A 68,082-nucleotide genomic window follows, 5' to 3' on the forward strand; every position below is an offset into this window, starting at 1 on the left:
GTGTCAGAGAGTGATATTGAGTGTCAGAGAGTGTCAGAGAGTGTCAGAGAGTGATAGAGAGTGTCAGAGAGTGATATTGAGTGTCAGAGAGTATCAGAGAGTGATAGTGAGCGTCAGAGAGTATCAGAGAGTGATAGTGAGTGTCTGGGAGTGTCTGAGAGTGATAGAGAGTGTCAGAGAGTATTAGAGAGTGTCAGAGAGTATTAGAGAGTGTCAGAGAGTGATAGTGAGTGTCTGAGAGTGTCAGAGAGTGTTAGAGAGTGTCAGAGAGTGATAGAGAGTGTCAGAGAGTGATAGAGAGTGTCAGAGAGTGATAGTGAGTGCCAGCGAGTGTCAGAGAGTGTCAGAGAGTGTCAGAAAGTGAAAGAAAGTGTCAGAGAGTGATATTGAGTGTCAGAGAGTATCAGAGAGTGATAGTGAGCGTCAGAGAGTGTCAGAGAGTGATATTGAGTGTCAGATAGTATCAGAGAGTGATAGTGAGCGTCAGAGAGTATCAGAGATTGATAGTGATTGTCTGAGAGTGTCAGACAGTGTCAGAGAGTGATAGAGAGTGTCAGACAGTGTCAGAGAGTGATAGAGAGTGTCAGAGAGAGATAGAGAGTTTCAGAGAGTGTGAGAGAGTGTCTGAGAGTGATGGAGACTGTCAGAGAGTGATAGTGAGTGTCAGAGAGTGCCAGAGAGTGTCAGAGAGTGACAGAGTGTCTCTGAGTGTCAGAGTGTGTCAGAGTGTGATAGAGAGTGATAGAGTGTGTCAGAGAGTGTCAGAGAGTGATAGTGATTGTCTGAGACTGTCAGAGAGTGTCAGAGAGAGACAGTGAGTGTCTGAGAGTGTCATAGTGTGTCAGAGAGTGATTATGAGTGTCAGAGAGTGTCAGAGAGTGATAGTGCGTGTGAGAGAGTGATAGAGAGTGTCAGAGAGTATCAGAGAGTGATAGTGAGTGTCAGACAGTATCAGAGAGTGATAGTGAGTGTCTGAGACTGTCTGAGAGTGTCAGAGAGTGTCAGAGAGTGATATAGAGTGTCAGAGAGTGTCAGAGAGTGATAGAGAGTGTCAGAGAGAGATAGAGAGTTTCAGAGAGTGTCAGAGAGTGTGAGAGAGCGTCAGAGAGTGATAGTGAGTGTCAGAGAGTGATAGTGAGTGTCAGAGAGTGATAGTGAGTGTCAGAGAGTGTCAGAGATTGATAGAGAGTATCAGAGAGAGATAGTGTGTATCAGAGAGTATCAGAGAGTGATATTGAGTGTCTGAGAGTTACTGAGAGTGTCAGAGAGTGTCAGAGGTTGTCAGAGGTTGTCAGAGAGTGATAGGGAGTGTTTGAGAATGTCTGAGAGTGTCAGAGAGTGTTAGAGAGGGACAGAGAGTGTCAGAGAGAGATAGAGAGTGTCAGAGAGTGATAGTGAGTGTCAGACAGTGTCAGAGATTGATAGAGAGTGTCAGAGAGTGATAGTGAGTGTCAGAGAGTATCAGAGAGTGTCAGAGAGTGTCAGAGAGTGTCAGAGAGTGTCAGGGAGAGTCAGAGAGTGTCAGAGAGTGTCAGAGAGTGTCAGAGAGTGTCAGAGAGTGATAGAGAGTTTCAGAGAATGATATAGAGTGTCAGCGAGTGACAGAGACTGTCAGAGAGTGATAGTGAGAGTCAGAGAGTATCAGAGAGTGATAGTGTCAGAGAGTGTCAGAGAGTGTCAGAGAGTGATAGTGAGTGTATGAGAGTGTCAGAGAGTGTCAGAGAGTGTCGGAGAGTGTCGGAGAGTGTCGGAGAGTGTCGGAGAGTGTCGGAGAGTGTCGGAGAGTGATAGAGTGTGTCTGAGAGTTTTATTGAGCGTCCGAGAGTGTCAGAGAGTAATAGTGAGTGTCCAAGAGTGTCTGAGATTGTCAGAGAGTGTCAGAGAGTGATGGAGAGTGTCAGAGAGTGATAGTGAGTGTCAGAGAGTTTCAGAGATTGACAGAGAATGTCAGAGAGTGTCAGAGAGTGTCAGAGAGTGTCAGAGAGTGACAGAGACTGATAGAGAGTTTCAGAGAGTGTCAGAGAGTGACAGTGAGTGTCAGAGAGTGATAGTGAGTGTCAGAGAGTGTCGGAGAGTGTCAGAGAGTGACAGAGACTGATAGAGAGTTTCAGAGAGTGTCAGAGAGTGTCAGAGAGTGATAGTGAGTGTCAGAGAGTGTCGGAGAGTGTCGGAGAGTGTCGGAGAGTGTCAGAGAGTGATAGAGAGTGTCAGAGAGTTTTATTGAGCGTCCGAGAGTGTCAGAGAGTAATAGTGAGTGTCCGAGAGTGTCTGAGAATGTCAGAGAGTGTCAGAGAGTGATAGAGAGTGTCAGAGAGTGTCAGAGAGTGATAGTGAGTGTCAGAGAGTTTCAGAGATTGACAGAGAGTGTCAGAGAGTGTCAGAGAGTGTCAGAGAGTGTCAGAGAGTGTCAGAGAGTGATAGTGATTGTCTGAGAGTGTCAGAGAGTGATTGAGAGTGTCAGAGAGTGATAGTAAGTGTCTGAGAGTGTCAGAGAGAGTCTGAGAGTGTCACAGAGTGTCAGAGTGATAGTGAGTGTCTGAGAGTATCAGAGAGTGTCAGAGAGTGTCAGAGAGTGATAGTGAGTGTCAGAGAGTGTCAGAGAGTGATAGTGAGTGTCAGAGAGTATCAGAGAGTGTCAGTGAGTGTCACAGAGTGTCAGAGTGTTAGTGAGTGTCTGAGAGAATCAGAGAGTGTCAGAGAGTGTCAGAGAGTGATAGTGAGTGTCAGAGAGTGTCAGAGAGTGATAGTGAGTGTCAGAGAGTATCAGAGAGTGTCAGTGAGTGTCACAGAGTGTCAGAGTGATAGTGAGTGTCTGAGAGTATCAGAGAGTGTCAGAGAGTGTCAGAGAGTGATAGAGAGTGATGGAGAGTGTCAGAGAGTGTCAGAGTGTGATAGAGAGTGATAGAGAGTGTCAGAGAGTGTCAGACTGTGTCAGAGAGTGACAGTGAGTGTCAGAGATTGACAGAGTGTGTCAGAGAGTGATAGTGTGTGTCTGTCAGTGTCTGAGAATATGAGAGAGTGTCAGAGAGTGATAGAGAGTAATAGAGAGTGTCAGAGAGTGATAGAGAGTGTCAGACAGTGATAGTGAGTGTCAGAGAGTGTCAGAGAGTGTCAGAGAGTGTCAGAGAGTGATAGAGAGTTTCAGAGAATGATATAGAGTGTCAGCGAGTGACAGAGACTGTCAGAGAGTGATAGTGAGAGTCAGAGAGTATCAGAGAGTGATAGTGTCAGAGAGTGTCAGAGAGTGTCAGAGAGTGATAGTGAGTGTATGAGAGTGTCAGAGAGTGTCAGAGAGTGTCGGAGAGTGTCGGAGAGTGTCGGAGAGTGTCGGAGAGTGTCGGAGAGTGTCGGAGAGTGATAGAGTGTGTCTGAGAGTTTTATTGAGCGTCCGAGAGTGTCAGAGAGTAATAGTGAGTGTCCAAGAGTGTCTGAGATTGTCAGAGAGTGTCAGAGAGTGATGGAGAGTGTCAGAGAGTGATAGTGAGTGTCAGAGAGTTTCAGAGATTGACAGAGAATGTCAGAGAGTGTCAGAGAGTGTCAGAGAGTGTCAGAGAGTGACAGAGACTGATAGAGAGTTTCAGAGAGTGTCAGAGAGTGACAGTGAGTGTCAGAGAGTGATAGTGAGTGTCAGAGAGTGTCGGAGAGTGTCAGAGAGTGACAGAGACTGATAGAGAGTTTCAGAGAGTGTCAGAGAGTGTCAGAGAGTGATAGTGAGTGTCAGAGAGTGTCGGAGAGTGTCGGAGAGTGTCGGAGAGTGTCAGAGAGTGATAGAGAGTGTCAGAGAGTTTTATTGAGCGTCCGAGAGTGTCAGAGAGTAATAGTGAGTGTCCGAGAGTGTCTGAGAATGTCAGAGAGTGTCAGAGAGTGATAGAGAGTGTCAGAGAGTGTCAGAGAGTGATAGTGAGTGTCAGAGAGTTTCAGAGATTGACAGAGAGTGTCAGAGAGTGTCAGAGAGTGTCAGAGAGTGTCAGAGAGTGTCAGAGAGTGATAGTGATTGTCTGAGAGTGTCAGAGAGTGATTGAGAGTGTCAGAGAGTGATAGTAAGTGTCTGAGAGTGTCAGAGAGAGTCTGAGAGTGTCACAGAGTGTCAGAGTGATAGTGAGTGTCTGAGAGTATCAGAGAGTGTCAGAGAGTGTCAGAGAGTGATAGTGAGTGTCAGAGAGTGTCAGAGAGTGATAGTGAGTGTCAGAGAGTATCAGAGAGTGTCAGTGAGTGTCACAGAGTGTCAGAGTGTTAGTGAGTGTCTGAGAGAATCAGAGAGTGTCAGAGAGTGTCAGAGAGTGATAGTGAGTGTCAGAGAGTGTCAGAGAGTGATAGTGAGTGTCAGAGAGTATCAGAGAGTGTCAGTGAGTGTCACAGAGTGTCAGAGTGATAGTGAGTGTCTGAGAGTATCAGAGAGTGTCAGAGAGTGTCAGAGAGTGATAGAGAGTGATGGAGAGTGTCAGAGAGTGTCAGAGTGTGATAGAGAGTGATAGAGAGTGTCAGAGAGTGTCAGACTGTGTCAGAGAGTGACAGTGAGTGTCAGAGATTGACAGAGTGTGTCAGAGAGTGATAGTGTGTGTCTGTCAGTGTCTGAGAATATGAGAGAGTGTCAGAGAGTGATAGAGAGTAATAGAGAGTGTCAGAGAGTGATAGAGAGTGTCAGACAGTGATAGTGAGTGTCAGAGAGTGTCAGAGAGCGATAGAGAGTGTCAGAGAGTGATAGTGAGTGTCAGAGAGTATCAGAGAGTGATAGTGAGTGTCAGAGAGTGTCAGAGAGTGAGAAAGAATTTCAGAGAGAGACAGAGAGTTTCAGCGAGTGTCAGAGAGTGTGAGAGAGTGTCTGAGAGTGTCTGAGAATGATGGAGAGTGTCAGAGAGTGATAGTGAGTGTCAGAGAGTGATAGTGAGTGTCAGAGAGTGATAGTGAGTGTCTGAGAGTGTCTGAGAATGATGGAGAGTGTCAGAGAGAGATAGAGAGCGTCAGAGAGTGATAGTGAGTGTCTGAGAGTGTCTGAGAGTGATAGAGAGTGTCACAGAGTGATAGAGAGTCTCAGAGAGTGTGAGAGAGTGTCAGCGAGTGATAGTGAGTGTCTGAGAGTGTCAGAGAGTGATAGAGAGTGTCAGAGAGTGATAGAGAGTGTCAGAGAGTGATAGTGAGTGCCAGCGAGAGTCAGAGCATGTCAGAGAGTGTCAGAGAGTGATAGAGAGTGTCAGAGAGTGATATTGAGTGTCAGAGAGTATCAGAGAGTGATAGTGAGCGTCAGAGAGTATCAGAGAGTGATAGTGAGTGTCTGAGAGTGCCTGAGAGTGATAGAGAGTGACAGTGAGTGTCAGAGAGTGACAGTGAGTGTTTGAGAGTGATAGAGAGTATCAGAGAGTGATAGTGTGTGTCAGAGAGTACCAGAGAGTGATAGTGAGTGTCTGAGAATGTCTGAGAGTGATAGAGAGTGACAGTGAGTGTCAGAGAGTGACAGTGAGTGTCAGAGATTGATAGAGAGTATCAGAGAGTGATAGTGTGTGTCAGAGAGTATCAGAGAGTGATAATGAGTGTATGAGAATGTCTGAGAGTGTCAGAGAGTGATAGAGAGTGTCAGACAGTGTCAGAGAGAGTTAGAGAGGGACAGAGAGTGTCAGAGAGAGATAGAGAGTGTCAGAGAGTGATAGCGAGTGTCAGAGAGTGTCAGAGAGAGTCAGAGATTAATAGAGAGTATCAGAGAGTGATTGTGAGTGTCAGAGAGTATCAGAGAGTGATAGTGAGTGTCCGAAAGTGTCAGAGAGTGTCAGGGAGAGTCAGGGAGTGTCAGAGAGTGTCAGAGAGTGTCAGAGAGTGTCAGAGAGTGACAGAGAGTGACAGAGAGTTTCAGAGACAGACAGAGAGTTTCAGAGAATCTCAGAGAGTGTGAGAGAGTGTCAGAGAGTGATAGTGAGTGTCTGAGAGTGTCAGAGAGAGTTAGAGATTGTCAGAGAGTGATAGAGAGAGTCAGAGAGTGATAGTGAGTGCCAGCGAGTATCAGAGAGTGTCAGAGAGTGTCAGAGAGTGTCAGAGAGTGTCAGAGAGTGATAGAGAGTGTCAGAGAGTGATATTGAGTGTCAGAGAGTATCAGAGAGTGATAGTGAGCGTCAGAGAGTATCAGAGAGTGATAGTGAGTGTCTGACAGTGATAGAGAGTGTCAGAGACTATTAGAGAGTGTCAGAGAGTGTGAGAGAGTGTCAGAGAGTGATTGTGAGTGTCTGAGAGTGTCAGAGAGTGATAGAGAGTGTCAGAGAGTGATAGTGAGTGCCAGCGCGTGTCAGAGAGTGTCAGAGAGTGTCAGAAAGTGATAGAGAGTGTCAGAGAGTGATATTGAGTGTCAGAGAGTATCAGAGAGTGATAGTGAGCGTCAGAGAGTGTCAGAGAGTGATATTGAGTGTCAGATAGTATCAGAGAGTGATAGTGAGTGTCTGAGAGTGTCAGAGAGTGATAGAGAGTGTCAGACAGTGTCAGAGAGTGATAGAGAGTGTCAGAGAGAGATAGAGAGTTTCAGAGAGTGTGAGAGAGTGTCTGAGAGTGATGGAGACTGTCAGAGAGTGATAGTGAGTGTCAGAGAGTGTCAGAGATAGATAGAGAGTGTCAGAGAGTGACAGTGAGTGTCAGAGAGTATCAGAGAGTTATAGTGAGTGTCTGAGAGTGATAGTGAGTGTCTGAGAGTGATAGAGAGTGTCACAGAGTGATAGTGAGTGTCAGAGAGTGATAGTGAGTGTCAGAGAGTGATAGTGAGTGTCAGAGAGTGTCTGAGAATGATGGAGAGTGTCAGAGAGAGATAGAGAGTGTCAGAGAGTGATAGTGAGTGTCTGAGAGTGTCTGAGAGTGATAGAGAGTGTCACAGAGTGATAGAGAGTCTCAGAGAGTGTGAGAGAGTGTCAGCGAGTGATAGTGAGTGTCTGAGAGTGTCAGAGAGTGATAGAGAGTGTCAGAGAGTGATAGAGAGTGTCAGAGAGTGATAGTGAGTGCCAGCGAGAGTCAGAGCATGTCAGAGAGTGTCAGAGAGTGATAGAGAGTGTCAGAGAGTGATATTGAGTGTCAGAGAGTATCAGAGAGTGATAGTGAGCGTCAGAGAGTATCAGAGAGTGATAGTGAGTGTCTGAGAGTGCCTGAGAGTGATAGAGAGTGACAGTGAGTGTCAGAGAGTGACAGTGAGTGTTTGAGAGTGATAGAGAGTATCAGAGAGTGATAGTGTGTGTCAGAGAGTACCAGAGAGTGATAGTGAGTGTCTGAGAGTGTCTGAGAGTGATAGAGAGTGACAGTGAGTGTCAGAGAGAGACAGTGAGTGTCAGAGATTGATAGAGAGTATCAGAGAGTGATAGTGTGTGTCAGAGAGTATCAGAGAGTGATAATGAGTGTATGAGAATGTCTGAGAGTGTCAGAGAGTGATAGAGAGTGTCAGACAGTGTCAGAGAGACTTAGAGAGGGACAGAGAGTGTCAGAGAGAGATAGAGAGTGTCAGAGAGTGATAGCGAGTGTCAGAGAGTGTCAGAGAGTGTCAGAGATTAATAGAGAGTATCAGAGAGTGATTGTGAGTGTCAGAGAGTATCAGAGAGTGATAGTGAGTGTCCGAAAGTGTCAGAGAGTGTCAGGGAGAGTCAGGGAGTGTCAGAGAGTGTCAGAGAGTGTCAGAGAGTGTCAGAGAGTGTCAGAGAGTGACAGAGAGTGACAGAGAGTTTCAGAGACAGACAGAGAGTTTCAGAGAATCTCAGAGAGTGTGAGAGAGTGTCAGAGAGTGATAGTGAGTGTCTGAGAGTGTCAGAGAGAGTTAGAGATTGTCAGAGAGTGATAGAGAGAGTCAGAGAGTGATAGTGAGTGCCAGCGAGTATCAGAGTGTGTCAGAGAGTGTCAGAGAGTGTCAGAGAGTGTCAGAGAGTGATAGAGAGTGTCAGAGAGTGATATTGAGTGTCAGAGAGTATCAGAGAGTGATAGTGAGCGTCAGAGAGTATCAGAGAGTGATAGTGAGTGTCTGAGAGTGATAGAGAGTGTCAGAGACTATTAGAGAGTGTCAGAGAGTGTGAGAGAGTCTCAGAGAGTGATAGTGAGTGTCTGAGAGTGTCAGAGAGTGATAGAGAGTGTCAGAGAGTGATAGTGAGTGCCAGCGCGTGTCAGAGAGTGTCAGAGAGTGTCAGAAAGTGATAGAGAGTGTCAGAGAGTGATATTGAGTGTCAGAGAGTATCAGAGAGTGATAGTGAGCATCAGAGAGTGTCAGAGAGTGATATTGAGTGTCAGATAGTATCAGAGAGTGATAGTGAGTGTCTGAGAGTGTCAGAGAGTGTCAGAGAGTGATAGAGAGTGTCAGACAGTGTCAGAGAGTGATAGAGAGTGTCAGAGAGAGATAGAGAGTTTCAGAGAGTGTGAGAGAGTGTCTGAGAGTGATGGAGACTGTCAGAGAGTGATAGTGAGTGTCAGAGAGTGTCAGAGATAGGTAGAGAGTGTCAGAGAGTGACAGTGAGTGTCAGAGAGTATCAGAGAGTTATAGTGAGTGTCTGAGAGTGATAGTGAGTGTCAGAGAGTGTCAGCGAGTGATAGTGAGAGTGTCAGAGAGTGTCAGAGAGTGTTAGAGAGTGATAGGGAGTGTCAGAGAGTGATAGTGAGTGTCCGAGAGTGATAGTGAGTGTCTGAGAGTGTCTGAGAGTGATAGAGAGTGTCAGAGAGTGATAGAGAGTGTCAGAGAGTGATAGTGAGTGTCTGAGAGGGTCTGAGAGTGATAGAGAGTGTCACAGAGTGATAGAGAGTCTCAGAGAGTGTGAGAGAGTGTCAGAGAGTGATAGTGAGTGTCTGAGAGTGTCAGAGAGTGATAGAGAGTGTCAGAGAGTGATAGAGAGTGTCAGAGAGTGATAGTGAGTGCCAGCGAGTGTCAGAGAGTGTCAGAGAGTGTCAGAGAGTGTCAGAGAGTGTCAGAACGTGTCAGAGAGTGATAGTGAGCGTCAGAGAGTATCAGAGAGTGATAGTGAGTGTCTGAGAGTGTCTGAGAGTGATAGAGAGTGTCAGAGAGTGTCAGAGAGTATTAGAGGGTGTCAGAGATTGTGAGAGAGTGTGAGAGAGTGTCAGAGCGTGATAGTGAGTGTCTGAGAGTGTCAGAGAGTGTCAGAGAGTGATAGTGAGTGCCAGCGAGTGTCAGAGAGTGCCAGCGAGTGTCAGAGAGAGTCAGAGAGTGTCAGAGAGTGATAGAGAGTGTCAGAGAGTGATAGAGAGTGTCAGAGAGTTATAGTGAGTGCCAGCGAGTGTCAGAGAGTGTCAGAGAGTGTCAGAGAGTGTCAGAGAATGTCAGAACGTTTCAGAGAGTGATAGTGAGCGTCAGAGAGTATCAGAGAGTGATAGTGAGTGTCTGAGAGTGTCTGAGAGTGATAGAGAGTGTCAGAGAGTGTCAGAGAGTATTAGAGGGTGTCAGAGATTGTGAGAGAGTGTGAGAGTGTGTCAGAGAGTGATAGTGAGTGTCTGAGAGTGTCAGAGTGTGTCAGAGAGCGATAGAGAGTGTCAGAGAGTGATAGTGAGTGCCAGCGAGTGTCAGAGAGTGTCAGAGAGTGTCAGAGAGTGTCAGAGAGTGTCATAGAGTGATAGAGAGTGTCAGAGAGTGAAAGTGAGTGTCTGAGAGTGATAGTGAGTGTCAGAGAGTGTCAGACATAGATCGATGGTGTCAGAGAGTGATAGTGAGTGTCAGAGAGTATCAGGGAGTGATAGTGAGTGTCTGAGAGTGATAGTGAGTGTCAGAGAGTGTCAGAGAGTTTCAGAGAGTGATAGTTAGAGTGTCAGAGAGTGTCAGAGAGTGTTAGAGAGTGTTGGAGAGTGTCAGAGAATGTCAGAGAGTGATAGGGAGTGTCAGAGAGTGATAGTGAGTGTCCGAGAGTGTCAGAGAGTGACAGTGAGTGTCTCTGAGTGTCAGAGTGTGTCAGAGAGTGATAGAGAGTGATAGAGTGTCTCAGAGAGTGTCAGAGAGTGATAGTGATTGTCAGAGAGTGTCTGAGAGTGACAGTGAGTGCCTCTGAGTGTCAGAGTGTGTCAGAGAGTGATAGAGAGTGATAGAGTGTGTCAGAGAGTGTCAGAGAGTGATAGTGATTGTCTGAGAGTGTCAGAGAGTGTCAGAGAGTGTCAGAGAGTGTCAGAGAGTGACACTGAGTGTCTGAGAGTGTCAGAGTGCGTCAGAGAGTGCTAGAGAGTGTCAGAGAGAGTCAGAGAGTGACACTGAGTGTCTGAGAGTGTCAGAGTGTGTCAGAGAGTGACAGAGAGTGTCAGAGAGTATCAGAGAGTGATAGTGAGTGTCAGAGAGTATCAGAGAGTGATAGTGAGTGTCAGAGAGTATCAGAGAGTGACACTGAGTGTCTGAGAGTGTCAGAGTGTGTCAGAGAGTGATAGAGAGTTTCAGAGAGAGTCAGAGAGTGACACTGAGTGTCTGAGAGTGTCAGAGTGTGTCAGAGAGTGACAGAGAGTGTCAGAGAGTATCAGAGAGTGATAGTGAGTGTCAGAGAGTATCAGAGAGTGACACTGAGTGTCTGAGAGTGTCAGAGTGTGTCAGAGAGTGACAGAGAGTGACAGAGAGTGTCAGAGAGTATCAGAGAGTGTCTGAGAGTGTCAGAGAGTGTCAGAGAGTGATAGAGAGTGTGAGAGAGTGTCAGACAGTGTGAGAGAGTGTCAGACAGTGTGAGAGAGTGTCAGAGAGTGATAGAGAGTGTCAGAGAGAGATAGAGAGTTTCAGAGAATGTCAGAGAGTGATAGAGAGTGTCAGACAGTGATAGTGAGTGTCAGAGAGTGTCAGAGAGTGATAGAGAGTGTCAGAGAGTGATAGTGAGTGTCAGAGAGTATCAGAGAGTGATTGTGAGTGTCAGAGAGTATCAGAGAATGGTAGTGAGTGTCTGAGAGTGTCTGAGAGTGTCAGAGAGTGTCAGAGAGGGATAGAGAATTTCAGAGAGAGACAGAGAGTTTCAGCGAGTGTCAGAGAGTTTGAGAGAGTGTCAGAGAGTGATAGTGAGTGTCAGAGAGTGATAGTGAGTGTCTGAGAGTGTCTGAGAGTGCTAAAGAGTGTCACAGAGTGATAGAGAGTCTCAGAGAGTGTGAGAGAGTGTCAGCGAGTGATAGTGAGTTTCTGAGAGTGTCAGAGAGTGATAGTGAGTGCCAGCGAGTGTCAGAGAGTGTCAGAGAGTGTCAGAGAGTGTCAGAGAGTGACAGAGAGTGTCAGAGAGTGATATTGAGTGTCAGAGAGTATCAGAGAGTGATAGTGAGCGTCAGAGAGTATCAGAGAGTGATAGTGAGGGTCTGAGAGTGATAGTGAGTGTCAGAGAGTGTCAGAGAGTGTCAGCGAGTGATAGGGAGTGTCAGAGAGTGATAGTGAGTGTCCGAGAGTGATAGTGAGTGACCGAGAGTGATAGTGAGTGTCTGAGAGTGATAGAGAGTGTCAGAGAGTGATAGAGTGTGTCAGAGAGTGATAGTGAGAGTCAGAGAGTGTCTGAGAGTGATAGAGAGTGTCAGAGAGTGATAGAGAGTGTCTGAGAGTGATACAGATTGTCAGAGACTGTCAGAGAGTGTCAGAGAGTATTAGAGAGTGTCAGAGAGTGTCAGAGAGTGTCAGGGAGAGTCAGGGAGAGTCAGGGAGTGTCAGAGAGTGTCAGAGAGTGTCAGAGAGTGACAGAGAGTTTCAGAGACAGACAGAGAGTTTCAGAGAATCTCAGAGAGTGTGAAAGAGTGTCAGAGAGTGATAGTGAGTGTCAGAGAGTGATAGTGAGTGTCTGAGAGTGATATAGAGTGTCAGAGAGTGTCAGAGAGTGTGAGAGAGTGTCAGAGAGAGATAGAGAGTGTCAGAGAGTGATAGTGAGTGTCTGAGAGTGTCTGAGAGTGATAGAGAGTGGCACAGAGTGATAGAGAGTGTCAGAGAGTGTGAGAGAGTGTCAGAGAGTGATAGAGATTGTCAGAGAGTGATAGAGAGAGTCAGAGAGTGATATTGAGTGCCAGCGAGTATCAGAGAGTGTCAGAGAGTGTCAGAGAGTGTCAGAGAGTGTCAGAGAGTGATAGAGAGTGTCAGAGAGTGATATTGAGTGTCAGAGAGTATCAGAGAGTGATAGTGAGCGTCAGAGAGTATCAGAGAGTGATAGTGAGTGTCTGAGTGTGATAGAGAGTGTCAGAGAGTGATAGAGTGTGTCAGAGAGTGATAGTGAGTGCCAGCGAGTGTCAGAGAGTGTCAGAAAGTGATAGAGAGTGTCAGAGAGTGTCAGAGAGTGATATAGAGTGTCAGAGAGTATCAGAGAGTGATAGTGAGCGTCAGAGAGTGTCAGAGAGTGATATTGAGTGTCAGATAGTATCAGAGATGATAGTGAGCGTCAGAGAGTATCAGAGAGTGATAGTGAGTGTCTGAGAGTGTCAGAGAGTGATAGAGAGTGTCAGAGAGAGATAGAGAGTTTCAGAGAGTGTGAGAGAGTGTCTGAGAGTGATGGAGACTGTCAGAGTGTGATAGTGAGTGTCAGAGAGTGTCAGAGATAGATAGAGAGTGTCAGAGAGTGATAGTGAGTGTCAGAGAGTATCAGAGAGTTATAGTGAGGGTCTGAGAGTGATAGTGAGTGTCAGAGAGTGTCAGAGAGTGTCAGCGAGTGATAGGGAGTGTCAGAGAGTGATAGTGAGTGTCCGAGAGTGATAGTGAGTGACCGAGAGTGATAGTGAGTGTCTGAGAGTGATAGAGAGTGTCAGAGAGTGATAGAGTGTGTCAGAGAGTGATAGTGAGAGTCAGAGAGTGTCTGAGAGTGATAGAGAGTGTCAGAGAGTGATAGAGAGTGTCAGAGAGCGATAGTGAGTGCCAGAGAGTGTCAGAGAGTGTCAGAGAGTGTCAGAGAGTGTTAGAGAGTGATAGAGAGTGTCAGAGATTGATAGAGAGTATCAGAGAGTGATAGTGTGTGTCAGAGAGTATCAGAGAGTGATAATGAGTGTATGAGAATGTCTGAGAGTGTCAGAGAGTGTCAGAGAGAGTTAGAGAGGGACAGAGAGTGTCAGAGAGAGATAGAGAGTGTCAGAGAGTGATAGCGAGTGTCAGAGAGTGTCAGAGAGTGTCAGAGATTGATAGAGAGTATCAGAGAGTGATAGTGAGTGTCCGAAAGTGTCAGAGAGTGTCAGGGAGAGTCAGGGATTGTCAGAGAGTGTCAGAGAGTGACAGAGAGTTTCAGAGACAGATAGAGAGTTTCAGAGAGTGATAGCGAGTGTCAGACAGTGTCAGAGAGTGTCAGAGATTGATAGAGAGTATCAGAGGGTGATAGTGAGTGTGAGAGAGTGTCAGAGAGTGATAGTGAGTGTCAGAGAGTGATAGTGAGTGTCTGAGAGTGATAGAGAGTGTCAGAGAATGTCAGAGAGTGTCAGAGAGTGAGAGAGAGAGTCAGAGAGAGATAGAGAGTGTCGGAGAGTTATAGTGAGTGTCTGAGAGTGATAGTGAGTGTCTGAGAGTGTCTGAGAGTGATAGAGAGTGGCACAGAGTGATAGAGAGTGTCAAAAAGTGTGAGAGAGTGTCAGAGAGTGATAGTGAGTGTCTGAGAGTGTCAGAGAGTGATAGAGATTGTCAGAGAGTGATAGAGATCGTCAGAGAGTGATAGTGAGTGCCAGCGAGTATCAGAGAGTGTCAGAGAGTGTCAGAGAGTGTCAGAGAGTGATGGAGAGTGTCAGAGAGTGATATTGAGTGTCAGAGAGTATCAGAGAGTGATAGTGAGCGTCAGAGAGTATCAGAGAGTGATAGTGAATGTCTGAGAGTGATAGAGAGTGTCAGAAACTATTAGAGAGTGTCAGAGAGTGTGAGAGAGTGTCAGAGAGTGATGGTGAGTGTCTGAGAGTGTCAGAGAGTGATAGAGAGTGTCAGAGAGTGATAGAGAGTGTCAGAGAGTGATAGTGAGTGCCAGCGCGTGTCAGAGAGTGTCAGAGAGTGTCAGAAAGTGATAGAGAGTGTCAGAGAGTGATATTGAGTGTCAGAGAGTATCAGAGAGTGATAGTGAGCGTCAGAGAGTGTCAGAGAGTGATATTGAGTGTCAGATAGTATCAGAGAGTGATAGTGAGTGTCTGAGAGTGTCAGAGAGTGTCAGAGAGTGTCAGAGAGTGATAGAGAGTGTCAGAGAGAGATAGAGAGTTTCAGAGAGTGTGAGAGAGTGTCTGAGAGTGATGGAGACTGTCAGAGAGTGATAGTGAGTGTCAGAGAGTGTCAGAGATAGATAGAGAGTGTCAGAGAGTGATAGTGAGTGTCAGAGAGTATCAGAGAGTTATAGTGAGTGTCTGAGAGTGATAGTGAGTGTCAGAGAGTGTCAGAGAGTGCCAGTGAGTGATAGTGAGAGTGTCAGAGAGTGTCAGAGAGTTTTAGAGAGTGATAGGGAGTGTCAGAGAGTGATAGTGAGTGTCCGAGAGTGATAGTGAGTGTCTGAGAGTGTCTGAGAGTGATAGAGAGTGTCAGAGAGTGATAGAGAGTGTCAGAGAGTGATCGTGAGTGTCTGAGAGTGTCGGAGAGCGATAGAGAGTGTCACAGAGTGATAGAGAGTCTCAGAGAGTGTGAGAGAGTGTCAGAGAGTGATAGTGAGTGTCTGAGAGTGTCAGAGAGTGATAGAGAGTGTCAGAGAGTGATAGAGAGTGTCAGAGAGTGATAGTGAGTGCCAGCGAGTGTCAGAGAGTGTCAGAGAGTGTCAGAGAGTGTCAGAGAGTGATAGAGAGTGTCAGAGAGTGATATTGAGTGTCGGAACGTATCAGAGAGTGATAGTGAGCGTCAGAGAGTATCAGAGAGTGATAGTGAGTGTCTGAGAGTGTCTGAGAGTGATAGAGAGTGTCAGAGAGTGTCAGAGAGTGATAGTGAGTGTCAGAGAGTGTCAGAGAGTGTCAGATAGTGATAGAGAGTGTCAGAGAGTGATAGTGAGTGTCTGAGAGTGTCTGAGAGTGATAGAGAGTGTCTGAGAGTGATATAGACTGTCAGAGAGTGATAGTGAGTGTCAGAGAGTGTCAGACATAGATCGATGGTGTCAGAGAGTGATAGTGAGTGTCAGAGAGTATCAGGGAGTGATAGTGAGTGTCTGAGAGTGATAGTGTGTGTCAGAGAGTGTCAGAGAGTGTCAGTGAGTGATAGTGAGAGTGTCAGAGAGTGTTAGAGAGTGTCCGAGAGTGTCAGAGAGTGACAGTGAGTGTCTCTGAGTGTCAGAGTGTGTCACAGAGTGATAGAGAGTGATAGAGTGTGTCAGAGAGTGTCAGAGAGTGATTGTGATTGTCAGAGAGTGTCTGAGAGTGACAGTGAGTGTCTCTGAGTGTCAGAGTGTGTCAGAGAGTGTCAGAGAGTGATAGTGAGAGTGTCAGAGAGTGTCAGAGAGTGTTAGAGAGTGTCCGAGAGTGTCAGAGAGTGACAGTGAGTGACAGTGAGTGTCTCTGAATGTCAGAGTGTGTCAGAGAGTGTCAGAGAATGTCAGAGAGTGATAGGGAGTGTCAGAGAGTGACAGTGAGTGTCCGAGAGTGTCAGAGAGTGTCAGAGAGTGACAGTGAGTGTCAGAGTGTGTCAGAGAGCGATAGAGAGTGATAGAGTGTGATAGAGAGTGATAGAGTGTGTCAGAGAGTGTCAGAGAGTGTCAGAGAGTGATAGTGATTGTCAGAGAGTGTCTGAGAGTGACAGTGAGTGTCTCTGAGTGTCAGAGTGTGTCAGAGAGTGATAGAGAGTGATAGAGTGTGTCAGAGAGTGTCACAGAGTGATAGTGATTGTCTGAGAGCGTCAGAGAGTGTCAGAGAGTGACACTGAGTGTCTGAGAGTGTCAGAGTGTGTCAGAGAGTGATAGAGAGTGTCAGAGAGAGTCAGAGAGTGACACTGAGTGTCTGAGAGTGTCAGAGTGTGTCAGAGAGTGACAGAGAGTGTCAGAGAGTATCAGAGAGTGATAGTGAGTGTCAGAGAGTATCATAGAGTGTTAGTGAGTGTCTGAGAGTTTCAGAGAGTGTCAGAGAGTGTGAGAGAGTGTCAGACAGTGTGAGAGAGTGTCAGAGAGTGATAGTGAGTGTCAGTGAGTGTCAGTGAGTGTCTGAGAGTGTCTGAGAGGAATAGAGAGTGATAGAGAGTGATAGAGAGTGTCAGAGATTGATAGAGAGTATCAGAGAGTGATAGTGTGTGTCACAGAGTATCAGAGAGTGATAGTGAGTGTCTGAGAGTGTCAGAGAGTGTCTGAAAGTGTCAGAGAGTGTCAGAGAGTGATAGAGAGTGTCAGAGAGTGTCAGAGAGTGTCAGAGAGTGTCAGAGAGTGATAGAGAGTGTCAGAGAGAGATAGAGAGATTCAGAGAGTGTCAGAGAGTGTGAGAGAGTGTCAGACAGTGTGAGAGAGTGTCAGAGAGTGATAGAGAGTGTCAGAGACTGATAGAGAGTGTCAGAGAGAGATAGAGAGTTTCAGAGAGTGTCAGAGAGTGATAGAGAGTGTCAGACAGTGATAGTGAGTGTCAGAGAGTGTCAGAGAGGGATAGAGAATTTCAGAGAGAGACAGAGAGTTTCAGCAAGTGTCAGAGAGTTAGAGAGTGTGTCAGAGAGTGACAGTGAGTGTCAGAGTGTGATAGTGAGTGTCTGAGAGTGTCTGAGAGCGATAGAGAGTATCAGAGAGATATAGAGGTGTCAGAGAGTGATCGTGAGTGTCTGAGAGTGTCTGAGAGTGATAGAGAGTGTCACAGAGTGATAGAGAGTCTCAGAGAGTGTGAGAGAGTGTCAGCGAGTGATAGTGAGTGTCTGAGAGTATCAGAGAGTGATAGAGAGTGTCAGAGAGTGATAGTGAGTGCCAGCGAGTGTCAGAGAGTGTCAGAGAGTGTCAGAGAGTGACAGAGAGTGTCAGAGAGTGTCAGAGAGTGATATTGAGTGTCAGAGAGAATCAGAGTGTGATAGTGAGCGTCAGAGAGTATCAGAGTGTGATTGTGTGTGTCTGAGAGTGTCTGAGAGTGATAGAGATTGTCAGAGACTGTCAGAGAGTGTCAGAGAGGATTAGAGAGTGTCAGAGAGTGTCAGAGAGTGTCAGGGAGAGTCAGGGAGTGTCAGAGAGTGTCAGAGAGTGTCAGAGAGTGACAGAGAGTTTCAGAGACAGACAGAGAGTTTCAGAGAATCTCAGAGAGTGATAGTGAGTGTCAGAGAGTGATAGTGAGTGTCAGAGAGTGATAGTGAGAGTCTGAGAGTGATATAGAGTGTCAGAGAGTGTCAGAGAGTGTGAGAGAGTGTCAGAGAGAGATAGAGAGTGTCAGAGAGTGATAGTGAGTGTCTGAAAGTGTCTGAGAGTGATATTGAGTGCCAGGGAGTATCAGAGAGTGTCAGAGAGTGTCAGAGAGTGTCAGAGAGTGATAGAGAGTGTCAGAGAGTGATATTGAGTGTCAGAGAGTATCAGAGAGTGATAGTGAGCGTCAGAGAGTATCAGTGAGTGATAGTGAGTGTCTGAGAGTGTCAGAGAGTATTAGAGAGTGTCAGAGAGTGTGAGAGAGTGTCAGAGAGTGATATTGAGTGTCTGAGAGAATCAGAGAGTGATAGAGAGTTTCAGAGAGTGTGAGAGAGTGTCTGAGAGTGATGGAGACTGTCAGAGAGTGATAGTGAGTGTCAGAGAGTGTCAGTGATAGATAGAGAGTGTCAGAGAGTGATAGTGAGTGTCAGAGAGTATCAGAGAGTTATAGTGAGTGTCTGAGAGTGATAGTGAGTGTCAGAGAGTGTCAGAGAGTGTCAGCGAGTGATAGGGAGTATCAGAGAGTGATAGTGAGTATCCGAGAGTGATAGTGAGTGTCTGAGAGTGTCTGAGAGTGTGAGAGAGTGTCAGACAGTGTGAGAGAGTGTCAGAGAGTGATAGAGAGTGTCAGAGAGTGATAGAGAGTGTCAGAGAGAGATAGAGAGTTTCAGAGAGTGTCAGAGAGTGATAGAGAGTGTCAGACAGTGATAGTGAGTGTCAGAGAGTGTCAGAGAGGGATAGAGAATTTCAGAGAGAGACAGAGAGTTTCAGCGAGTGTCAGAGAGTTTGAGAGAGTGTCAGAGAGTGATAGAGAGTGTCAGAGAGTGATAGAGAGTGTCAGAGAGTGTCTGAGAGTGATAGAGAGTGTCAGAGAGATATAGAGGTGTCAGAGAGTGATAGTGAGTGTCTGAGAGTGTCTGAGAGTGATAGAGAGTGTCAGAGAGTATCAGAGAGTGATAGTGAGCGTCAGAGAGTATCAGAGAGTGATTGTGTGTGTCTGAGAGTGTCTGAGAGTGATAGAGAGTGTCAGAGACTGTCAGAGCGTGTCAGAGAGTGTCAGAGAGTGTCAGGGAGAGTCAGGGAGTGTCAGAGAGTGTCAGAGAGTGTCAGAGTGTGTCAGAGAGTGACAGAGAGTTTCAGAGACAGACAGAGAGTTTCAGAGAATCTCAGAGAGTGATAGTGAGTGTCAGAGAGTGATAGTGAGTGTCAGAGAGTGATAGTGAGTGTCTGAGAGTGATATAGAGTGTCAGAGAGTGTCAGAGAGTGTGAGAGAGTGTCAGAGAGAGTTAGAGAGTATCCGAGAGTGATAGTGAGTGTCTAAGAGTGTCTGAGAGTGATAGAGAGTGTCAGAGAGTGATAGAGAGTGTCGGAGAGTGATAGAGAGTGTCACAGAGTGATAGAGAGTCTCAGAGAGTGTGAGAGAGTGTCAGAGAGTGATAGTGAGTGTCTGAGAGTGTCAGAGAGTGATAGAGAGTGTCAGAGAGTGATAGTGAGTGCCAGCGAGTGTCAGAGAGTGTCAGAGAGTGTCAGAGAGTGTCAGAGAGTGTCAGAGAGTGATAGAGAGTGATAGAGAGTGTCAGAGAGTGATATTGAGTGTCAGAACGTATCAGAGAGTGATAGTGAGCGTCAGAGAGTATCAGAGAGTGATAGTGAGTGTCTGAGAGTGTCTGAGAGTGATAGAGAGTGTCAGAGAGTGTCAGAGAGTGATAGTGAGTGTCTGAGAGTGTCAGAGTGTGTCAGAGAGCGATAGAGAGTGTCAGAGAGTGATAGTGAGTGCCAGCGAGTGTCAGAGAGTGTCAGAGAGTGTCAGAGAGTGATAGAGAGTGTCAGAGAGTGATAGTGAGTGTCTGAGAGTGTCTGAGAGTGATAGAGAGTGTCTGAGAGCGATATAGACTGTCAGAGAGTGATAGTGAGTGTCAGAGAGTGTCAGACATAGATCGATGGTGTCAGAGAGTGATAGTGAGTGTCAGAGAGTATCAGGGAGTGATAGTGAGTGTCTGAGAGTGATAGTGAGTGTCAGAGAGTGTCAGAGAGTGTCAGAGAGTGATAGTGAGAGTGTCAGAGAGTGTCAGAGAGTGTTAGAGAGTGTCCGAGAGTGTCAGAGAGTGACAGTGAGTGTCTCTGAGTGTCAGAGTGTGTCAGAGAGTGATAGAGAGTGATAGAGTGTGTCAGAGAGTGTCAGAGAGTGATTGTGATTGTCAGAGAGTGTCTGAGAGTGACAGTGAGTGTCTCTGAGTGTCAGAGTGTGTCAGAGAGTGATAGAGAGTGATAGTGAGAGTGTCAGAGAGTGTCAGAGAGTGTTAGAGAGTGTCCGAGAGTGTCAGAGAGTGACAGTGAGTGACAGTGAGTGTCTCTGAGTGTCAGAGTGTGTCAGAGAGTGTCAGAGAATGTCAGAGTGTGATAGGGAGTGTCAGAGAGTGACAGTGAGTGTCCGAGAGAGTCAGAGAGTGACAGTGAGTGTCTCTGAGTGTCAGAGTGTGTCAGAGAGTGATAGAGAGTGATAGAGTGTGTCAGAGAGTGTCAGAGAGTGTCAGAGAGTGTCAGAGAGTGATAGTGATTGTCAGAGAGTGTCTGAGAGTGACAGTGAGTGTCTCTGAGTGTCAGAGTGTGTCAGAGAGTGATAGAGAGTGATAGAGTGTGTCAGAGAGTGTCAGAGAGTGATAGTGATTGTCTGAGAGTGTCAGTGAGTGTCAGAGAGTGACACTGAGTGTCTGAGAGTGTCAGAGTGTGTCAGAGAGTGATAGAGAGTGTCAGAGAGAGTCTGAGAGTGTCAGAGTGTGTCAGAGAGTGACAGAGAGTGTCAGAGAGTATTAGAGAGTGATAGTGAGTGTCAGAGAGTATCAGAGAGTGTTAGTGAGTGTCTGAGAGTTTCAGAGAGTGTCAGAGAGTGTGAGAGAGTGTCTGAGAGTGATAGAGAGTGATAGAGAGTGATAGAGAGTGTCAGAGATTGATAGAGAGTATCAGAGAGTGATAGTGTGTGTCAGAGAGAGTCAGAGAGTGACACTGAGTGTCTGAGAGTGTCAGAGTGTGTCAGAGAGTGACAGAGAGTGTCAGAGAGTATCAGAGAGTGATAGTGAGTGTCAGAGAGTATCAGAGAGTGTTAGTGAGTGTCTGAGAGTTTCAGAGAGTGTCAGAGAGTGTGAGAGAGTGTCAGACAGTGTGAGAGAGTGTCTGAGAGTGATAGAGAGTGATAGAGAGTGATAGAGAGTGTCAGGGATTGATAGAGAGTATCAGAGAGTGATAGTGTGTGTCACAGAGTATCAGAGAGTGATAGTGAGTGTCTGAGAGTGTCAGAGAGTGTCTGAGAGTGTCAGAGAGTGTCAGAGAGTGATAGAGAGTGTCAGAGAGTGATAGAGAGTGTTAGAGAGTGATAGAGAGATTCAGAGAGTGTCTGAGAGTGTGAGAGAGTGTCAGACAGTGTGAGAGAGTGTCAGAGAGTGATAGAGAGTGTCAGAGAGTGATAGAGAGTGTCAGAGAGTGATAGAGAGTGTCAGACAGTGCTAGTGAGTGTCAGAGAGTGTCAGAGAGTGATAGTGAGTGTCAGAGAGTGATAGTGAGTGTCAGAGAGTGATAGTGAGTGATAGAGAGTGTCAGAGAGATATAGAGGTGTCAGAGAGTGATAGTGAGTGTATGAGAGTGTCTGAGAGTGATAGAGAGTGTCACAGAGTGATAGAGAGTCTCAGAGAGTGTGAGAGAGTGTCAGCGAGTGATAGTGAGTGTCTGAGAGTGTCAGAGAGTGATAGAGAGTGTCAGAGAGTGATAGTGAGTGCCAGCGATTGTCAGAGAGTGTCAGAGAGTGTCAGAGAGTGTCAGAGAGTGACAGAGAGTGTCAGAGAGTGATATTGAGTGTCAGAGAGTATCAGAGAGTGATAGTGAGCGTCAGAGAGTGTCAGAGAGTGATATTGAGTGTCAGATAGTATCAGAGTTGATAGTGAGCGTCAGAGAGTATCAGAGATTGATAGAGAGTGTCAGAGAGAGATAGAGAGTTTCAGAGAGTGTGAGAGAGTGTCTGAGAGTGATGGAGACTGTCAGAGAGTGATAGTGACTGTCAGAGAGTGTCAGAGATAGACAGAGAGTGTCAGAGAGTGATAGTGAGTATCAGAGAGTATCAGAGAGTTATAGTGAGGGTCTGAGAGTGATAGTGAGTGTCAGAGAGTGTCAGCGAGTGATAGGGAGTGTCAGAGAGTGATAGTGAGTGTCTGAGAGTGATAGAGAGTGTCAGAGAGTGATAGAGAGTGTCAGAGAGTGATAGTGCGAGTCAGAGAATGTCTGAGAGTGATAGAGAGTGTCACAGAGTGATAAAGAGTGTCAGAGAGTGTGAGAGATTGTCAGAGAGTGATAGTGAGTGTCTGAGAGTGTCTGAGAGTGATAGAGAGTGTCACAGAGTGATAAAGAGTCTCAGAGAGTGTGAGAGAGTGTCAGAGAGTGATAGTGAGTGTCTGAGAGTGTCAGAGAGTGATAGTGAGTGTCTGAGAGTGTCAGAGAGTGATAGAGAGTGATAGAGAGTGATAGAGAGTGTCAGAGAGTGATATTGAGTTTCAGAAAGTATCAGAGAGTGATAGTGAGCGTCAGAGAGTATCAGAGAGTGATAGTGAGTGTCTGAGAGCGTCTTAGAGTGATAGAGAGTGTCAGAGAGTGTCAGAGAGTATTAGAGGGTGTCAGAGAGTGTGAGAGAGTATGAGAGAGAGTCAGAGAGTGATAGTGAGTGTCTGAGAGTTTCAGAGAGTGTCAGAGAGTAATAGAGAGTGTCAGAGAGTGATAGTGAGCGCCAGTGAGTGTCAGAGAGTGTCAGAGAGTGTCAGAGAGTGTCAGAGTGTCAGAGTGTCAGAGAGTGATAGAGAGTGTCAGAGAGTGATAGTGAGTGTCTGAGAGTGTCTGAGAGTGATAGAGAGTGTCTGAGAGTGATAGAGACTGTCAGAGAGTGATAGTGAGTGTCAGAGAGTGTCAGACATAGATCGAGAGTGTCAGAGAGTGACAGTGAGTGTCAGAGAGTATCAGGGAGTGATAGTGAGTGTCTGAGAGTGATAGTGAGTGTCAGAGAGTGATAGTGAGAGTGTCAGAGAGTGTCAGAGAGTGTTAGAGAGTGTTGGAGAGTGTCAGAGAATGTCAGAGAGTGATAGGGAGTGTCAGAGAGTGATAGTGAGTGTCCGAGAGTGTCAGAGAGTGTCAGAGTATGTCAGAGATTGATAGAGAGTGTCAGAGAGTGATAGAGAGTGTCAGAGAGTGATAGTGAGTGTCAGAGAGTGTCTGAGAGTGACAGTGAATGTCCCTGAGTGTCAGAGTGTGTCAGAGAGTGATAGAGAGTGATAGAGAGTGATGGAGTGTGTCAGAGAGTGTCAGAGAGTGACACTGAGTGTCTGAGAGTGTCAGAGTGTGTCAGAGAGTGATAGAGAGTGATAGAGAGTGTCAGAGAGAGTCAGAGAGTGACACTGAGTGTCTGAGAGTGTCAGAGTGTGTCAGAGAGTGACAGAGAGTGTCAGAGAGTATCAGAGAGTATCAGAGAGTGATAGTGAGTGTCAGAGAGTGTCAGAGAGTGTGAGAGAGTGTCAGACAGTGTGAGAGAGTGTCAGAGAGTGATAGAGAGTGTCAGAGAGTGTCAGAGAGTGATAGAGAGTGTCAGAGAGAGATAGAGAGTTTCAGAGAGTGTCAGAGAGTGATAGTGAGTGTCAGAGAGTGACAGTGAGTGTCTGAGCGTGTCTGAGAGTGATAGAGAGTGATAGGGAGTGTCAGAGATTAATAGAGAGTAGTAGAGAGTGATAGTGTGTGTCAGAGAGTATCAGAGAGTGATAGTGAGTGTCTGAGAGTGTCTGATGGTGTCAGAGAGGGTCAGAGGTTGTCAGAGGTTGTCAGAGAGTGATAGGGAGTGTCAGAGAGTGTCTGAGAGTGACAGTGAGTGTCTCTGAGTGTCAGAGTGTGTCAGAGAGTGATAGAGAGTGATAGAGTGTGTCAGAGAGTGTCAGAGAGTGATAGTGATTGTCTGAGAGTGTCAGAGAGTGACACTGAGTGTCTGAGAGTGTCAGAGTGTGTCAGAGAGTGATAGAGAGTGATCGAGAGTGTCAGAGAGAGTCAGAGAGTGACACTGAGTGTCGGAGAGCATCAGAGAGTGATAGTGAGTGTCAGAGAGTATCAGAGACAGATAGTGAGTGTCTGAGAGTGTCTGAGAGTGTCAGAGAGTGTCAGAGAGTGTCAGAGAGTGTCAGAGAGTGATAGAGAGTGTCAGAGAGTGTCAGAGAGTGATAGAGAGTGTCAGAGAGAGATAGAGAGTTTCAGAGAGTGTCAGAGAGTGTGAGAGAGTGTCAGAGAGTGATAGAGATTGTCAGAGAGTGATAGTGAGTGCCAGCGAGTGTCAGAGAGTGTCTGAGAGTGTCTGAGAGTGATAGAGAGTGTCAGAGAGTGTCAGAGAGTGTCAGAGAGTATTAGAGAGTGTCAGAGAGTGTCAGAGAGTGTCAGAGAGTGTCAGAGATTGATAGAGAGTATCAGAGAGTGATAGTGAGTGTCAGAGAGTATCAGAGAGTGGTAGCGAGTGTCCGAAACTGTCAGAGAGTGTCAGGGAGAGTCAAGGAGTGTCAGAGAGTGTCAGAGAGTGTCAGAGAGTGACAGAGAGTTTCAGAGACAGACAGAGAGTTTCAGAGACAGACAGAGAGTGTGAAAGAGTGTCAGAGAGTGATAGTGAGTGTCAGAGAGTGATAGTGAGTGTCTGAGAGTGATAGAGAGAGTCAGAGAGTGTCTGAGAGTGATAGAGAGTGGCACAGAGTGATAGAGAGTGTCAGAGAGTGTGAGGGAGTGTCAGAGAGTGATAGTGAGAGTCTGAGAGTGTCAGAGAGTGATAGAGATTGTCAGAGAGTGATAGAGAGAGTCAGAGAGCGATAGTGAGTGCCAGCGAGTATCAGAGAGTGTCAGAGAGTGTCAGAGAGTGATAGAGAGTGTCAGAGAGTGATAGTGAGCGTCAGAGAGTATCAGAGAGTGATAGTGAGTGTCTGAGAGTGTCTGAGAGTGATAGAGAGTGTCAGAGAGTATTAGAGAGTGTCAGAGAGTGTGAGAGAGTGTCAGAGAGTGATATAGAGTTTGTGAGAGTATCAGAGAGTGATAGTGAGCGTCAGAGAGTGTCAGAGAGTGATATTGAGCGTCAGATAGTATCAGAGATGATAGTGAGCGTCAGAGAGTATCAGAGAGTGATAGTGAGTGTCTGAGAGTGTCAGAGAGTGATAGAGAGTGTCAGAGAGAGATAGAGAGTTTCAGAGAGTGTGAGAGAGTGTCTGAGAGTGATGGAGACTGTCAGAGAGTGTCAGAGATTGATAGAGAGTATCAGAGAGTGATAGAGAGAGTCACAGAGCGATAGTGAGTGCCAGCGAGTATCAGAGAGTGTCAGAGAGTGATAGAGAGTGTCAGAGAGTGATAGTGAGCGTCAGAGAGTATCAGAGAGTGATAGTGAGTGTCCGAAAGTGTCAGAGAGTGTCAGGGAGAGTCAAGGAGTGTCAGAGAGTGTCAGAGAGTGTCAGAGAGTGACAGAGAGTTTCAGAGACAGACAGAGAGTTTCAGAGACAGACAGAGAGTGTGAAAGAGTGTCAGAGAGTGATAGTGAGTGTCAGAGAGTGATAGTGAGTGTCTGAGAGTGATAGAGAGAGTCAGAGAGTGTCTGAGAGTGATAGAGAGTGGCACAGAGTGATAGAGAGTGTCAGAGAGTGTGAGGGAGTGTCAGAGAGTGATAGTGAGAGTCTGAGAGTGTCAGAGAGTGATAGAGATTGTCAGAGAGTGATAGAGAGAGTCAGAGAGCGATAGTGAGTGCCAGCGAGTATCAGAGAGTGTCAGAGAGTGTCAGAGAGTGATAGAGAGTGTCAGAGAGTGATAGTGAGCGTCAGAGAGTATCAGAGAGTGGTAGTGAGTGTCTGAGAGTGTCTGAGAGTGATAGAGAGTGTCAGAGAGTATTAGAGAGTGTCAGAGAGTGTGAGAGAGTGTCAGAGAGTGATATTGAGTGTCTGAGAGTATCAGAGAGTGATAGTGAGCGTCAGAGAGTGATATTGAGAGTCAGATAGTATCAGAGATGATAGTGAGCGTCTGAGAGTATCAGAGAGTGATAGTGAGTGTCTGAGAGTGTCAGAGAGTGATAGAGAGTGTCAGAGAGAGATAGAGAGTTTCAGAGAGTGTGAGAGAGTGTCTGAGAGTGATGGAGACTGTCAGAGAGTGTCAGAGATTGATAGAGAGTATCAGAGAGTGATAGTGAGTGTCAGAGAGTATCAGAGAGTGATAGTGAGTGTCCGAAAGTGTCAGAGAGTGTCAGGGAGAGTCAGGGAGTGTCAGAGAGTGTCAAAGAGTGACAGAGAGTTTCAGAGACAGACAGAGAGTTTCAGAGAATCTCAGAGAGTGATAGTGAGTGTCAGAGAGTGATAGTGAGTGTCAGAGAGTGATAGTGAGTGTCTGAGAGTGTCAGAGAGTGTCAGAGAGTGTGAGAGAGTGTCAGAGAGAGATAGAGAGTGTCAGAGAGTGATAGTGAGTGTCTGAGAGTGTCTGAGAGTGATAGAGAGTGGCACAGAGTGATAGAGAGTGTCAGAGAGTGTGAGAGAGTGTCAGAGAGTGATAGTGAGTGTCAGAGAGTATCAGAGAGTTATAGTGAGAGTCTGAGAGTGATAGTGAGTGTCAGAGAGTGTCAGAGAGTGTCAGCGAGTGATAGAGAGTGTCAGAGAGTGATAGTGAGTGTCAGAGAGTGATAGTGAGTGTCTGAGAGTGATAGTGAGTGTCTGAGAGTGTCAGAGAGTGATAGAGAGTGTCAGAGAGTGATAGAGAGAGTCAGAGAGCGATAGTGAGTGCCAGAGAGTGTCAGAGAGTGTCACTGAGTGTCAGAGAGTGATAGAGAGTGTCAGAGAGTGATATTGAGTGTCAGAAAGTATCAGAGAATGATAGTGAGCGTCAGAGAGTATCAGAGAGTGATAGTGAGTGTCTGAGAGTGTCTGAGAGTGATAGAGAGTGTCAGAGAGTGATAGAGAGTGTCAGAGAGTGATAGTGAGTGCCAGCGAGTGTCAGAGAGTGTCAGAGAGTGTCAGAGAGTGTCAGAGTGTCACAGTGTCCGAGAGTGATAGTGAGTGTCAGAGAGTGTCAGAGAGTGTCAGAGAGTGATAGTGAGAGTGTCAGAGAGTGTCAGAGAGTGTTAGAGAGTGTTGGAGAGTGTCAGAGAATGTCAGAGAGTGATAGGGAGTGTCAGAGAGTGATAGTGAGTGTCCGAGAGTGTCAGAGAGTGTCAGAGATTGATAGACAGTGTCAGAGAGTGATAGAGAGTGTCAGAGAGTGTCTGAGAGTGACAGTGAGTGTCTCTGAGTGTCAGAGTGTGTCAGAGAGTGAAAGAGAGTGACAGAGTGTGTCAGAGAGTGTCAGAGCGTGACACTGAGTGTCTGAGAGTGTCAGAGTGTGTCAGAGAGTGATAGAGAATGATAGAGAGTGTCAGAGAGAGTCAGAGAGTGACACTGAGTGTCTGAGAGTGTCAGAGTGTGTCAGAGAGTGACAGAGAGTGTCAGAGAGTGTCAGAGAGTGATAGTGAGTGTCAGAGAGTATCAGAGAGTGATAGTGAGTGTCTGAGAGTGTCTGAGATTGATAGAGAGTGTCAGAGAGTGTCAGAGATTATTAGAGGGTGTCAGAGAGTGTGAGAGAGTGTGAGAGAGAGTCAGAGAGTGATAGTGAGTGTCTGAGAGTGTCAGAGTGTGTCAGAGAGCGATAGAGAGTGTCAGAGAGTGATAGTGAGTGCCAGCGAGTGTCAGAGAGTGTCAGAGAGTGTCAGAGAGTGATAGAGAGTGTCAGAGAGTGATAGTGAGTGTCTGAGAGTGTCTGAGAGTGATAGAGAGTGTCTGAGAGTGATATAGACTGTCAGAGAGTGATAGTGAGTGTCAGAGAGTGTCAGACATAGATCGATGGTGTCAGAGAGTGATAGTGAGTGTCAGAGAGTATCAGGGAGGGATAGTGAGTGTCTGAGAGTGATAGTGAGTGTCAGAGAGTGTCAGAGAGTGATAGTGAGAGTGTCAGAGAGTGTCAGAGAGTGTTAGAGAGTGTCCGAGAGTGTCAGAGAGTGACAGTGAGTGTCTCTGAGTGGCAGAGTGTGTCAGAGAGTGATAGAGAGTGATAGAGTGTGTCAGAGAGTGTCAGAGAGTGATTGTGATTGTCAGAGAGTGTCTGAGAGTGACAGTGAGTGTCTCTGAGTGTCAGAGTGTGTCAGAGAGTGATAGAGAGTGATAGTGAGAGTGTCAGAGAGTGTCAGAGAGTGTTAGAGAGTGTCCGAGAGTGTCAGAGAGTGACAGTGAGTGACAGTGAGTGTCTCTGAGTGTCAGAGTGTGTCAGAGAGTGTCAGAGAATGTCAGAGAGTGATAGGGAGTGTCAGAGAGAGACAGTGAGTGTCCGAGAGTGTCAGAGAGTGACAGTGAGTGTCTCTGAGTGTCAGAGTGTGTCAGAGAGTGATAGAGAGTGATAGAGTGTGTCAGAGAGTGTCAGAGAGTGTTCGAGAGTGTCAGAGAGTGATAGTGATTGTCAGAGAGTGTCTGAGAGTGACAGTGAGTGTCTCTGAGTGTCAGAGTGTGTCAGAGAGTTATAGAGAGTGATAGAGTGTGTCAGAGAGTGTCAGAGAGTGATAGTGATTGTCTGAGAGTGATAGTGAGTGTCAGAGAGTGATAGAGAGTGTCAGAGAGAGTCAGAGAGTGACACTGAGTGTCTGAGAGTGTCAGAGTGTGTCAGAGAGTGACAGAGAGTGTCAGAGAGTATTAGAGAGTGATAGTGAGTGTCAGAGAGTATCAGAGAGTGTTAGTGAGTGTCTGAGAGTTTCAGAGAGTGTCAGAGAGTGTGAGAGAGTGTCAGACAGTGTGAGAGAGTGTCTGAGAGTGATAGAGAGTGATAGAGAGTGATAGAGAGTGACAGAGATTGATAGAGAGTATCAGAGAGTGATAGTGTGTGTCAGAGAAAGTCAGAGAGTGACACTGAGTGTCTGAGAGTGTCAGAGTGTGTCAGAGAGTGACAGAGCGTGTCAGAGAGTATCAGAGAGTGATAGTGAGTGTCAGAGAGTATCAGAGAGTGTTAGTGAGTGTCTGAGAGTTTCAGAGAGTGTCAGAGAGTGTGAGAGAGTGTCAGAGAGTGATAGAAAGTGTCAGAGAGTGATAGAGAGTGTTAGAGAGTGATAGAGAGATTCAGAGAGTGTCTGAGAGTGTGAGAGAGTGTCAGACAGTGTGAGAGAGTGTCAGAGAGTGATAGAGAGTGTCAGAGAGTGATAGAGAGTGTCAGAGAGAGATAGAGAGTTTCAGAGAGTGTCAGAGAGTGATAGAGAGTGTCAGACAGTGCTAGTGAGTGTCAGAGAGTGTCAGAGAGGGATAGAGAATTTCAGAGAGAGACAGAGAGTTTCAGCGAGTGTCAGAGAGTTTGAGAGAGTGTCAGAGAGTGATAGTGAGTGTCAGAGAGTGATAGTGAGTGTCAGAGAGTGATAGTGAGTGATAGAGAGTGTCAGAGAGATATAGAGGTGTCAGAGAGTGATAGTGAGTGTATGAGAGTGTCTGAGAGTGATAGAGAGTGTCACAGAGTGATAGAGAGTCTCAGAGAGTGTGAGAGAGTGTCAGCGAGTGATAGTGAGTGTCTGAGAGTGTCAGAGAGTGATAGAGAGTGTCAGAGAGTGATAGTGAGTGCCAGCGAGTGTCAGAGAGTGTCAGAGAGTGTCAGAGAGTGACAGAGAGTGTCAGAGAGTGATATTGAGTGTCAGAGAGTATCAGAGAGTGATAGTGAGCGTCAGAGAGTGTCAGAGAGTGATATTGAGTGTCAGATAGTATCAGAGATGATAGTGAGCGTCAGAGAGTATCAGAGAGTGATAGAGAGTGTCAGAGAGAGATAGAGAGTTTCAGAGAGTGTGAGAGAGTGTCTGAGAGTGATGGAGACTGTCAGAGAGTGATAGTGAGTGTCAGAGTGTATCAGAGAGTTATAGTGAGGGTCTGAGAGTGATAGTGAGTGTCAGAGAGTGTCAGCGAGTGATAGGGAGTGTCAGAGAGTGATAGTGAGTGTCCGAGAGTGATAGTGAGTGTCTGAGAGTGATAGAGAGTGTCAGAGAGTGATAGAGAGTGTCAGAGAGTGATAGTGAGAGTCAGAGAATGTCTGAGAGTGATAGAGAGTGTCACAGAGTGATAAAGAGTGTCAGAGAGTGTGAGAGAGTGTCAGAGAGTGATAGTGAGTGTCTGAGAGTGATAGAGAGTGTCACAGAGTGATAAAGAGTCTCAGAGAGTGTGAGAGAGTGTCAGAGAGTGATAGTCAGTGTCTGAGAGTGTCAGAGAGTGATAGTGAGTGTCTGAGAGTGTCAGAGAGTGATAGAGAGTGATAGAGAGTGATAGAGAGTGTCAGAGAGTGATATTGATTTTCAGAAAGTATCAGAGAGTGATAGTGAGCGTCAGAGAGTATCAGAGAGTGATAGTGAGTGTCTGAGAGCGTCTTAGAGTGATAGAGAGTGTCAGAGAGTATTAGAGGGTGTCAGAGAGTGTGAGAGAGTGTGAGAGAGAGTCAGAGAGTGATAGTGAGTGTCTGAGAGTGTCAGAGAGTGTCAGAGAGTGATAGAGAGTGTCAGAGAGTGATAGTGAGCGCCAGTGAGTGTCAGAGAGTGTCAGAGAGTGTCAGAGAGTGTCAGGGAGAGTCAAGGAGTGTCAGAGAGTGATAGAGAGTGTCAGAGAGTGATAGTGAGTGTCTGAGAGTGTCTGAGAGTGATAGAGAGTGTCTGAGAGTGATAGAGACTGTCAGAGAGTGATAGTGAGTGTCAGAGAGAGTCAGACATAGATCGAGAGTGTCAGAGAGTGACAGTGAGTGTCAGAGAGTATCAGGGAGTGATAGTGAGTGTCTGAGAGTGATAGTGAGTGTCAGAGAGTGATAGTGAGAGTGTCAGAGAGTGTCAGAGAGTGTTAGAGAGTGTTGGAGAGTGTCAGAGAATGTCAGAGAGTGATAGGGAGTGTCAGAGAGTGATAGTGAGTGGCAGAGAGTGTCAGAGAGTGTCAGAGTATGTCAGAGATTGATAGAGAGTGTCAGAGAGTGATAGAGAGTGTCAGAGAGTGATAGTGAGTGTCAGAGAGTGTCTGAGAGTGACAGTGAGTGTCTCTGAGTGTCAGAGTGTGTCAGAGAGTGATAGAGAGTGATAGAGAGTGATGGAGTGTGTCAGAGAGTGTCAGAGAGTGACACTGAGTGCCTGAGAGTGTCAGAGTGTGTCAGAGAGTGATAGAGAGTGATAGAGAGTGTCAGAGAGAGTCAGAGAGTGACACTGGTGTCTGAGAGTGTCAGAGTGTGTCAGAGAGTGACAGAGAGTGTCAGAGAGTATCAGAGAGTATCAGAGAGTGATAGTGAGTGTCAGAGAGTATCAGAGAGTGATAGTGAGTGTCTGAGAGTGTCAGAGAGTGTGAGAGAGTGTCAGACAGTGTGAGAGAGTGTCAGAGAGTGATAGAGAGTGTCAGAGAGTGTCAGAGAGTGACAGAGAGTGTCAGAGAGAGATAGAGAGTTTCAGAGAGTGTCAGAGAGTGTGAGAGAGTGTCAGACAGTGTGAGAGAGTGTCAGAGAGTGATAGTGAGTGTCAGAGAGTGACAGTGAGTGTCTGAGCGTGTCTGAGAGTGATAGAGAGTGATAGGGAGTGTCAGAGATTAATAGAGAGTAGTAGAGAGTGATAGTGTGTGTCAGAGAGTATCAGAGAGTGATAGTGAGTGTCTGAGAGTGATAGAGAGTGTCACAGAGTGATAAAGAGTCTCAGAGAGTGTGAGAGAGTGTCAGAGAGTGATAGTGAGTGTCTGAGAGTGTCAGAGAGTGATAGTGAGTGTCTGAGAGTGTCAGAGAGTGATAGAGAGTGATAGAGAGTGATAGAGAGTGTCAGAGAGTGATATTGAGTTTCAGAAAGTATCAGAGAGTGATAGTGAGCGTCAGAGAGTATCAGAGAGTGATAGTGAGTGTCTGAGAGCGTCTTAGAGTGATAGAGAGTGTCAGAGAGTGTCAGAGAGTATTAGAGCGTGTCAGAGAGTGTGAGAGAGTGTGAGAGAGAGTCAGAGAGTGATAGTGAGTGTCTGAGAGTGTCAGAGAGTGTCAGAGAGTGATAGAGAGTGTCAGAGAGTGATAGTGAGCGCCAGTGAGTGTCAGAGAGTGTCAGAGAGTGTCAGAGAGTGTCAGGGAGTGTCAAGGAGTGTCAGAGAGTGATAGAGAGTGTCAGAGAGTGATAGTGAGTGTCTGAGAGTGTCTGAGAGTGATAGAGAGTGTCTGAGAGTGATAGAGACTGTCAGAGAGTGATAGTGAGTGTCAGAGAGTGTCAGACATAGATCGAGAGTGTCAGATAGTGACAGTGAGTGTCAGAGAGTATCAGGGAGTGATAGTGAGTGTCTGAGAGTGATAGTGAGTGTCAGAGAGTGATAGTGAGAGTGTCAGAGAGTGTCAGAGAGTGTTAGAGAGTGTTGGAGAGTGTCAGAGAATGTCAGAGAGTGATAGGGAGTGTCAGAGAGTGATAGTGAGTGTCAGAGAGTGTCAGAGAGTGTCAGAGTATGTCAGAGATTGATAGAGAGTGTCAGAGAGTGATAGAGAGTGTCAGAGAGTGATAGTGAGTGTCAGAGAGTGTCTGAGAGTGACAGTGAGTGTCTCTGAGTGTCAGAGTGTGTCAGAGAGTGATAGAGAGTGATAGAGAGTGATGGAGTGTGTCAGAGAGTGTCAGAGAGTGACACTGAGTGCCTGAGAGTGTCAGAGTGTGTCAGAGAGTGATAGAGAGTGATAGAGAGTGTCAGAGAGAGTCAGAGAGTGACACTGGTGTCTGAGAGTGTCAGAGTGTGTCAGAGAGTGACAGAGAGTGTCAGAGAGTATCAGAGAGTATCAGAGAGTGATAGTGAGTGTCAGAGAGTATCAGAGAGTGATAGTGAGTGTCTGAGAGTGTCAGAGAGTGTGAGAGAGTGTCAGACAGTGTGAGAGAGTGTCAGAGAGTGATAGAGAGTGTCAGAGAGTGTCAGAGAGTGACAGAGAGTGTCAGAGAGAGATAGAGAGTTTCAGAGAGTGTCAGAGAGTGTGAGAGAGTGTCAGACAGTGTGAGAGAGTGTCAGAGAGTGATAGTGAGTGTCAGAGAGTGACAGTGAGTGTCTGAGCGTGTCTGAGAGTGATAGAGAGTGATAGGGAGTGTCAGAGATTAATAGAGAGTAGTAGAGAGTGATAGTGTGTGTCAGAGAGTATCAGAGAGTGATAGTGAGTGTCTGAGAGTGTCTGAGAGTGTCAGAGAGGGTCAGAGGTTGTCAGAGGTTGTCAGAGAGTGATAGTGAGTGTCAGAGAGTGTCTGAGAGTGACAGTGAGTGTCTCTGAGTGTCAGAGTGTGTCAGAGAGTGATAGAGAGTGATAGAGTGTGTCAGAGAGTGTCAGAGAGTGATAGTGATTGTCTGAGAGTGTCAGAGAGTGACACTGAGTGTCTGAGAGTGTCAGAGTGTGTCAGAGTGTGTCAGAGAGTGATAGAGAGTGATCGAGAGTGTCAGAGAGAGTCAGAGAGTGACACTGAGTGTCGGAGAGTATCAGAGAGTGATAGTGAGTGTCAGAGAGTATCAGAGACTGATAGTGAGTGTCTGAGAGTGTCTGAGAGTGTCAGAGAGTGTCAGAGAGTGTCAGAGAGTGATAGAGAGTGTCAGAGAGTGTCAGAGAGTGATAGAGAGTGTCAGAGAGAGATAGAGAGTTTCAGAGAGTGTCAGAGAGTGTGAGAGAGTGTCAGAGAGTGATAGAGATTGTCAGAGAGTGATAGTGAGTGCCAGCGAGTGTCAGAGAATGTCAGAGAGTGTCAGAGAGTGATAGAGAGTGATAGAGAGTGTCAGAGAGTATCAGAGAGTGATAGTGAGCGTCAGAGAGTATCAGAGAGTGATAGTGTGTGTCTGAGAGTGTCTGAGAGTGATAGAGAGTGTCAGAGAGTGTCAGAGAGTGTCAGAGAGTATTAGAGAGTGTCAGAGAGTGTCAGAGACCGTCAGAGAGTGTCAGAGATTGATAGAGAGTATCAGAGAGTGATAGTGAGTGTCAGAGATTATCAGAGAGTGATAGTGAGTGTCCGAAAGTGTCAGAGAGTGTCAGGGAGAGTCAAGGAGTGTCAGAGAGTGTCAGAGAGTGTCAGAGAGTGACAGAGAGTTTCACAGACAGACAGAGACTTTCAGAGACAGACAGAGAGTGTGAAAGAGTGTCAGAGAGTGATAGTGAGTGTCAGAGAGTAATAGTGAGTGTCTGAGAGTGATAGAGAGAGTCAGAGAGTGTCTGAGAGTGATAGAGAGTGGCACAGAGTGATAGAGAGTGTCAGAGAGTGTGAGGGAGTGTCAGAGAGTGATAGTGAGAGTCTGAGAGTGTCAGAGAGTGATAGAGATTGTCAGAGAGTGATAGAGAGAGTCAGAGAGCGATAGTGAGTGCCAGCGAGTATCAGAGAGTGTCAGAGAGTGTCAGAGAGTGATAGAGAGTGTCAGAGAGTGATAGTGAGCGTCAGAGAGTATCAGAGAGTGATAGTGAGTGTCTGAGAGTGTCTGAGAGTGATAGAGAGTGTCAGAGAGTATTAGAGAGTGTCAGAGAGTGTGAGAGAGTGTCAGAGAGTGATATTGAGTGTCTGAGAGTATCAGAGAGTGATAGTGAGCGTCAGAGAGTGTCAGAGAGTGATATTGAGTGTCAGATAGTATCAGAGATGATAGTGAGCGTCAGAGAGTATCAGAGAGTGATAGTGAGTGTCTGAGAGTGTCAGAGAGTGATAGAGAGTGTCAGAGAGAGATAGAGAGTTTCAGAGAGTGTGAGAGAGTGTCTGAGAGTGATGGAGACTGTCAGAGAGTGTCAGAGATTGATAGAGAGTATCAGAGAGTGATAGAGAGAGTCACAGAGCGATAGTGAGTGCCAGCGAGTATCAGAGAGTGTCAGAGAGTGATAGAGAGTGTCAGAGAGTGATAGTGAGCGTCAGAGAGTATCAGAGAGTGATAGTGAGTGTCCGAAAGTGTCAGAGAGTGTCAGGGAGAGTCAAGGAGTGTCAGAGAGTGTCAGAGAGTGTCAGAGAGTGTCAGAGAGTGACAGAGAGTTTCAGAGACAGACAGAGAGTTTCAGAGACAGACAGAGAGTGTGAAAGAGTGTCAGAGAATGATAGTGAGTGTCAGAGAGTGATAGTGAGTGTCTGAGAGTGATAGAGAGAGTCAGAGAGTGTCTGAGAGTGATAGAGAGTGGCACAGAGTGATGGAGAGTGTCAGAGAGTGTGAGGGAGTGTCAGAGAGTGATAGTGAGAGTCTGAGAGTGTCAGAGAGTGATAGAGATTGTCAGAGAGTGATAGAGAGAGTCAGAGAGCGATAGTGAGTGCCAGCGAGTATCAGAGAGTGTCAGAGAGTGTCAGAGAGTGATAGAGAGTGTCAGAGAGTGATAGTGAGCGTCAGAGAGTATCAGAGAGTGATAGTGAGTGTCTGAGAGTGTCTGAGAGTGATAGAGAGTGTCAGAGAGTATTAGAGAGTGTCAGAGAGTGTGAGAGAGTGTCAGAGAGTGATATTGAGTGTCTGAGAGTATCAGAGAGTGATAGTGAGCGTCAGAGAGTGTCAGAGAGTGATATTGAGTGTCAGATAGTATCAGAGATGATAGTGAGCGTCAGAGAGTATCAGAGAGTGATAGTGAGTGTCTGAGAGTGTCAGAGAGTGATAGAGAGTGTCAGAGAGAGATAGAGAGTTTCAGAGAGTGTGAGAGAGTGTCTGAGAGTGATGGAGACTGTCAGAGAGTGTCAGAGATTGATAGAGAGTATCAGAGAGTGATAGAGAGAGTCACAGAGCGATAGTGAGTGCCAGCGAGTATCAGAGAGTGTCAGAGAGTGATAGAGAGTGTCAGAGAGTGATAGTGAGCGTCAGAGAGTATCAGAGAGTGATAGTGAGTGTCCGAAAGTGTCAGAGAGTGTCAGGGAGAGTCAAGGAGTGTCAGAGAGTGTCAGAGAGTGTCAGAGAGTGTCAGAGAGTGACAGAGAGTTTCAGAGACAGACAGAGAGTTTCAGAGACAGACAGAGAGTGTGAAAGAGTGTCAGAGAATGATAGTGAGTGTCAGAGAGTGATAGTGAGTGTCTGAGAGTGATAGAGAGAGTCAGAGAGTGTCTGAGAGTGATAGAGAGTGGCACAGAGTGATAGAGATTGTCAGAGAGTGATAGAGGGAGTCAGAGAGCGATAGTGAGTGCCAGCGAGTATCAGAGAGTGTCAGAGAGTGTCAGAGAGTGATAGAGAGTGTCAGAGAGTGATAGTGAGCGTCAGAGAGTATCAGAGAGTGATATTGAGTGTCTGAGAGTATCAGAGAGTGATAGTGAGCGTCAGAGAGTGTCAGAGAGTGATATTGAGTGTCAGATAGTATCAGAGATGATAGTGAGCGTCAGAGAGTATCAGAGAGTGATAGTGAGTGTCTGAGAGTGTCAGAGAGTGATAGAGAGTGTCAGAGAGAGATAGAGAGGTTCAGCGAGTGTGAGAGAGTGTCTGAGAGTGATGGAGACTGTCAGAGAGTGTCAGAGATTGATAGAGAGTATCAGAGAGTGATAGAGAGAGTCACAGAGCGATAGTGAGTGCCAGCGAGTATCAGAGAGTGTCAGAGAGTGATAGAGAGTGTCAGAGAGTGATAGTGAGCGTCAGAGAGTATCAGAGAGTGATAGTGAGTGTCCGAAAGTGTCAGAGAGTGTCAGGGAGAGTCAAGGAGTGTCAGAGAGTGTCAGAGAGTGTCAGAGAGTGTCAGAGAGTGACAGAGAGTTTCAGAGACAGACAGAGAGTTTCAGAGACAGACAGAGAGTGTGAAAGAGTGTCAGAGAATGATAGTGAGTGTCAGAGAGTGATAGTGAGTGTCTGAGAGTGATAGAGAGAGTCAGAGAGTGTCTGAGAGTGATAGAGAGTGGCACAGAGTGATAGAGATTGTCAGAGAGTGATAGAGGGAGTCAGAGAGCGATAGTGAGTGCCAGCGAGTATCAGAGAGTGTCAGAGAGTGTCAGAGAGTGATAGAGAGTGTCAGAGAGTGATAGTGAGCGTCAGAGAGTATCAGAGAGTGGTGGTGAGTGTCTGAGAGTGTCTGAGAGTGATAGAGAGTGTCAGAGAGTATTAGAGAGTGTCAGAGAGTGTGAGAGAGTGTCAGAGAGTGATATTGAGTGTCTGAGAGTATCAGAGAGTGATAGTGAGCATCAGAGAGTGATATTGAGAGTCAGATAGTATCAGAGATGATAGTGAGCGTCAGAGAGTATCAGAGAGTGATAGTGAGTGTCAGAGAGTATCAGAGAGTGATAGTGAGTGTCCGAAAGTGTCAGAGAGTGTCAGGGAGAGTCAGGGAGTGTCAGAGAGTGTCAGAGAGTGACAGAGAGTTTCAGAGACAGACAGAGAGTTTCAGAGAATCTCAGAGAGTGATAGTGAGTGTCAGAGAGTGATAGTGAGTGTCAGAGAGTGATAGTGAGTGTCTGAGAGTGTCAGAGAGTGTCAGAGAGTGTGAGAGAGTGTCAGAGAGAGATAGAGAGTGTCAGAGAGTGATAGTGAGTGTCTGAGAGTGTCTGAGAGTGATAGAGAGTGGCACAGAGTGATAGAGAGTGTCAGAGAGTGTGAGAGAGTGTCAGAGAGTGATAGTGAGTGTCAGAGAGTATCAGAGAGTTATAGTGAGGGTCTGAGAGTGATAGTGAGTGTCAGAGAGTGTCAGAGAGTGTCAGCGAGTGATAGAGAGTGTCAGAGAGTGATAGTGAGTGTCAGAGAGTGATAGTGAGTGTCTGAGAGTGTCAGAGAGTGATAGAGAGTGTCAGAGAGTGATAGAGAGAGTCAGAGAGCGATAGTGAGTGCCAGAGAGTGTCACTGAGTGTCAGAGAGTGATAGAGAGTGTCAGAGAGTGATATTGAGTGTCAGAAAGTATCAGAGAATGATAGTGAGCGTCAGAGAGTATCAGAGAGTGATAGTGAGTGTCTGAGAGTGTCTAAGATTGATAGAGAGTGTCAGAGAGTGTCAGAGATTATTAGAGGGTGTCAGAGAGTGTGAGAGAGTGTGAGAGAGAGTCAGAGAGTGATAGTGAGTGTCTGAAAGTGTCAGAGAGGGTCAGAGAGTGATACAGAGTGTCAGAGAGTGATAGTGAGTGCCAGCGAGTGTCAGAGAGTGTCAGAGAGTGTCAGAGAGTGTCAGAGAGTGTCAGAGTGTCAGAGAGTGATAGAGAGTGTCAGAGAGTGATAGTGAGTGTCAGAGAGTGATAGTGAGTGTCTGAGAGTGTCTGAGAGTGATAGAGAGTGTCTGAGAGTGATAGAGACTGTCAGAGAGTATCAGGGAGTGATAGTGAGTGTCTGAGAGTGATAGTGAGAGTGTCAGAGAGTGTCAGAGAGTGTCAGAGAGTGTCAGAGTGTCAGGCATAGATAGAGAGTTTCAGAGAGTGATAGTGAGTGGCAGAGAGTATCAGAGAGTTATAGTGAGAGTCTGAGAGTGATAGTGAGTGTCAGAGAGTGTCAGAGAGTGTCAGCGAGTGATAGGGAGTGTCAGAGAGTGATAGTGAGTGTCCGAGAGTGATAGTGAGAGTCTGACAGTGTCTGAGAGTGATAGAGAGTGTCAGAGAGTGATAGTGAGTGTCTGAGAGTGTCTGAGAGTGATAGAGAGTGTCACAGAGTGATAAATAGTGTCAGAGAGTGTGAGAGAGTGTCAGAGAGTGATAGTGAGTGTCTGAGAGTGTCAGAGAGTGATAGAGAGTGTCAGAGAGTGATAGAGAGTGTCAGAGAGAGATAGTGAGTGCCAGAGAGTGTCAGAGAGTGTCAGAGAGTGTCAGAGAGTGATATTGAGTGTCAGAAAGTATCAGAGAATGATAGTGAGCGTCAGAGAGTATCAGAGAGTGATAGTGAGTGTCTGAGAGTGTCTGAGAGTGATAGAGAGTGTCAGACAGTGTGAGAGAGAGTCAGAGAGTGATAGTGAGTGTCTGAGAGTGTCAGAGAGTGTCAGAGAGTGATAGAGAGTGTCAGAGAGTGATAGTGAGTGCCAGCGAGTGTCAGAGAGTGTCAGAGTGTCAGAGTGTCTGAGAGTGATAGTGAGTGTCAGAGAGTGTCAGAGAGTGTCAGAGACTGATAGTGAGAGTGTCAGAGAGTGTCAGAGAGTGTTAGAGAGTGTTGGAGAGTGTCAGAGAATGTCAGAGAGTGATAGGGAGTGTCAGAGAGTGTCTGAGAGTGACAGTGAGTGTCTCTGAGTGTCAGAGTGTGTCAGAGAGTGAAAGATAGTGACAGAGTGTGTCAGAGAGTGTCAGAGCGTGACACAGAGTGTCTGAGAGTGTCAGAGTGTGTCAGAGAGTGATAGAGAATGATAGAGAGTGTCAGAGAGAGTCAGAGAGTGACAATGAGTGTCTGAGAGTGTCAGAGTGTGTCAGAGAGTGACAGTGAGTGTCAGAGAGTATCAGAGAGTGATAGTGAGTGTCAGAGAGTATCAGAGAGTGATAGTGAGTGTCTGAGAGTGTCTGATAGTGTCAGAGATTGTCAGAGAGTGATAGAGAGTGTCAGAGTGTGTCAGAGAGTGTCAGAGAGTGATAGAGAGTGTCAGAGAGAGATAGAGAGTTTCAGAGAGATCAGAGAGTGTGAGAGAGTGTCAGACAGTGTGAGAGAGTGTCAGAGAGTGATAGTGAGTGTCAGAGAGTGACAGTGAGTGTCTGAGCGTGTCTGAGAGTGATAGAGAGTGATAGGGAGTGTCAGAGATTAATGGAGAGTAGCAGAGAGTGATAGTGTGTGTCAGAGAGTATCAGAGAGTGATAGCGAGTGTCTGAGAGTGTCTGAGAGTGTCAGAGAGGGTCAGAGGTTGTCAGAGGTTGTCAGAGAGTGATAGTGAGTGTCAGAGAGTGTCTGAGAGTGACAGTGATTGTCTCTGAGTGTCAGAGTGTGTCAGAGAGTGATAGAGAGTGATAGAGTGTGTCAGAGAGTGTCAGAGAGTGATAGTGATTGTCTGAGAGTGTCAGAGAGAGACACTGAGTGTCAGAGAGTGATAGTGATTGTCTGAGAGTGTCAGAGAGTGACACTGAGTGTCTGAGAGTGTCAGAGTGTGTCAGAGAGTGATAGAGAGTGATCGAGAGTGTCAGAGAGAGTCAGAGAGTGACACTGCGTGTCTGAGAGTGTCAGAGTGTGTCAGAGAGTGACAGAGAGTGTCAGAGAGTATCAGAGAGTGATAGTGAGTGTCAGAGAGTATCAGAGACTGATAGTGAGTGTCTGAGAGTGTCTGAGAGTGTCAGAGAGTGATAGAGAGTGTCAGAGAGTGATAGAGAGTGTCAGAGAGAGATAGAGAGTTTCAGAGAGTGTCAGAGAGTGTGAGAGAGTGTCAGACAGTGTGAGAGAGTGTCAGAGAGTGATAGTGAGTGTCAGAGAGTGACAGTGAGTGTCTGAGAGTGTCTGAGAGTGATAGAGTGTGATAGAGAGTGATAGAGAGTGTCAGAGATTGATAGAGAGTATCAGAGAGTGATAGTGTGTGTCAGAGTGTATCAGAGATTGATAGTGAGTGTCTGAAAGTGTCTGAGAGTGTCAGAGAGTGTCAGAGGTTGTCAGAGGCTGTCAGAGAGTGATAGTGAGTGTATGAGAATGTCTGAGAGTGTCAGAGAGTGTCAGAGAGAGTTAGAGAGGGACAGAGAGTGTTAGAGAGAGATAGAGAGTGTCAGAGAGTGATAGCGAGTGTCAGAGAGTGTCAGAGAGTGTCAGAGATTGATAGAGAGTATCAGAGAGTGATAGTGAGTGTCAGAGAGTATCAGAGAGTGATAGTGAGTGTCCGAGAGTGTCAGAGAGTGTCAGGGAGAGTCAGAGAGTGTCAGAGAGTGTCAGAGATTGATAGAGAGTATCAGAGAGTGATAGTGAGTGTCAGAGAGTATCAGAGAGTGATAGTGAGTGTCAGAGAGTATCAGAGAGTGATAGTGAGTGTCCGAGAGTGTCAGAGAGTGTCAGGGAGAGTCAGAGAGTGTCAGAGAGTGTCAGAGATTGATAGAGAGTATCAGAGAGTGATAGTGAGTGTCAGAGAGTATCAGAGAGTGATAGTGAGTGTCCGAGAGTGTCAGAGAGTGTCAGGGAGTGTCAGAGAGTGATAGAGCGTGAGAGAGAGTTTCAGAGACAGACAGACAGTTTCAGAGAATCTCAGAGAGTGATAGCGAGTGTCAGAGAGTGTCAGAGAGTGTCAGAGATTGATAGAGAGTATCAGAGAGTGATAGTGAGTGTCCGAGAGTGTCAGAGTGTGTCAGGGAGTGTCAGAGAGTGTCAGAGAGTGTCAGAGAGTGATAGAGAGTTTCAGAGACAGACAGAGAGTTTCAGAGAATCTCAGAGAGTGTGAGAGAGTGTCAGAGAGTGATAGTGAGTGTCAGAGAGTGATAGTGAGTGTCTGAGAGTGATAGAGAGTGTGAGAGAGTGTCTGAGAGAGATAGAGAGTGTCAGAGAGTGATAGTGAGTGTCTGAGAGTGTCTGAGAGTGATAGAGAGTGTCACAGAATGATAGACAGTGTCAGACAGTGTGAGAGAGTGTCAGAGAGTGATAGTGAGTGTCTGAGAGTGTCAGAGAGTGATAGAGATTGTCAGAAAGTGATAGAGAGAGTCAGAGAGTGATAGTGAGTGTCTGAGAGTGTCAGAGAGTGATAGAGAGTGTCAGAGAGTGATAGAGAGTGTCAGAGAGTGATAGTGAGTGCCAGCGAGTGTCAGAGAGTGTCAGAGGGTGCCAGAGAGTGATAGAGAGTGTCAGAGAGTGATATTGAGTGTCAGAGAGTATCAGAGAGTGATAGTGAGCGTCAGAGAGTGTCAGAGAGTGATAGTGAGTGTCTGAGAGTGTCAGAGTGTGATAGAGAGTATCAGAGAGTGATAGAGAGTGTCAGAGAGTGATAGTGAGTGCCAGCGAGTGTCAGAGAGTGTCAGAGAGTGTCAGAGAGTGTCAGAGAGTGATAGAGAGTGTCAGAGAGTGATATTGAGTGTCAGAGTGTATCAGAGAGTGATAGTGTGCGTCAGAGAGTATCAGAGAGTGATAGTGACTGTCTGAGAGTGTCTGAGAGTGTCTGAGAGTGATAGAGAGTGTCAGAGAGTGATAGAGAGTGTCAGAGAGTGATAGTGAGTGTCTGAGAGTGTCTGAGAGTGATAGAGAGTGTCACAGAGTGATAAAGAGTGTCAGAGAGTGTGAGAGAGTGTCAGAGAGTGATAGTGAGTGTCTGAGAGTGTCTGAGAGTGATAGAGAGTGTGAGAGATTGTCAGAGAGTGATAGTGAGTGTCAGAGAGTATCAGAGAGTGATAGTGATTGTCCGAGAGTGTTAGAGTGTGTCAGAGAGAGTCAGAGAGTGTCAGAGAGTGTCAGAGAGTGATAGAGAGTTTCAGAGACAGACAGAGAGTTTCAGAGAATCTCAGAGAGTGTGAGAGCGTGTCAGAGAGTGATAGTGAGTGTCTGAGAGTGATAGAGAGTGTGAGAGAGTGTCTGAGAGAGATAGAGAGTGTCAGAGAGTGATAGTGAGTGTCTGAGAGTGTCTGAGAGTGATAGAGAGTGTCACAGAGTGATAAAGACTCTCAGAGAGTGTGAGAGAGTGTCAGAGAGTAATAGTGAGTGTCCGAGAGTGTCAGAGAGTGATAGAGAGTGTCAGAGAGTGATAGAGAGTGTCAGAGAGCGATAGTGATTGCCAGAGAGTGTCAGAGAGTGTCAGAGAGTGTCAGAGAGTGATAGAGAGTGTCAGAGAGTGATATTGAGTGTCAGAAAGTATCAGAGAGTGATAGTGAGCGTCAGAGAGTATCAGAGAGTGATAGTGAGTGTCTGAGAGTGTCTGAGAGTGATAGAGCGTGTCAGAGAGTGTCAGAGAGTATTAGAGGGTGTCAGAGAGTGTGAGAGAGTGTGAGAGAGAGTCAGAGAGTGATAGTGAGTGTCTGAGAGTGTTAGAGAGTGTCAGAGAGTGATAGAGAGTGTCAGAGAGTGATAGTGAGTGCCAGCGAGTGTCAGAGAGTGTCAGAGAGTGTCAGAGAGTGTCTGGGAGTGATAGTGAGTGTCTGAGAGTGATAGTGAGTGTCAGAGAGTGTCAGACATAGATCGAGAGTGTCAGAGAGTGACAGTGAGTGTCAGAGAGTATCAGGGAGTGATAGTGAGTGTCTGAGAGTGATAGTGAGTGTCAGAGAGTGATAGTGAGAGTGTCAGAGAGTGTCAGAGAGTGTTAGAGAGTGTTGGAGAGTGTCAGAGAATGTCAGAGAGTGATAGGGGGTGTCAGAGAGTGATAGTGAGTGTCCGTGAGTGTCAGAGAGTGTCAGAGTATGTCAGAAATTGATAGAGAGTGTCAGAGAGTTATAGAGAGTGTCAGAGAGTGATAGTGAGTGTCAGAGAGTGTCTGAGAGTGACAGTGAGTGTCTCTGAGTGTCAGAGTGTGTCAGAGAGTGATAGAGAGTGATAGAGAGTGATAGAGTGTGTCAGAGAGTGTCAGAGAGTGTCTCTGAGTGTCAGAGTGTGTCAGAGAGTGATAGAGAGTGATAGAGAGTGTCAGAGAGTGTCAGAGAGTGACACTGAGTGTCTGAGAGTGTCAGAGTGTGTCAGAGAGGGATAGAGAGTGATAGAGAGTGTCAGAGAGTATCAGAGAGTGATAGTGAGTGTCAGAGAGTATCAGAGAGTGATAGTGAGTGTCTGAGAGTGTCTGAGAGTGTCAGAGAGTGTCAGAGAGTGTCAGAGAGTGTGAGAGAGTGTCAGACAGTGTGAGAGAGTGTCAGAGAGTGATAGTGAGTGTCAGAGAGTGATAGTGAGTGTCAGAGAGTGACAGTGAGTGTCAGAGAGTTGCAGTGACTGTCTGAGCGTGTCTGAGAGTGATAGGGAGTGTCAGAGATTAATAGAGAGTAGCAGAGAGTGATAGTGTGTGTCAGAGGTTGTCAGAGAGTGATAGTGAGTGTCAGAGAGTGTCAGAGAGTGTCTGAGAGTGACAGTGATTGTCTGAGAGTGTCAGAGAGTGTCAGAGAGTGATAGAGAGTGTCAGAGAGGGATAGTGATTGTCTGACAGTGTCAGAGAGTGACACTGAGTGTCTGAGAGTGTCAGACTGTGTCAGAGAGTGATAGAGAGTGATCGAGAGTGTCAGAGAGAGTCAGAGAGTGACACTGAGTGTCTGAGAGTGTCAGAATGTGTCAGAGAGTGACAGAGAGTGACAGAGAGTATCAGAGAGTGATAGTGAGTGTCAGAGAGTATCAGAGACTGATAGTGAGTGTCTGAGAGTGTCTGAGAGTGTCAGAGAGTGTCAGAGAGTGATAGAGAGTGTCAGAGAGTGTCAGAGAGTGATAGAGAGTGTCAGAGAGAGATAGAGAGTTTCAGAGAGTGTCAGAGATTGTGAGAGAGTGCCAGACAGTGTGAGAGAGTGTCAGAGAGTGATAGTGAGTGTCAGAGAGTGACAGTGAGTGTCTGAGAGTGTCTGAGAGTGTCAGAGAGTGTCAGAGAGTGTCAGAGATTGATAGAGAGTATCAGAGAGTGATAGTGAGTGTCAGAGAGTATCAGAGAGTGATAGTGAGTGTCAGAGAGTATCAGAGAGTGATAGTGAGTGTCCGAGAGTGTCAGAGAGTGTCAGAGATTGATAGAGAGTATCAGAGAGTGATAGTGAGTGTCAGAGAGTATCAGAGAGTGATAGTGAGTGTCAGAGAGTATCAGAGAGTATCAGAGAGTGATAGTGAGTGTCCGAGAGTGTCAGAGAGAGTCAGGGAGAGTCAGAGAGTGTCAGAGAGTGATAGAGAGTGTCAGAGAGTGATAGAGAGTTTCAGAGACAGACAGAGAGTTTCAGAGAATCTCAGAGAGAGATAGCGAGTGTCAGAGAGTGTCAGTGAGTGTCAGAGATTGATAGAGAGTATCAGAGAGTGATAGTGAGTGTCAGAGAGTATCAGAGAGTGATAGTGAGTGTCCGAGAGTGTCAGAGTGTGTCAGGGAGAGTCAGAGAGTGTCAGAGAGTGTCAGAGAGTGATAGAGAGTTTCAGAGACAGACAGAGAGTTTCAGAGAATCTCAGAGCGTGTGAGAGAGTGTCAGAGAGAGATAGCGAGTGTCAGAGAGTGTCAGAGAGTGTCAGAGAGTGATAGTGAGTGTCAGAGAGTGATAGTGAGTGTCAGAGAGTGATAGAGAGTGTGAGAGAGTGTCAGAGAGAGATAGAGAGTGTCAGAGAGTGATAGTGAGTGTCTGAGAGTGTCTGAGAGTGATAGAGAGTGTCACAGAGTGATAGAGAGTGTCAGACAGTGTGAGAGAGTGTCAGAGAGTGATAGAGATTGTCAGAGAGTGAAAAAGAGAGTCAGAGAGTGATAGTGTGTGCCAGCGAGTGTCAGAGAGTGTCAGAGAGTGTGAGAGAGTGTCAGAGAGTGATAGTGAGTGTCTGAGAGTGTCAGAGAGTGAGAGAGATTGTCAGAGAGTGATAGAGAGTGTCAGAGAGTGATAGTGAGTGCCAGCGAGTGTCAGAGAGTGTCAGAGGGTGTCAGAGAGTGATAGAGAGTGTCAGAGAGTGATATTGAGTGTCAGAGAGTATCAGAGAGTGATAGTGAGCGTCAGAGAGTGTCAGAGAGTGATAGCGAGTGTCTGAGAGTGTCAGAGAGTGCTAGAGAGTGTCAGAGAGTGATAGAGAGTGTCAGAGAGTGATAGTGAGTGCCAGCGAGTGTCAGAGAGTGTCAGAGAGTGATAGAGAGTGTCAGAGAGTGATATTGAGTGTCACAGAGAATCAGAGAGTGATAGTGAGCGTCAGAGAGTATCAGAGAGTGATAGTGAGTGCCAGCGAGTGTCAGAGAGTGTCAGAGAGTGTGAGAGAGTGTCAGAGAGTGATAGTGAGTGTCTGAGAGTGTCAGAGAGTGAGAGAGATTGTCAGAGAGTGATAGAGAGTGTCAGAGAGTGATAGTGAGTGCCAGCGAGTGTCAGAGAGTGTCAGAGGGTGTCAGAGAGTGATAGAGAGTGTCAGAGAGTGATATTGAGTGTCAGAGAGTATCAGAGAGTGATAGTGAGCGTCAGAGAGTGTCAGAGAGTGATAGTGAGTGTCTGAGAGTGTCAGAGAGTGTTAGAGAGTGTCAGAGAGTGATAGAGAGTGTCAGAGAGTGATAGTGAGTGCCAGCGAGTGTCAGAGAGTGTCAGAGAGTGATAGAGAGTGTCAGAGAGTGATATTGAGTGTCACAGAGAATCAGAGAGTGATAGTGAGCGTCAGAGAGTATCAGAGAGTGATAGTGAGTGTCTGAGAGTGTCAGAGAGTGATAGAGAGTGTCAGACAGTGTCAGAGAGTGATAGAGAGAATCAGAGAGAGATAGAGAGTTTCAGAGAGTGTGAGAGAGTGTCAGAGAGTGATAGTGAGTGTCAGAGAGTGATAGTGAGTGTCTGAGAGTGTCAGAGAGTGATAGAGATTGTCAGAGAGTGATAGAGAGAGTCAGAGAGTGATAGTGAGTGCCAGCGAGTGTCAGAGAGTGTCAGAGAGTGATAGAGAGTGTCAGAGAGTGATAGAAAGTGTCAGAGAGTGATAGTGAGTGCCAGCGAGTGTCAGAGAGTGTCAGAGACTGTCAGAGAGTGATAGTGAGTGTCAGAGAGTGTCAGAGAGTGTCAGAGATAGATAGAGAGTATCAGAGAGTGATAGTGAGTGTCAGAGAGTATCAGAGACTGATAGTGAGTGTCTGAGAGTGTCTGAGAGTGTCAGAGAGTGTCAGAGAGTGATAGAGAGTGTCAGAGAGTGTCAGAGAGTGATAGAGAGTGTCAGAGAGAGATAGAGAGTTTCAGAGAGTGTCAGAGATTGTGAGAGAGTGCCAGACAGTGTGAGAGAGTGTCAGAGAGTGATAGTGAGTGTCAGAGAGTGACAGTGAGTGTCTGAGAGTGTCTGAGAGTGTCTGAGAGTGTCAGAGAGTGTCAGAGAGTGTCAGAGGTTGTCAGAGGCTGTCAGAGAGTGATAGTGAGTGTATGAGAATGTCTGAGAGGGTTAGAGAGTGATAGAGAGTGTCAGAGATTGATCGAGAGTATCAGAGAGTGATAGTGTGTGTCAGAGAGTATCAGAGATTGATAGTGAGTGTCTGAAAGTGTCTGAGAGTGTCAGAGAGTGTCAGAGGTTGTCAGAGGCTGTCAGAGAGTGATAGTGAGTGTATGAGAATGTCTGAGAGTGTCAGAGATTGATAGAGAGTATCAGAGAGTGATAGTGAGTGTCAGAGAGTATCAGAGAGTGATAGTGAGTGTCCGAGAGTGTCAGAGAGTGTCAGGGAGAGTCAGAGAGTGTCAGAGAGTGTCAGAGATTGATAGAGAGTATCAGAGAGTGATAGTGAGTGTCAGAGAGTATCAGAGAGTGATAGTGAGTGTCAGAGAGTATCAGAGAGTATCAGAGAGTGATAGTGAGTGTCCGAGAGTGTCAGAGAGAGTCAGGGAGAGTCAGAGAGTGTCAGAGAGTGATAGAGAGTGTCAGAGAGTGATAGAGAGTTTCAGAGACAGACAGAGAGTTTCAGAGAATCTCAGAGAGAGATAGCGAGTGTCAGAGAGTGTCAGTGAGTGTCAGAGATTGATAGAGAGTATCAGAGAGTGATAGTGAGTGTCAGAGAGTATCAGAGAGTGATAGTGAGTGTCCGAGAGTGTCAGAGTGTGTCAGGGAGAGTCAGAGAGTGTCAGAGAGTGTCAGAGAGTGATAGAGAGTTTCAGAGACAGACAGAGAGTTTCAGAGAATCTCAGAGCGTGTGAGAGAGTGTCAGAGAGAGATAGCGAGTGTCAGAGAGTGTCAGAGAGTGATAGTGAGTGTCAGAGAGTGATAGTGAGTGTCAGAGAGTGATAGAGAGTGTGAGAGAGTGTCAGAGAGAGATAGAGAGTGTCAGAGAGTGATAGTGAGTGTCTGAGAGTGTCTGAGAGTGATAGAGAGTGTCACAGAGTGATAGAGAGTGTCAGACAGTGTGAGAGAGTGTCAGAGAGTGATAGAGATTGTCAGAGAGTGAAAAAGAGAGTCAGAGAGTGATAGTGAGTGCCAGCGAGTGTCAGAGAGTGTCAGAGAGTGTGAGAGAGTGTCAGAGAGTGATAGTGAGTGTCTGAGAGTGTCAGAGAGTGAGAGAGATTGTCAGAGAGTGATAGAGAGTGTCAGAGAGTGATAGTGAGTGCCAGCGAGTGTCAGAGAGTGTCAGAGGGTGTCAGAGAGTGATAGAGAGTGTCAGAGAGTGATATTGAGTGTCAGAGAGTATCAGAGAGTGATAGTGAGCGTCAGAGAGTGTCAGAGAGTGATAGTGAGTGTCTGAGAGTGTCAGAGAGTGTTAGAGAGTGTCAGAGAGTGATAGAGAGTGTCAGAGAGTGATAGTGAGTGCCAGCGAGTGTCAGAGAGTGTCAGAGAGTGATAGAGAGTGTCAGAGAGTGATATTGAGTGTCACAGAGAATCAGAGAGTGATAGTGAGCGTCAGAGAGTATCAGAGAGTGATAGTGAGTGTCTGAGAGTGTCAGAGAGTGATAGAGAGTGTCAGACAGTGTCAGAGAGTGATAGAGAGTATCAGAGAGAGATAGAGAGTTTCAGAGAGTGTGAGAGAGTGTCAGAGAGTGATAGTGAGTGTCAGAGAGTGATAGTGAGTGTCTGAGAGTGTCAGAGAGTGATAGAGATTGTCAGAGAGTGATAGAGAGAGTCAGAGAGTGATAGTGAGTGCCAGCGAGTGTCAGAGAGTGTCAGAGAGTGATAGAGAGTGTCAGAGAGTGATAGAAAGTGTCAGAGAGTGATAGTGAGTGCCAGCGAGTGTCAGAGAGTGTCAGAGACTGTCAGAGAGTGATAGTGAGTGTCAGAGAGTGTCAGAGAGTGTCAGAGATAGATAGAGAGTGTCAGAGAGTGATAGTGAGTGTCAGAGAGTATCAGAGAGTTGTAGTGAGTGTCTGAGAGTGTCTGAGAGTGTCAGAGAGAGATAGAGAGTTTCAGAGAGTGTCAGAGAGTGTGAGGGATGTCAGACAGTGTGAGAGAGTGTCAGAGAGTGATAGTGAGTGTCAGAGAGTGACAGTGAGTGTCTGAGAGTGTCTGAGAGTGATAGAGAGTGATAGAGAGTGTCAGAGATTGATAGAGAGTATCAGAGAGTGATAGTGTGTGTCAGAGAGTATCAGAGAGTGATAGTGAGTGTCTGAGAGTGTCTGAGAGTGTCAGAGAGTGTCAGAGGTTGTCAGAGGTTGTCAGTGAGTGATAGTGAGTGTATGAGAATGTCTGAGAGTGTCAGAGAGTGTTAGAGAGAGTTAGAGAGGGACAGAGAGTGTTAGAGAGAGATAGAGAGTGTCAGAGAGTGAAAGCGAGTGTCAGAGAGTGTCAGAGAGTGTCAGAGATTGATAGAGAGTATCAGAGAGTGATAGTGAGTGTCAGAGAGTATCAGAGAGTGATAGTGAGTGTCTGAGAGTGTCAGAGAGTGTCAGGGAGAGTCAGAGAGTGTCAGAGAGTGTCAGAGATTGATAGAGAGTATCAGAGAGTGATAGTGAGTGTCAGAGAGTATCAGAGAGTGATAGTGAGTGTCCGAGAGTGTCAGGGAGTGTCAGGGAGAGTCAGAGAGTGTCAGAGAGTGTCAGAGAGTGATAGAGAGTTTCAGAGACAGACAGAGAGTTTCAGAGAATCTCAGAGAGTGATAGCGAGTGTCAGAGAGTGTCAGAGAGTGTCAGGGAGAGTCAGAGAGTGTCAGAGAGTGATAGAGAGTGTCACAGAGTGATAGAGAGTGTCAGAGAGTGATAGAGAGTGTCAGAGAGTGATAGTGAGTGTCTGAGAGTGTCAGAGAGTGATAGAGATTGTCAGAGAGTGTCAGAGAGTGTGAGAGAGTGTCAGAGGGTGATAGTGAGTGTCTGAGAGTGATAGTGAGTGCCAGCGAGTGTCAGAGAGTGTCAGAGAGTGATAGAAAGTGTCAGAGAGTGATAGTGAGTGCCAGCGAGTGTCAGAGAGTGTCAGAGACTGTCAGAGAGTGATAGTGAGTGTCAGAGAGTGTCAGAGAGTGTCAGAGATAGATAGAGAGTGTCAGAGAGTGATAGTGAGTGTCAGAGAGTATCAGAGAGTTGTAGTGAGTGTCTGAGAGTGTCTGAGAGTGTCAGAGAGAGATAGAGAGTTTCAGAGAGTGTCAGAGAGTGTGAGGGATGTCAGACAGTGTGAGAGAGTGTCAGAGAGTGATAGTGAGTGTCAGAGAGTGACAGTGAGTGTCTGAGAGTGTCTGAGAGTGATAGAGAGTGATAGAGAGTGTCAGAGATTGATAGAGAGTATCAGAGAGTGATAGTGTGTGTCAGAGAGTATCAGAGAGTGATAGTGAGTGTCTGAGAGTGTCTGAGAGTGTCAGAGAGTGTCAGAGGTTGTCAGAGGTTGTCAGAGAGTGATAGTGAGTGTATGAGAATGTCTGAGAGTGTCAGAGAGTGTCAGAGAGAGTTAGAGAGGGACAGAGAGTGTTAGAGAGAGATAGAGAGTGTCAGAGAGTGATAGCGAGTGTCAGAGAGTGTCAGAGAGTGTCAGAGATTGATAGAGAGTATCAGAGAGTGATAGTGAGTGTCAGAGAGTATCAGAGAGTGATAGTGAGTGTCTGAGAGTGTCAGAGAGTGTCAGGGAGAGTCAGAGAGTGTCAGAGAGTGTCAGAGATTGATAGAGAGTATCAGAGAGTGATAGTGAGTGTCAGAGAGTATCAGAGAGTGATAGTGAGTGTCCGAGAGTGTCAGAGAGTGTCAGGGAGAGTCAGAGAGTGTCAGAGAGTGTCAGAGAGTGATAGAGAGTTTCAGAGACAGACAGAGAGTTTCAGAGAATCTCAGAGAGTGATAGCGAGTGTCAGAGAGTGTCAGAGAGTGTCAGGGAGAGTCAGAGAGTGTCAGAGAGTGATAGAGAGTGTCACAGAGTGATAGAGAGTGTCAGAGAGTGATAGAGAGTGTCAGAGAGTGATAGTGAGTGTCTGAGAGTGTCAGAGAGTGATAGAGATTGTCAGAGAGTGTCAGAGAGTGTGAGAGAGTGTCAGAGGGTGATAGTGAGTGTCTGAGAGTGATAGTGAGTGCCAGCGAGTGTCAGAGAGTGTCAGAGAGTGATAGAGAGTGTCAGAGAGTGATATTGAGTGTCAGAGAGTATCAGAGTGTGATAGTGAGCGTCAGAGAGTATCAGAGAGTGATAGTGAGTGTCTGAGAGTGTCAGAGAGTGTCAGAGAGTGATAGAGAGTGTCAGAGAGTGATAGTGAGTGCCAGCGAGTGTCAGAGAGTGTCAGACAGTGTGAGAGAGTGTCAGAGAGTGATAGTGAGTGTCTGAGAGTGTCAGAGAGTGATAGAGATTGTCAGAGAGTGAAAAAGAGAGTCAGAGAGTGATAGTGAGTGTCAGGGAGTGTCAGAGAGTGTCAGAGAGTGTGAGAGAGTGTCAGAGAGTGATAGTGAGTGTCTGAGAGTGTCAGAGAGTGAGAGAGATTGTCAGAGAGTGATAGAGAGTATCAGAGAGAGATAGAGAGTTTCAGAGAGTGTGAGAGAGTGTCAGAGAGTGATAGTGAATGTCAGAGAGTGATAGTGAGTGTCTGAGAGTGTCAGAGAGTGATAGAGATTGTCAGAGAGTGATAGAGAGAGTCAGAGAGTGATAGTGAGTGCCAGCGAGTGTCAGAGAGTGTCAGAGAGTGATAGAGAGTGTCAGAGAGTGATAGAAAGTGTCAGAGAGTGATAGTGAGTGCCAGCGAGTGTCAGAGAGTGTCAGAGACTGTCAGAGAGTGATAGTGAGTGTCAGAGAGTGTCAGAGAGTGTCAGAGATAGATAGAGAGTGTCAGAGAGTGATAGTGAGTGTCAGAGAGTATCAGAGAGTTGTAGTGAGTGTCTGAGAGTGTCTGAGAGTGTCAGAGAGAGATAGAGAGTTTCAGAGAGTGTCAGAGAGTGTGAGGGAGTGTCAGACAGTGTGAGAGAGTGTCAGAGAGTGATAGTGAGTGTCAGAGAGTGACAGTGAGTGTCTGAGAGTGTCTGAGAGTGATAGAGAGTGATAGAGAGTGTCAGAGATTGATAGAGAGTATCAGAGAGTGATAGTGTGTGTCAGAGAGTATCAGAGAGTGATAGTGAGTTTCTGAGAGTGTCTGAGATTGTCAGAGAGTGTCAGAGGGTGTCAGAGGTTGTCAGAGAGTGATAGTGAGTGTATGAGAATGTCTGAGAGTGTCAGAGAGTGTCAGAGAGAGTTAGAGAGGGACAGAGAGTGTTAGAGAGAGATAGAGATTGTCAGAGAGTGATAGCGAGTGTCAGAGAGTGTCAGAGAGTGTCAGAGATTGATAGAGAGTATCAGAGAGTGATAGTGAGTGTCAGAGAGTATCAGAGAGTGATAGTGAGTGTCCGAGAGTGTCAGAGAGTGTCAGGGAGAGTCAGAGAGTGTCAGAGAGTGTCAGAGATTGATAGAGAGTATCAGAGAGTGATAGTGAGTGTCAGAGAGTATCAGAGAGTGATAGTGAGTGTCCGAGAGTGTCAGAGAGTGTCAGGGAGAGTCAGAGAGTGTCAGAGAGTGTCAGAGAGTGATAGAGAGTTTCAGAGACAGACAGATAGTTTCAGAGAATCTCAGAGAGTGATAGCGAGTGTCAGAGAGTGTCAGAGAGTGATAGAGAGTGTCACAGAGTGATAGAGAGTGTCAGACAGTGTGAGAGAGTGTCAGAGAGTGATAGTGAGTGTCTGAGAGTGTCAGAGAGTGATAGAGATTGTCAGAGAGTGTCAGAGAGTGTGAGAGAGTGTCAGAGGGTGATAGTGAGTGTCTGAGAGTGATAGTGAGTGCCAGCGAGTGTCAGAGAGTGTCAGAGAGTGATAGAGAGTGTCAGAGAGTGAAATTGAGTGTCAGAGAGTATCAGAGAGTAATAGTGAGCGTCAGAGAGTATCAGAGAGTGATAGTGAGTGTCTGAGAGTGTCAGAGAGTGTCAGAGAGTGATAGAGAGTGTCAGAGAGTGATAGTGAGTGCCAGCGAGTGTCAGAGAGTGATAGAGAGTGTCACAGAGTGATAGAAAGTGTCAGAGAGTGATAGTGAGTGCCAGCGAGTGTCAGAGAGTGTCAGAGAGTGATAGAGAGTGTCAGAGAGTGATATTGAGTGTCAGAGAGTATCAGAGAGTGATAGTGAGCGTCAGAGAGTATCAGAGAGTGATAGTGAGTGTCTGAGTGTGTCAGAGAGTGTCAGAGAGTGATAGAGAGTGTCAGAGTGTGATAGTGAGTGTGTCAGAGAGTGTCAGAGAGTGATAGTGAGTGTCTGAGAGTGATAGTGAGTGTCAGAGAGTGTCAGAGAGTGTCAGAGAGTGATAGTGAGAGTGTCAGAGAGTGTCAGAGAGTGTTAGTGAGTATTAGAGAGTGTCATAGAGTCTCAGAGAGTGATAGGGAGTGTCAGAGAGTGATAGTGAGTGTCCGAGAGTGTCAGAGAGTGTCAGAGTATGTCAGAGATTGATAGAGTGTGTCAGAGAGTGTCAGAGAGTGATAGTGATTGTCTGAGAGTGTCAGAGAGTGTCAGAGGGTGACACTGAGTGTCTGAGCGTGTCAGAGTGTGTCAGAGAGTGATTGAGAGTGATAGTGAGTGATAGTGAGTGTCAGAGAGTGTCAGAGTGTGATAGTGCGTGTCAGAGAGTGACAGAGAGTGTCAGAGAGTATCAGAGAGTGATAGTGAGTGTCTGAGAGTGTCTGAGAGTGTCAGAGATTGTCAGAGATTGATAGAGAGTGTCAGAGAGTGTCAGAGAGTGATAGAGAGTGTCAGAGAGAGATAGAGAGTTTCAGTGAGTGTCAGAGAGTGTGAGAGAGTGTCAGAGAGCGATAGAGAGTGTCACAGAGTGATAGAGAGTGTCAGACAGTGTGAGAGAGTGTCAGAGAGTGATAGTGAGTGTCTGAGAGTGTCAGAGAGTGATAGAGATTGTCAGAGAGTGATAGAGAGAGTCAGAGAGTGATAGTGAGTGCCAGCGAGTGTCAGAGAGTGTCAGAGAGTGTGAGAGAGTGTCAGAGAGTGTCAGAGGGTGATAGTGAGTGTCTGAGAGTGTCAGAGAGTGATAGAGATTGTCAGAGAGTGATAGAGAGAGTCAGAGAGTGATAGTGAGTGCCAGCGAGTGTCAGAGAGTGTCAGAGAGTGTGAGAGAGTGTCAGAGGGTGATAGTGAGTGTCTGAGAGTGTCAGAGAGTGATCGAGAGTGTCAGAGAGTGATAGAAAGTGTCAGAGAGTGATAGTGAGTGCCAGCGAGTGTCAGAGAGTGTCAGAGAGTGATAGAGAGTGTCAGAGAGTGATATTGAGTGTCAGAGAGTATCAGAGAGTGATAGTGAGCGTCAGAGAGTATCAGAGAGTGATAGTGAGTGTCTGAGAGTGTCAGAGAGTGTCAGAGAGTGATAGAGATTGTCAGAGAGTGATAGTGAGTGCCAGAGAGTGTCAGAGAGTGTGAGAGAGTGTCAGAGAGTGATAGTGAGTGCCAGCGAGTGTCAGAGAGTGTCAGAGAGTGTGAGAGAGTGTCAGAGGGTGATAGTGAGTGTCTGAGAGTGTCAGAGAATGATAGAGAGTGTCAGAGAGTGATAGAAAGTGTCAGAGAGTGATAGTGAGTGCCAGCGAGTGTCAGAGAGTGTCAGAGAGTGATAGAGAGTGTCAGAGAGTGATATTGAGTGTCAGAGAGTATCAGAGAGTGATAGTGAGCGTCAGAGAGTATCAGAGAGTGATAGTGAGTGTCTGAGTGTGTCAGAGAGTGTCAGAGAGTGATAGAGAGTGTCAGAGAGTGATAGTGAGTGTGTCAGAGAGTGTGAGAGAGTGATAGTGAGTGTCTGAGAGTGAGAGTGAGTGTCAGAGAGTGTCAGAGAGTGTCAGAGTGTGATAGTGAGAGTGTCAGAGAGTGTCAGAGAGTGTCAGAGAGTGTCAGAGAGTGTTAGTGAGTATTAGTGAGTATTAGAGAGTGTCATAGAGTCTCAGAGAGTGATAGGGAGTGTCAGAGAGTGATAGTGAGTGTCCGAGAGTGTCAGAGAGTGTCAGAGTATGTCAGAGATTGATAGAGAGTGTCAGAGTGTGATAGTGTGTGTCAGAGAGTGTCAGAGAGTGATAGTGATTGTCTGAGAGTGTCAGAGAGTGTCAGAGGGTGACACTGAGTGTCTGAGCGTGTCAGAGTGTGTCAGAGAGTGATTGAGAGTGATAGTGAGTGATAGTGAGTGTCAGAGAGTGTGAGAGTGTGATAGTGCGTGTCAGAGAGTGACAGAGAGTGTCAGAGAGTATCAGAGAGTGATAGTGAGTGTCTGAGAGTGTCAGAGAGTGTCAGAGATTGATAGAGAGTGTCAGAGAGTGTCAGAGAGTGATAGCGAGTGGCAGAGAGAGATAGAGAGTTTCAGTGAGTGTCAGAGAGTGTGAGAGAGTGTCAGAGAGTGATAGTGAGTGTCAGAGAGTGATAGAGAGTGTCAGAGAGTATTAGAGAGTTTCAGAGAGTGTGAGAGAGTGTGAGAGAGTGTCAGAGAGTGATAGAGAGTGATAGAGAGTGTCAGAGAGTGATAGAGAGTGTCTGAGAGTGTCTGAGAGTGATAGAGAATTAGAATTAGAATTAGAATTAGAATATTACAGCGCAGTACAGGCCCTTCGACCCTCGATGTTGCGCCGATCATCTGACCTACACTATTCCATTTACATCCATATGTCTATCCAATGACCACTTAAATGCCCTTAAAGTTGGCGAGTCTACTACTGTTGCAGGCAGGGCGTTCCACGCCCCTACTACTCTCTGCGTAAAGAAACTACCTCTGACATCTGTCCTATATCTTTCACCCCTCAACTTAAAGCTATGTCCCCTCGTGTTTGCCATCCTCATCCGAGGAAAAAGACTCTCACTATCCACCCTATCTAACCCTCTGATTATCTTGTATGTCTCTATTAAGTCACCTCTCCTCCTCCTTCTCTCTAACGAAAACAACCCCAAGTCCCTCAGCCTTTCCTCGTAAGACCTTCCTTCCATACCAGGCAACATCCTAGTAAATCTCCTCTGCACCCTTTCCAAAGCTTCGACATCCTTCCTATAATGCGGTGACCAGAACTGCACGCAATACTCCAGGTGCGGCCTCACCAGAGTTTTGTACAGCTGCATCATGACCCCGTGGCTCTGAAACTCGATCCCCCTACACATAAAGGCTAACACACCATATGCCTTCTTAACAGCCCTATTAACCTGGGTAGCAACTTTCAGGGATTTATGTACCTGGATACCAAGATCTCTCTGCTCATCTACACTACCAAGAATCTTCCCATTAGCCCAGTACTCTGCATTGCTGTTACTCCTTCCAAAGTGAATCACCTCACACTTCTCCGCATTAAACTCCATTTGCCATCTCTCAGCCCAGCTCTGCAGCCTATCTATGTCCCTCTGTACCCTACAACACCCTTCGACACTATCCACAACTCCACCGACCTTCGTGTCATCCGCAAATTTACTAACCCACCCTTCTACACCCTCATCCAGGTCGTTTATAAAAATGACAAACAGCAGTGGCCCCAAAACAGAACCTTGCGGTACACCACTAGTAACTAAACTCCAGGATGAACATTTGCCATCAACCACCACCCTCTGTCTTCTTTCAGCTAGCCAATTTCTGATCCAAAGCTCTAAATCACCTTCAACCCCATACTTCCGTATTTTCTGCAATAGCCTACCGTGGGGAACCTTATCAAACGCCTTACTGAAATCCATATACACCACATCCACGGCTTTACCCTCATCCACCTGTTTGGTCACCTTCTCGAAAAACTCAATAAGGTTTGTGAGGCACGACCTACCTTTCACAAAACCGTGCTGACTATCGCAAATGAACTTATTCTTTTCAAGATGATTATAAATCCTGTCTCTTATAACCTTTTCCAACATTTTACCCACAACCGAAGTAAGGCTCACAGGTCTATAATTACCAGGGCTGTCTCTACTCCCCTTCTTGAACAAGGGGACAACATTTGCTATCCTCCAGTCCTCCGGCACTACTCCTGTCGACAATGACGACTTAAAGATCAACAACAACGGCTCTGCAATCTCCTCCCTGGCTTCCCAGAGAATCCTAGGATAAATCCCATCTGGCCCAGGGGACTTATCTATTTTCACTCTTTCCAAAATTGCTAACACCTCCTCCTTGTGAATCTCAATCCCATCCAGCCTAGTAGGCTGTATCTCAGTAATCTCCTCGGCAACATTTTCTTTCTCTACTGTAAATACTGATGAAAAATATTCATTTAACGCTTCCCCTATCTCCTCTGATTCCGCACACAACTTCCCACTACTATCCTTGATTGGCCCTGTTCTAACTCTTATCATTCGTTTATTTCTGATATACCTATAGAAAGCCTTAGGGTTTTCTTTGATCCTATCCGCCAATGACTTCTCGTGTCCTCTCCTTGCTCTTCTTAGCCCTCCCTTTAGATCCTTCCTGGCTAGCTTGTAACTCTCAAGCGCCCTAACTGAGCCTTCACGTCTCATCCTAACATAAGCCGCCCTCTTCCTCTTGACAAGCGCTTCAACTTCTTGAGTAAACCACGGCTCCCTTGCTCGACAACTTCCTCCCTGCCTGACAGGTACATACTTATCAAGGACACGCATTAGCTGCTCCTTGAATAAGCTCCACATTTCGTTTGTGCCCATCCCCTGCAGTTTCCTTCCCCATCCTACACATCCTAAATCTTGCCTAATCGCGTCATAATTTCCTTTCCCCCAGCTATAATTCTTGCCCTGCGGTATATACCTGTCCCTGCCCATCGCTAAGGTAAACCTAACCGAATTGTGATCACTATCGCCAAAGTGCTCACCTACATCTAAATCAAACACCTGGCCGGGTTCATTACCCAGTACCAAATCCAATGTGGCATCGCCCCTGGTTGGCCTGTCCACATACTGTGTCAGAAAACCCTCCTGCACACACTGGACAAAAACAGACCCATCTAAAGTACTCGAACTATAGTATTTCCAGTCAATATTTGGAAAGTTAAAGTCCCCCATAACCACTACCCTGTTACTCTCGCTCCTGTCGAGAATCATCTTCGCTATCCTTTCCTCTACATCTCTGGAACTATTCGGAGGTCTATAGAAAACTCCCAACAGGGTGACCTCTCCTCTCCTGTTTCTAACCTCGGCCCAGACTACCTCAGTAGACGAGTCCTCAAATGTCCTTTCTGCCGCTGTAATACTTTCCTTGATTAACAATGCCACACCCCCCCCCTCTTTTACCCTCTTCTCTGTTCTTTCTGAAACATCTAAATCCCGGAACCTGCAACATCCATTCCTGCCCCTGCTCTACCCATGTCTCCGAAATGGCCACAACATCAGGATCCCAGGTACCAACCCATGCTGCAAGCTCACCCACCTTATTCCGGATGCTCCTGGCGTTGAAGTAGACACACTTTAAACCAAGTTCTTGCTTGCCAGTGCCCTCTTGTGTCCCTGTAACCTTATCCCCTACCTCACTACTCTCAACAGCCTGTACACTGGCACTGCAATTTAGGTTCCCATTCCCCTGCTGATTTAGTTTAAACCCCCCCGAAGAGCACTAACAAATCTCCCCCCCAGGATATTGGTACCCCTCTGGTTCAGGTGAAGACCATCCTGTTTGTAGAGGTCCCACCTACCCCAGAAAGAGCCCCAATTATCCAGGAAACCAAAACCCTCCCTCCTACACCATCCCTGCAGCCACGTGTTCAACTCTTCTCTCTCCCTATTCCTCTCTTCGCTAGCACGTGGCACAGGCAACAACCCAGAGATAACAACTCTGGTTGTTCTCGCTCTAAGCTTCCACCCTAGCTCCCTGAATTTCTGCCTTAAATCCCCATCTCTCTTCCTACCTATGTCGTTGGTGCCTATGTGGACCACGACTTGGGGGTGCTCCCCCTCCCCCTTAAGGATCCCAAAAACACGATCGGAGACATCACGTACCCTGGCACCTGGGAGGCAACACACCAACCGTGAGTCTCTCTCGTTCCCACAGAACCTCCTATCTGTTCCCCTAACTATGGAGTCCCCAATGACTAATGCTCTGCTCCTCTTCCCTTTTCCCTTCTGAGCAACAGGGACAGACTCTGTGCCAGAGACCTGCACCCCATTGCTTACCCCTGGTAAGTCGTCCCCCCCAACAGTATCCAAAACGGTATACCTGTTGTTGAGGGAAACGGCCACAGGGGATCCCTGCACTGCCTGCTGTTTCCCTTTCCTTCCCCTGACGGTAACCCATCTACCTACTTCTTTTACCTGAGGTGTGACTGCCTCCCTATAACTCCTGTCAATAATCCCCTCCGCCTCCCGAATGATCCGAAGTTCATCCAGCTCCAGCTCCAGTTCCCTAACGCGGTCTGCGAGGAGCTGGAGTTGGGTGCACTTCCCGCAGATGCAGTCAGCAGGGACACTCTTGGCGACCCCTACCTCCCACATTCTGCAGGAGGAACATACAACTGCCTTTACCTCCATTCCCACTATTCTAGATTCCCAATAAATCTACTGAAAAACCAAACGAAAAAAAAAAAGTCAAAACTTGTTCGCTTAGCAATCCGACGGACTGAAGTTTTAAATAAAAAGCTTACCTTATCAACACCCTAGAGTCCTTTTTTTTTGGTTAGAGGAGGAGGGTGGGTGGGAGACACTACACGTGTAGTGTCTCGGGTACTGCCACTGCCCAAATAAATAGTTTTCCCCTACCCAGCAATCCCCGGTCCTCCGAAACAAAAAAGGGATTAACTTGTAACTTACTGAAATTGACCGCTCAGCTGAAAGTCCGCTCCGCACCCCGTTCTATCAAGGTGAAATTGACCGCTCAGCTGAAAGTCCGCTCCGCACCCCGTTCTATCAAGGCTGCTCCTCGCAAAAGACAAAGATTTTAAAACTGCCCAAATAAATAGTTTTCCTCTACCCAGCAATCCCCGGTCCTCCGAAACAAAAAAGGGATTAACTTGTAACTTACTGAAATTGACCGCTCAGCTGAAAGTCCGCTCCGCACCCCGTTCTATCAAGGTGAAATTGACCGCTCAGCTGAAAGTCCGCTCCGCACCCCGTTCTATCAAGGCTGCTCCTCGCAAAAGACAAAGATTTTAAAACTGCCCAAATAAATAGTTTTCCCCTACCCAGCAATCCCCGGTCCTCCGAAACAAAAAAGGGATTAACTTGTAACTTACTGAAATTGACCGCTCAGCTGAAAGTCCGCTCCGCACCCCGTTCTATCAAGGCTGCTCCTCGCAAAAGACAAAGATTTTAAAACTGCCCAAATAAATAGTTTTCCCCTACCCAGCAATCCCCGGTCCTCCAAAACAAAAAAGGGATTAACTTGTAACTTACTGAAATTGACCGCTCAGCTGAAAGTCCGCTCCGCACCCCGTTCTATCAAGGTGAAATTGACCGCTCAGCTGAAAGTCCGCTCCGCACCCCGTTCTATCAAGGCTGCTCCTCGCAAAAGACAAAGATTTTAAAACTGCCCAAATAAAGAGTTTTCCCCTACCCAGCAATCCCCGGTCCTTCGAAACAAAAAAGGGATTAACTTGTAACTTACTGAAATTGACCGCTCAGCTGAAAGTCCGCTCCGCACCCCGTTCTATCAAGGCTGCTCCTCGCAAAAGACAAAGATTTTAAAACTGCCCAAATAAATAGTTTTCCCCTACCCAGCAATCCCCGGACCTCCGAAACAAAAAAGGGATTAACTTGTAACTTACTGAAATTGACCGCTCAGCTGAAAGTCCGCTCCGCACCCCGTTCTATCAAGGCTGCTCCTCGCAAAAGACAAAGATTTTAAAACTGCCCAAATAAATAGTTTTCCCCTACCCAGCAATCCCCGGTCCTCCGAAACAAAAAAGGGATTAACTTGTAACTTACTGAAATTGACCGCTCAGCTGAAAGTCCGCTCCACACCCCGTTCTATCAAGGCTGCTCCTCGCAAAAGACAAAGATTTTAAAACTGCCCAAATAAATAGTTTTCCCCTACCCAGCAGTCCCCGGTCCTCCGAAACAAAAAAGGGATTAACTTGTAACTTACTGAAATTGACCGCTCAGCTGAAAGTCCGCTCCGCACCCCGTTCTATCAAGGCTGCTCCTCGCAAAAGACAAAGATTTTAAAACTGCCCAAATAAATAGTTTTCCCCTACCCAGCAATCCCCGGTCCTCCGAAACAAAAAAGGGATTAACTTGTAACTTACTGAAATTGACCGCTCAACTGAAAGTCCGCTCCGCACCCCGTTCTATCAAGGTGAAATTGACCGCTCAGCTGAAAGTCCGCTCCGCACCCCGTTCTATCAAGGCTGCTCCTCGCAAAAGAGAGTGTCTGATAGTGTCTGAGAGTGTCAGAGAGTGTCAGAGAGTGTCAGAGAGTGTCAGAGAGTGTCAGAGAGTGATAGAGAGTGATAGAGAGTGTCAGAGAGTGTCAGAGAGTGATAGAGAGTGTCTGAGAGTGTCTGAGAGTGATAGAGAGTGTCTGAGAGAGATAGAGACTGTCAGAGAGTGATAGTGATTGTCAGAGAGTGTCAGACATAGATCGAGAGTGTCAGAGAGTGATAGTGAGTGTCAGAGAGTATCAGGGAGTGATAGTGAGTGTCTGAGAGTGATAGTGAGTGTCTGAGAGAGATAGAGACTGTCAGAGAGTGATAGTGATTGTCAGAGAGTGTCAGACAGAGATCGAGAGTGTCAGAGAGTGATAGTGAGTGTCAGAGAGTATCAGGGAGTGATAGTGAGTGTCTGAGAGTGATAGTGAGTGTCAGAGTGTGTCAGAGAGTGTCAGAGAGTGTCAGAGAGTGTCAGAGAGTGATAGTGAGAGTGTCAGAGAGTGTCTGAGAGTGTCTGAGAGTGTCTGAGAGTGTCAGAGAGTGATAGAGAGTGTCAGAGTGTGTCAGAGAGTGATCGAGAGTGTCAGAGAGAGATAGAGAGTTTCAGAGAGTGTCAGAGAGTGTGAGAGAGTGTCAGACAGTGTGAGAGAGTGTCAGAGAGTGATAGTGAGTGTTAGAGAGTGATAGTGATTGTCAGAGAGTATCAGGGAGTGATAGTGAGTGTCTGAGAGTGATAGTGAGATTCAGAGAGTGTCAGAGAGTGATAGTGAGAGAGTCAGAGAGTGTAAAAAAGTGTCTGAGAGTGTCTGAGAGTGTCAGAGAGTGTCACACAGTGATAGAGAGTGTCAGAGAGTGTCAGAGAGTGATAGAGAGTGTCAGAGAGTGATAGTGAGTGTGTCAGAGAGTGTCAGAGAGTGATAGTGAGTGTCTGAGAGTGATAGTGAGTGTGAGAGAGTGTCAGACAGTGTGAGAGAGTGATAGAGAGTGATAGAGAGTGTCAGAGATTGATAGAGTGTATCAGAGAGTGATAGTGAGTGTCTGAGAGTGTCTGAGAGTGTCAGAGAGTGTCAGAGGTTGTCAGAGGTTGTCAGAGAGTGATAGTGAGTGTATGAGAATGTCTGAGAGTGTCAGAGAGTGTCAGAGAGAGTTAGAGAGTGTCAGAGATTGATAGAGAGTATCAGAGAGTGATAGTGAGTGTCAGAGAGTATCAGAGAGTGTCAGGAAGAGTCAGAGAGTGTCAGAGAGTGTCAGAGATTGATAGAGAGTATCAGACAGTAATAGTGAGTGTCCGAGAGTGTCAGAGAGTGTCAGGGAGAGTCAGAGAGTGTCAGAGAGTGTCAGAGAGTGATAGAGAGTTTCAGAGACAGACAGAGAGTTTCAGAGAATCTCAGAGAGTGATAGCGAGTGTCAGAGTGTGATAGCGAGTGTCAGAGTGTGTCAGAGAGTGTCAGAGATTGATAGAGAGTATCAGAGAGTGATAGTGAGTGTCCGAGAGTGTCAGAGAGTGTCAGGGAGAGTCAGAGAGTGTCTGAGAGTGTCAGAGAGTGATAGAGAGTTTCAGAGACAGACAGAGAGTTTCAGAGAATCTCAGAGAGTGTGAGAGAGTGTCAGAGAGTGATAGTGAGTGTCAGAGAGTGATAGTGAGAGTCTGAGAGTGATAGAGAGTGTCAGAGAGTGTGAGAGAGTGTCAGAGAGAGATAGAGAGTGTCAGAGAGTGATAGTGAGTGTCTGAGAGTGTCTGAGAGTGATAGAGAGTGTCACAGAGTGATAGAGAGTGTCAGACAGTGTGAGAGAGTGTCTGAGAGTGTCAGAGAGTGATAGAGATTGTCAGAGAGTGATAGTGAGAGTCAGAGAGTGATAGTGAGTGCCAGCGAGTGTCAGAGAGTGTCAGAGTGTTTGAGAGAGTGTCAGAGAGTGATAGTGAGTGTCTGAGAGTGTCAGAGAGTGATAGAGAGTGTCAGAGAGTGATAGTGAGTGTCAGAGAGTGTCAGAGAGTGTCAGAGAGTGATAGAGAGTGTCAGAGAGTGATATTGAGTGTCAGAGTGTATCAGAGAGTGATAGTGAGTGTCTGAGAGTGTCAGAGAGTGTCAGAGAGTGATAGAGAGTGTCAGAGAGTGATAGTGAGTGTGTCAGAGAATGTCAGACAGTGATAGTGAGTGTCTGGGAGGGATAGTGAGTGTCAGAGACTGTCAGAGATTGTCAGAGAGTGATAGTGAGATTGTCAGAGAGTGTCAGAGAGTGTTAGAGAGTGTTAGAGAGTGTTAGAGAGTGTCTGAGAGTGTCTGAGAGTGTCAGAGAGTGTCAGAGAGTGATAGAGAGTGTCAGAGAGTGATAGTGAGTGTGTCAGAGAATGTCAGACAGTGATAGTGAGTGTCTGAGAGTGATAGTGAGTGTCAGAGAGTGTCAGAGAGTGATAGTGAGAGTGTCAGAGAGTGTCAGAGAGCGTCAGAGAGTGTTAGAGAGTGTCAGAGAGTGTCAGAGAGTGTCAGAGAGTGATAGGGAGTGTCAGAGAGTGATAGTGAGTGTCCGAGAGTGTCAGAGAGTGTCAGAGTATGTCAGAGATTGATAGAGAGTGTCAGAGAGTGATAGAGTGTGTCAGAGAGTGTCAGAGAGTGATAGTGATTGGCTGAGAGTGTCAGAGAGTGTCAGAGGGTGACACTGAGTGTCTGAGAGTGTCAGAGTGTGTCAGAGAGTGATAGAGAGTAATAGAGAGTGTCAGAGAGTGTCAGAGAGTGATCGTGAGAGTGTCAGAGCGTGTCAGAGGGTGACACTGAGTGTCTGAGAGTGTCAGAGTGTGTCAGAGAGTGATAGAGAGTAATAGAGAGTGTCAGAGAGTGTCAGAGATTGATAGAGAGTATCAGAGAGTGATAGTGAGTGTCAGAGAGTATCAGAGAGTGATAGTGAGTGTCCGAGAGTGTCAGAGAGTGTCAGGGAGAGTCAGAGAGTGTCAGAGAGTGTCAGAGATTGATAGAGAGTATCAGAGAGTGATAGTGAGTGTCAGAGAGTATCAGAGAGTAACAGTGAGTGTCCGAGAGTGTCAGAGAGTGTCAGGGAGAGTCAGAGAGTGATAGGGAGTGTCAGAGAGTGATAGTGAGTGTCCGAGAGTGTCAGAGAGTGTCAGAGTATGTCAGAGATTGATAGAGAGTGTCAGAGAGTGATAGAGTGTGTCAGAGAGTGTCAGAGAGTGATAGTGATTGGCTGAGAGTGTCAGAGAGTGTCAGAGGGTGACACTGAGTGTCTGAGAGTGTCAGAGTGTGTCAGAGAGTGATAGAGAGTAATAGAGAGTGTCAGAGAGTGTCAGAGAGTGATCGTGAGAGTGTCAGAGCGTGTCAGAGGGTGACACTGAGTGTCTGAGAGTGTCAGAGTGTGTCAGAGAGTGATAGAGAGTAATAGAGAGTGTCAGAGAGTGTCAGAGATTGATAGAGAGTATCAGAGAGTGATAGTGAGTGTCAGAGAGTATCAGAGAGTGATAGTGAGTGTCCGAGAGTGTCAGAGAGTGTCAGGGAGAGTCAGAGAGTGTCAGAGAGTGTCAGAGATTGATAGAGAGTATCAGAGAGTGATAGTGAGTGTCAGAGAGTATCAGAGAGTAACAGTGAGTGTCCGAGAGTGTCAGAGAGTGTCAGGGAGAGTCAGAGAGTGTCAGAGAGTGTCAGAGAGTGATAGAGAGTTTCAGAGACAGACAGAGAGTTTCAGAGAAACTCAGAGAGTGATAGTGCGTGTCAGAGAGTGTCAGAGAGTGTCAGAGATTGATAGAGAGTATCAGAGAGTGATAGTGAGTGTCAGAGAGTATCAGAGAGTGATAGTGAGTGTCCGAGAGTGTCAGAGAGTGTCAGGGAGAGTCAGAGAGTGTGAGAGAGTGTCAGAGAGTGATAATGAGTGTCAGAGAGTGATAGTGAGTGTCAGAGAGTGTGAGAGAGTGTCAGAGAGAGATAGAGAGTGTCAGAGAGTGATAGTGAGTGTCTGAGAGTGATAGAGAGTGTCACAGAGTGATAGAGAGTGTCAGACAGTGTGAGAGAGTGTCAGAGAGTGATAGTGAGTGTCTGAGAGAGTCAGAGAGTGATAGAGATTGTCAGTGAGTGATAGTGAGAGTCAGAGAGTGATAGTGAGTGCCAGCGAGTGTCAGAGAGTGTCAGAGTGTGTGAGAGAGTGTCAGAGAGCGATAGTGAGTGTCTGAGAGTGTCAGAGAGTGATAGAGAGTGTCAGAGAGTGATAGTGAGTGCCAGTGAGTGTCAGAGAGTGTCAGAGAGTGATAGAGAGTGTCAGAGAGTGATATTGAGTGTCAGAGAGTATCAGAGAGTGATAGTGAGCGTCAGAGAGTATCAGAGAGTGATAGTGAGTGTCTGAGAGTGTCAGAGAGTGTCAGAGAGTGATAGAGAGTGTCAGAGAGTGATAGTGAGTATCTGAGTGTGATAGAGAGTATCAGAGAGTGTCAGAGAGAGGTAGAGAGTATCAGAGGAGTGATAGTGAGTGTCTGAGAGTGTCTGAGAGTGTCAGAGAGTGTCAGAGGTTGTCAGAGGTTGTCAGAGAGTGATAGTGAGTGTATGAGAATGTCTGAGAGTATCAGAGAGTGTCAGATAGAGTTAGAGAGTGTCAGAGAGTGTCAGAGATTGATAGAGAGTATCAGAGAGTGATAGTGAGTGTCAGAGAGTATCAGAGAGTGTCAGGGAGAGTCAGAGAGTGTCAGAGAGTGTCAGAGATTGATAGAGAGTATCAGAGAGTGATAGTGAGTGTCAGAGAGTATCAGAGAGTAATAGTGAGTGTCCGAGAGTGTCAGAGAGTGTCAGGGAGAGTCAGAGAGTGTCAGAGAGTGTCAGAGAGTGATGGAGAGTTTCAGAGACAGACAGAGAGTTTCAGAGAATCTCAGAGAGTGATAGCGAGTGTCAGAGAGTGTCAGAGAGTGTCAGAGATTGATAGAGAGTATCAGAGAGTGATAGTGAGTGTCAAAGAGTATCAGAGAGTGATAGTGAGTGTCCGAGCTTGTCAGAGAGTGTCAGGGAGAGTCAGAGAGTGTCAGGGAGTGTCAGAGAGTGATAGAGAGTTTCAGAGACAGACAGAGAGTTTCAGAGAATCTCAGAGAGTGTGAGAGAGTGTCAGAGAGTGATAGTGAGTGTCAGAGAGTGATAGTGAGTGTCTGAGAGTGATAGAGAGTGTCAGAGAGTGTGAGAGAGTGTCAGAGAGCGATAGAGAGTGTCAGAGAGTGATAGTGAGTGTCAGACAGTGTGAGAGAGTGTCAGAGAGTGATAGTGAGTGTCTGAGAGTGTCAGAGAGTGATAGAGATTGTCAGAGAGTGATAGTGAGAGTCAGAGAGTGATAGTGAGTGCCAGCGAGTGTCAGAGAGTGTCAGAGAGTGTCAGAGAGTGATAGAGAGTGTCAGAGAGTGATATTGAGTGTCAGAGAGTATCAGAGAGTGATAGTGAGCGTCAGAGAGTATCAGAGAGTGATAGTGAGTGTCTGAGAGTGTCAGAGAGTGTCAGAGAGTGATAGAGAGTGTCAGAGAGTGATAGTGAGTATCTGAGTGTGATAGAGAGTGTCAGAGAGTGTCAGAGAGAGGTAGAGAGTATCAGAGGAGTGATAGTGAGTGTCTGAGAGTGTCTGAGAGTGTCAGAGAGTGTCAGAGGTTGTCAGAGGTTGTCAGAGAGTGATAGTGAGTGTATGAGAATGTCTGAGAGTATCAGAGAGTGTCAGATAGAGTTAGAGAGTGTCAGAGAGTGTCAGAGATTGATAGAGAGTATCAGAGAGTGATAGTGAGTGTCAGAGAGTATCAGAGAGTGTCAGGGAGAGTCAGAGAGTGTCAGAGAGTGTCAGAGATTGATAGAGAGTATCAGAGAGTGATAGTGAGTGTCAGAGAGTATCAGAGAGTAATAGTGAGTGTCCGAGAGTGTCAGAGAGTGTCAGGGAGAGTCAGAGAGTGTCAGAGAGTGTCAGAGAGTGATGGAGAGTTTCAGAGACAGACAGAGAGTTTCAGAGAATCTCAGAGAGTGATAGCGAGTGTCAGAGAGTGTCAGAGAGTGTCAGAGATTGATAGAGAGTATCAGAGAGTGATAGTGAGTGTCAAAGAGTATCAGAGAGTGATAGTGAGTGTCCGAGCTTGTCAGAGAGTGTCAGGGAGAGTCAGAGAGTGTCAGGGAGTGTCAGAGAGTGATAGAGAGTTTCAGAGACAGACAGAGAGTTTCAGAGAATCTCAGAGAGTGTGAGAGAGTGTCAGAGAGTGATAGTGAGTGTCAGAGAGTGATAGTGAGTGTCTGAGAGTGATAGAGAGTGTCAGAGAGTGTGAGAGAGTGTCAGAGAGAGATAGAGAGTGTCAGAGAGTGATAGAGAGTTTCAGAGACAGACAGAGAGTTTCAGAGAAACTCAGAGAGTGATAGTGCGTGTCAGAGAGTGTCAGAGAGTGTCAGAGATTGATAGAGAGTATCAGAGAGTGATAGTGAGTGTCAGAGAGTATCAGAGAGTGATAGTGAGTGTCCGAGAGTGTCAGAGAGTGTCAGGGAGAGTCAGAGAGTGTGAGAGAGTGTCAGAGAGTGATAATGAGTGTCAGAGAGTGATAGTGAGTGTCAGAGAGTGTGAGAGAGTGTCAGAGAGAGATAGAGAGTGTCAGAGAGTGATAGTGAGTGTCTGAGAGTGATAGAGAGTGTCACAGAGTGATAGAGAGTGTCAGACAGTGTGAGAGAGTGTCAGAGAGTGATAGTGAGTGTCTGAGAGAGTCAGAGAGTGATAGAGATTGTCAGTGAGTGATAGTGAGAGTCAGAGAGTGATAGTGAGTGCCAGCGAGTGTCAGAGAGTGTCAGAGTGTGTGAGAGAGTGTCAGAGAGCGATAGTGAGTGTCTGAGAGTGTCAGAGAGTGATAGAGAGTGTCAGAGAGTGATAGTGAGTGCCAGTGAGTGTCAGAGAGTGTCAGAGAGTGATAGAGAGTGTCAGAGAGTGATATTGAGTGTCAGAGAGTATCAGAGAGTGATAGTGAGCGTCAGAGAGTATCAGAGAGTGATAGTGAGTGTCTGAGAGTGTCAGAGAGTGTCAGAGAGTGATAGAGAGTGTCAGAGAGTGATAGTGAGTATCTGAGTGTGATAGAGAGTATCAGAGAGTGTCAGAGAGAGGTAGAGAGTATCAGAGGAGTGATAGTGAGTGTCTGAGAGTGTCTGAGAGTGTCAGAGAGTGTCAGAGGTTGTCAGAGGTTGTCAGAGAGTGATAGTGAGTGTATGAGAATGTCTGAGAGTATCAGAGAGTGTCAGATAGAGTTAGAGAGTGTCAGAGAGTGTCAGAGATTGATAGAGAGTATCAGAGAGTGATAGTGAGTGTCAGAGAGTATCAGAGAGTGTCAGGGAGAGTCAGAGAGTGTCAGAGAGTGTCAGAGATTGATAGAGAGTATCAGAGAGTGATAGTGAGTGTCAGAGAGTATCAGAGAGTAATAGTGAGTGTCCGAGAGTGTCAGAGAGTGTCAGGGAGAGTCAGAGAGTGTCAGAGAGTGTCAGAGAGTGATGGAGAGTTTCAGAGACAGACAGAGAGTTTCAGAGAATCTCAGAGAGTGATAGCGAGTGTCAGAGAGTGTCAGAGAGTGTCAGAGATTGATAGAGAGTATCAGAGAGTGATAGTGAGTGTCAAAGAGTATCAGAGAGTGATAGTGAGTGTCCGAGCTTGTCAGAGAGTGTCAGGGAGAGTCAGAGAGTGTCAGGGAGTGTCAGAGAGTGATAGAGAGTTTCAGAGACAGACAGAGAGTTTCAGAGAATCTCAGAGAGTGTGAGAGAGTGTCAGAGAGTGATAGTGAGTGTCAGAGAGTGATAGTGAGTGTCTGAGAGTGATAGAGAGTGTCAGAGAGTGTGAGAGAGTGTCAGAGAGCGATAGAGAGTGTCAGAGAGTGATAGTGAGTGTCAGACAGTGTGAGAGAGTGTCA

The sequence above is a fragment of the Heterodontus francisci genome, chromosome 18 (assembly GCF_036365525.1).
Source record: "Heterodontus francisci isolate sHetFra1 chromosome 18, sHetFra1.hap1, whole genome shotgun sequence".
In the NCBI taxonomy this organism is placed as follows: domain Eukaryota; kingdom Metazoa; phylum Chordata; class Chondrichthyes; order Heterodontiformes; family Heterodontidae; genus Heterodontus; species Heterodontus francisci.